This window comes from Lagopus leucura, unplaced genomic scaffold (assembly GCF_019238085.1).
Source record: "Lagopus leucura isolate 7727_CA_CO unplaced genomic scaffold, USGS_WTPT01 Super-Scaffold_73, whole genome shotgun sequence".
Taxonomy (NCBI): Eukaryota; Metazoa; Chordata; class Aves; order Galliformes; family Phasianidae; genus Lagopus; species Lagopus leucura.
The window spans coordinates 16,148,718-16,209,665 of NW_024962252.1; the positions used below are offsets into that span (position 1 = coordinate 16,148,718).

General features: G+C 43.4%; 2 protein-coding genes across 4 annotated transcripts in view; both read right to left on the reverse strand.

Moving 5' to 3' along the window:
* GCM1 (glial cells missing transcription factor 1) overlaps positions 1 to 6,307 on the reverse strand; it is a 12,747-nt gene extending 6,440 nt beyond the window's left edge. The window contains exons 1-2 of one of the 2 annotated variants that reach the window (XM_042886305.1): positions 6,221 to 6,307; positions 46 to 298 (exon numbers count right to left, since the gene is read on the reverse strand). In XM_042886305.1, the coding sequence (XP_042742239.1) occupies positions 46 to 193 (148 nt within the window). In that variant the 5' untranslated portion in view covers positions 194 to 298; positions 6,221 to 6,307. Of the gene's footprint in view, positions 1 to 45; positions 299 to 1,624; positions 1,780 to 6,220 lie in introns of those variants that run through there. The other variant, XM_042886302.1, reaches the window with a different exon arrangement.
* A 14,369-nt stretch (positions 6,308 to 20,676) lies between these two features.
* ELOVL5 (ELOVL fatty acid elongase 5) lies at positions 20,677 to 58,575 on the reverse strand. 2 transcript variants are annotated; one of them, XM_042886428.1, is made up of 8 exons: positions 58,539 to 58,575; positions 37,133 to 37,198; positions 34,945 to 35,132; positions 28,133 to 28,210; positions 27,536 to 27,707; positions 25,936 to 26,060; positions 24,029 to 24,163; positions 20,677 to 22,580 (listed from the first exon to the last, which is right to left on the reverse strand). In XM_042886428.1, the coding sequence occupies exons 2-8, from the start codon at positions 37,188 to 37,190 to the stop codon at positions 22,449 to 22,451; spliced, it is 888 nt and encodes a 295-aa protein (XP_042742362.1). In that variant the 5' UTR covers positions 37,191 to 37,198; positions 58,539 to 58,575; the 3' UTR covers positions 20,677 to 22,448. The 2 variants fall into 2 exon arrangements, with proteins under 2 accessions (XP_042742362.1, XP_042742368.1); XM_042886434.1 differs by lacking the exon at positions 58,539 to 58,575 and adding an exon at positions 57,707 to 57,849.
* Between the last annotated feature and the right edge of the window lie 2,373 nt (positions 58,576 to 60,948).

Here is a 60,948-nt window from a genome sequence, read left to right on the forward strand (position 1 = left end):
TCACTTATTAGCTGCCACGTAACGAGCAGCCATGCCCATACTCACGCTGTTGTTTTTGCCTAGCTTTGTCACATATGGCTGGCCTCAGGTAGATCTTCCTGCCATCCAAAGTAGAGCAGTCATTGCCACAGACCACCACCCCAAGGCAGGATTTCTTTAAGATACGAGAGTTGTGGTTGTTGGTGTTTCTCATTGCCCAGCTACTGTGGTGCCTCTGAGCATTTTTATCCTCTGAGCTGTAAATATGTTTTACGTAGGAATCTGGCCATTCCTGAAACCAGTCTGTCTGTCTCACGTCCTGAAAAGAGACAAAAAAGAGACAAAACATTAGGCTAAAGGAGGGCTCATCTAACAGCCGAGCATGGCCTTCTGCTGGGTTTCTCCAAGTCTGGGTCACTCCAGCACAGCAGCAGCAATGTTGGTTGGCAGCTCTCTCTGCCAGAGAGCATGGCACAGGGAAGGCAGAAAAAATGAGGCTCCTCACAAGCCCCAGAGAGCCAGGAAGGGCAGGCCAGAAGGCTGTGGGTTCTGCCTAGTGCAGAATCGCTCCAGGGGACTAAGATGGGGTACCTGTCATAAAACAACACATGCTGTTCTGCTTTGCCCTTCAGGTCATGAAAGTAGCATTATTCTGAGTCATCTGGCTTGATTTAGCTCAGCTCACTGGAAAAAGAGCAAATACTGAATCAAAGTGAGGCTATTTGCACATCTGCAGGTCTTTCATTCTAGATTTTTGGCCTAAAAGTGCCATGGAAGTCTTCCACAGTGATTTTTTGAAGTCTAAAACCAAAGGTCAGGTTTTATTTTCAACACTGGCGAATGAGCAGAAAAAGCAAACAAAAAAAACTCCAGAGGCAATACTGTAAGGAACAATAAAAGAACAAAACATCTCAGTGGAAAATAGAATAAGACAAATAACTAATTACACAACTCTTTTATTGCTACAATTAACACAGTAAAATGTAATAAGCTTTAAAACATGAAGCATACCCTCTGATGGTGAGGGAAAAGGTTGATCATAATAAAGGTATTAGAGCTTTACTTAAAATTGCTGTTCCCAGCCACTGAGAGCCATTATAGCAGTAAGAATATGAACTTTGAAGATAGAAACTGCTGAGCACCCTCATTTCAGAGCATAGAGAAAGGTATGGAGGAAGCCTCCAGGCTGAATGCAGGTGAAGGTGACCTTGGGGAAGGAGGTGGCCCGGGACATGGAGGCTTTGGGCGAGCAGCAGTGAGACAGCATGGAAGAGACTGAGATCAGGTAAGAGGGCTGGGTTGGAAGGTGAAGGACAGAGCTGGATGGCAAAACAGCCTGGCAGGAGGAATCTGGCACATACATACTAAGATGTCTTTGAAGATGGCATTGAGGCGTCATGAGGTTTGAGGTGTGGGGTGTCACGGGTTTTCCATGGAGTACATGGGTATGATTTTTAGGTAACGGGACCAGAAAAGGATAGAAAGACCATATTACTGGATATTCTCTAGCCCTTCAAGCAAAACGTAGTCCTATAGCTCAGGGTGACAAAGAGCATAAATGCAATGAGGCATAGATGAAAGAGAGAGTTCTGAAGTGGAGAAGACCGATCAGAATTGGGTAAATTTCTAAGATACAGACACATACCTGGGGAAGTTTGATGTCATTGATATCCCAACTTGTCATTTCTCCATTTTGGGACGCAGAGTCCTCCTGCTTCATAGCAACATTGTCTGCAGCCTTCAGCATTTTTGAGATCCTTCCTGAACTTTGCAAGAAAATCTCTACCAGCTGCTTTTGAAGTTGTCAGCACTCTCAAGCAGTTTACAACCAGGAAGCTGTTTCCCAAAGCAAAATGATAGAGAGGCTGCTCATTAAAGATAAGAATCAGTGTTCTTCTGCCAGAAAAACTTGTTCCATTAAAAGTTTTGCAAGCCAGCAGTGTAGTAGAAAGTACAGCTTAGAGATAGACCACGATGTTACAGAGGCATGGTGAATAGCAAGCAAACCATGCTTTTGTCTGTGTTATTTTACTAGATTTTCTCTCTCACTCAATCATGTAACTCTGTTGACAGTCTTCTCGTACACGAGATCCCACTCTGTCTCTCAGTATTTTCACAGAGCTCTTTGAGTCACTGCTCATTTATTAGATGTTTCACATACAAGATGTGACAAGGGTGAGAAGGAAGAGTGTACTACTGCATCACTCCAAATGAGATGGCTCTCAACCACTTCAGAAACTGTTGGCATCTGAGAACTTATCAACTGCACGAGGGAAGTGTGGAAAAGGAGGCTGGGCTACCTGCACGTTTGGCACCATCGCATGCAGGGCTTTGTGATGAAGCCAATTCTGAGAGGGCACCACAGGTTCAAATGAGATGTTAGACAGTAGGAGAGAGGGGTATTGCAGCCTCGGAATACAAATGGAGGTGGGAAACATCAGGTCCTCAGCTATTTCTATATTGGATTACAACAGAAATGGAGTTGGTAGTCAGGACAAACAAAACATGAGCTGCATTGGAAAACCAGGATGAGCGTACTAAGTAAATAACTCTCAACTACTGTGTGCTCTAAAACATGAAATGAATTGTTACCTAATCCAAAATGGCAGTCCCCCTGCTTTTAAAAGAACTTTTCAAAATGAGACATCTTAGAAATTGACTTCTAATTTCCGCCTTATTAGAGAGAATAATTTTTTTTATGTTATATTGATAAAGATAAAAACTTAATTAAATATTACCTTAAAGTGTAATGGAAGACAATGATAGCTGCATGATATTAAGCAAAAAATCCCAAATTTACAATGAGTCACATATATCGAGCTACTGCTGGCAAAGGCTGAAAGAGTAGCAAAAAAACGTGAGTAATAATTACAGGAAGATGCAACATATGACTTTTTTCATTACTGTTTATGTAGCTTAAATTATTACTGAGATTCTCAGCTTGATAAAATATGAGTTCTGAATTGGTCTTCTTCAGTTTTTCTCCTTCCCTACCCCCCTTGTATTTAGAAGGGTAATATATATACAGTACTTATTTCACAGAGGCCTAAATTAACTCATGGAAGTGACTGAGAGATCCATACAGGCAGTTCTATAAGCGCAGTGCATCAAACAGAAAGCAGCCCAGACTGTTACACTGCAGAAAGCTTTAATGGAAGGACTACACTCAGCACTGTGATACTGCCAGTTGTAGAACAGCATCATATTTTTTTGCTTACAATACTGTGCAGAAAGATCAGTCCTTTCCAGAAAGAGAAAGGGCTCAGGGCACACAAAATTCACAAAAGCTGAACTTGTTCACTATAAAGAAGACAAGCAACAGCCCGATAGACCCTATAAATTCTGAAATCGAGAAGGGTGCAGAGGAAGCAGGGGGTGCTTCTTGTTGCAACTACCCAAAATCCTGGATGGCACAGAATAAAAATTGACAGCTTCAAAAGAGAAGCAAGGAAACGTTTGTCATTCACTGTATAATTAATATCAGTTGATCTGGTGATGGCTATTTCTTCATTTCCCACGTTGCTTTGGATCCTTATGTTATAAGTACTGCTGGTATTGCTGCAGTACATCATGAAGATCAAACAGATAAGACTGAAAAAAAGATAGGAAAGAAATAATACACAAAGAAAGATTTGCTCTTTATCCCTTCTATCTGTGTACCATCTGAAATTCGTTAGCATACATTTAGAAAGATAGATCCCATTTTTTACAGCTTACAACCGTTCTTCACTAGCAAGGATTATGCTTTTTTGTATTCTCCTTAGAAGCGCTTGGTGTTGGCTGCTGTTAGGAGCAGATTTATGTATTTATAAAAGAGATTATGTGTACTACCAAGCGTCACAGTATCCAATAGCTTGAATTGATTTTAATTCAATGTAATCCGCAAGTTCTTGTTTGAAAGAGTAGCCTTTCAAACCAAGACCACAGATGAATCATGCGAGTTCTTCAGCCATCATCTGTGACAACAGATCTTGGTCTGGAGCTGTGAGCAGCTTTTTGCAGCCTCACAGAGGAGTGCCCAGCAAGCAGCCACCTCCACATGAGCTGCTGCTGCCTCTTGTTTGGTGCCAAGCACTGATGCAAGGTGAGAGCTGGAGTGCTTGGATGGAGGCTGCTGCAGGGTAGTCACCAGGTCTGGCTTCTTGCTTGTGTTATTCTGCTGCCACACAGAGAAGTGTTTCTGTCACTGCCACCATCAGAGATCCGGTCTCTGGTGCCATCTGTCAATGATGACAACCCTTCCTTGATCTTAGGTGCAGACTGAGGCCCATTCCATGTCTGAGTTACCTTATCCTGCCAGTGGTGCCTGTTTCACTCTCTTCAAAGCCTGCGTTTGTGTCCCACTTTCAACCTTGACAATGAAAGATTCTCCTTGCTGCACTCGTAGGAGCTGTTCTAGCCATAGCCAGATGATTTCTACCAACCTAAGCCATCCCACGTACCTTGCAGCCAATGCAGATGTTGGCCCTCGCTGCTCTCTCGTCCTCCCTTGGTCCTCCTTTCATTACTGCTGAGTGCAGTGCAAAGAGCTGACAGCACAGTACTAAGATGCTACAGATACTCCTCGTGAAATAGTTCTTTAAATTGACCGGAAAATTTGTTTTCTTTGACTTCATTTATTTATTTTTTTTTTCCAGTGACATTCAGCAGACTTTAAAATACCAAATTTGTCCACAGATTCATCATTCTCATTTGATCAACTGTGGCAGCAGGATGGAGCAACTTGATTAAATTCCCAGACACGAAGCATAAACTTTCTAAAGGTAGACATGTCAATGGTAGTGAGGAAACAGTTAAGGTCCATGCAAAATGTGCTGGAGATGCTTCTTATTTTGTGGAGACAGGTATTTTGTCCTAGGTGGCTCCAACATGTTCCCAAGTAGCTGCCTTTGTACTTGACATCGTCTGAGGTCTTATACTGCGTTCACTGCTCAAGATTGCCAAGAGACAAGTGAAGGCTTCTCCACTTAACAGCTTACAAAATTGTTTTCCAGTTTTTCCTTCATGTCAAGAGAAGGATGTTTCAGCCTGTTGCAGTGTTCTCATTTTTCATTTTCCAAAGCACTTTCCTGGCTCCTTCCAGTAGGTGGGTGCTGGTGTAGGCATTATCTACCAGAGGTCCTGCCGCGTGAGCTTCATGCCCACACAGTTGTGTCATATAGCATAAATACCTTTGCCAGGCATCTTGGTTTGCCCTCTTGAGGATATCAGTGTTAATCCACTTGTGGAATAGCTCCCAAATGGCATTCTCAGCTGCTGACCCGGGATGGATATGAATTACTACTTAAAGAATATTATGAATAATACAAGAAGAATATTTGGAGACGGAGCTCTTTTTTGGGATCTCTTTGGGGTGCTTGAGTCTAGAGTTTCACTGTTTGTCCTGATAGTTTTTTATTAAAACTTTGAGCTCTAATGCTTTGACAGTGAAGGCCAGCTTTCTTATTAGCTTTATTAATCACCTTAATTTGTTTCTCTTACCACATTAGACAGTCTGAAAAGCAGGTGATGTGACTGGACATCTGATCTACTCCACAAGGGAAAGCTAATTCACAGATGCACAAATAACACGGTAATATAATTGCATTAATATTAGGATATTTTGGTGGTAGAAGTCTGAATCTTTTATTGTTTTGCTTGTGTATCTTGATAGCTTTATAAACTAGTTCTCCTGTTTTCCTTTAGGTTCACAAATTCCCCTACTCTTACTGAAATAAGTGGCTTCTGTGAACTACCCAAAGTTTTAGTTGAAATGCTTTCTGGAGGCCTTACACTCATATGTTGTAATAGCGAGTGACAACAACATTTTAATCTAGTGAAAAAATGGATTTGTTGCATGGACATTGTGATTATTTTGCTAATCTTCTCAGTCTAGTACCTTCATACATACATCTTGATTTTACATTCAGTTTCTCATCTGGTGTTTGTATCTGGTGCAAATGCATTTAATTTCTTAGTTCTTCACAGCACGAACATTACTTACAGGCAAATCACCTTATGGATTGATGCTTACACCTTGAACATGGTCCTATTTTCTTCCACACAGTTTTGTATTTTTCCCTTTTCTTAATCTTAATAGCATCTGTTTACTAAATGAGTTGCCTTTCACGTTGCAATGCTATAGTGTGATGGAAAGTACAGCGATAAGAGTAGGATGGCAAAGTCCTAGGCTACAGCAAAAGAAGACAAACCCAAATACAACAGTCATAGACACAGAAACAAAGGAAGAAAAACTTCTTACCTCTGGAATGCCTCAGATAGGCAGGGATCTTCAGCAAGATACACTTCTTTCACTGCCAACCCTAAAATGAGGTCTGGGAAGAGATGGATCCTACCTCCACCCCTTCTGGTCACTCAGCAGCACTGCATGCACCTGAGCTCCCCTTGGTTGGCCCTGCCTTCCCGCCAGGTGCTCAATCACTGCTTCAGGCTGTGACTCAGCATTTCTGCTACAAGTGTCCAGGTACTTCAGAAGAGAAATTTGGTATGTCATGATGATTATCATCTCTGTTCTCTGTAGGAGCTGGCTCATTTCTAATATCATCTCTGACAGCTTTTTGTTTTCTTTTCCAAGGTCAGATGGAGTATCATCCCTGATAAATCCAGCCTCAGCTATAGATAAGACCAAAATAAATTCCTATCAGTTATTCACACCTAAGCTTCAGATCAGCCATTGTTGCTGACATAATCATCTGCTTAGTGATCCAATGGACACACACCATTCCAGTTTCTACAGACTACATCTTGTTATGGATTCATGTTTTTGTGCAGAAATTCTAAAGCTTTGACAGATTTGTTTTGTTGTATATTCTAAAATGAGTGGAACCTTTCCACAGCCTGAGCAATTGGAGGAACACGCTGTAGGAGAAATAGTTTCCTTCTAGTTGTTTGCTTCGCCACAGGGCTTAGTTTGTGTTGCCCCTGGGAAAGCAGAGCTTCTCTTCCAGTTGAGCTCCTTTTGATATGTAAGAGATTGGTGGGAATTAGAACACTGATAAGAGATCAGGTCTTTTTCAGCTTTGGAAATGCCAGATTATGTTTGCCTATCTATTTGACCCCAGATCCTGTGCCTGTAGCTCTTAGGAGAGAGGCTGCCAGCTGTGAGTGCAAGTTCAGCAGTACAATATAGCCTTTGGAGAAGCTTTCTCTTTCATCCCTTGAAATCCCTCAGTTCCCTCCATGTGCCTCATTGGCTTCATCTCATCCAACTAAAGCTGTTCCAGTATATATGTTTTCCCCTTGGCCTTTGCAGCAACCCCAGCAAAGCTCACTGAAGGCAGGAAGACTAGTAGTCCTGGATACTTGCTATACTCTTTAGTTCTGACCTTCCCTTTTTAGACTCAACTAACTCAGTTCCATTTGCAGAATAAATATTATGTTGTGAAGCCCTCAAGCAACCTGAATAAATTTCACTGAAATCTGAGTATATCTCTAGAAAACAACATAGATGGTTGGGTATTGGAAGCTGTACAGGGTACTCTGCCAGCGTTGGTTGGCTGTGCTGGATGTAGTGGTATCTTTCACTCTTGCATCACATCATGAAAAGGAGAGCGTCCCTCTGCCTTTCCACCCAATTTGATGGATGTCTGACCAACCTTGCTACAGAAGTCCATCCACGCAAGCAGCACAGTATTGCAGGCTGTTCTGAATCTGCTTGTAACAGATCATTACCCTGTGTTTGAGACTAAATACAGCACAGTTTCCAGCATATCTAATAGCAGAGTGCAGCAATTTACTGGCAATCTGATGACATGTTCCAGTTATGGCTTACCTATTTGCTGTCATGCTGATGCACAAACTGCAGTGGGAGTTTGATAAGAATCACTGGCTTTTCTTACACTTTGTTCTTAGCACAGAAGAGAAAGACTGTCTCTCATTTTCTCCGTTTTTCACTTATCCATTTGTTCTTCACAAAGAGGAGTTGCAAGTGTTTTTTTTTCTGCACAAGCTATTGATGAATTGAAACCCCTGGATTAAAGCCACTGCAGCCTTAATAGTTCTTAATAGCTTCATAGCTGCAGTATGTGAGGGCAGTGCTGTGCAGCCCTTGTCCCACAGATATGGGGAACCTGCTGGTGATATTGGAATGGAAAAACAGAGATCAAGAAAAAAGGTATGCACAACCCATGCTTTCTTTTGCCAAATCTTGCTTTGCCTTGAGTAAAGAATTCAGTGCCTGCAATTCCTGATGGATTCCTATTGTAGACGGCCTCCTATTGCCCTAGATGCTGTGCACATTTTGGCCTTCTCCTTTTGTGCCTCCCACAGCACAGTTGATATGTCAGGAGAGTCAAGAAACATATTTCATGGACAAGCATTCTTCAGTGAAAATGTGACCTGTTGTTTCTAGTAAAGTGGTGTCCATTATTGCTAATACAGGAAATTCAGGTCTTGCTATGAAAGGCAGTGCAAAGCTGAGAAGGATGGCAATATAGCAAGGAAGAAAGGACTTGATGCAAAAACTATACGTACATGTATAGATGGATGGATGGACTGGGGTGCCCATAGGTAAGGTCTAATTCTGATGAAATGATGTGTGTGATGCTCAGTGATGATGGGTATTTTGTTCTCTTTGCTTTCTTTAGAATCTCAAGCTGTTAAAAAAATGTAGAGTTGAGGACAATTTATATAAAACGGACACCTACACATGTCTGGTGACTGGATAGGATGCACCCAAGGACTGAGGGAGCTGGCTGATGTTGTTGCAAGGCCGTCTCTGAAAGGCTTGGTGGCTGCAAGAGAGTCCTGATGACTGGGAAGAGGCAGATATCAATCCTGCAGCTGGGCTGGGACAACCCTAGACATCTGTGTGAGATAAACCTCATCTTTCCCCCCCAAATGCTTCTCATTTTCCTATTAACTAATGAGATGGGACCAGTTTTCTTGCTACTGTCAGTGTAACTGTCTGATGAATCTGAAGCCTTTCTTCACCAGGTTTGTTATTCCTCTGAAGACCTGTGCTTCAGCTCAGCTAGCCTTCTAACTAACTGAAATGGAACACTCATGCAGGGAGCCCCACGGCCATGTTTGGCCAGGCTCTGTGGTTGTATTTCCAACTCCCAAGCTGAAGGAAGCAAAGTACCAGTGCTGCCATTCAGCCCACGCCAGAGACCAGAGGCCAAAATTACTTTTCTGCTGCTTTCTTCTAGCTTTCTTTATAACACTTTTTTCCTCCCTAGCTAGTTTCTTCTTTGGGGATGACTTTAATTTTGTGGCAAAAATGCCTTTTTGTCTTCTACTGATAGAATGAAAAATTGCTTTTAACACTCCCTTCCCCAAGGAACTTACAGTCTGCTGAACAGAGGACGTTGCAAAGTGAGAAAGTCAGGATGTTCCCATCTAATTGTGCAGTATGTGCGTGACTCCAGTTCACCTTGACAAAGGAGGCAAATTGATCTCTGTATGAGAAATTACATCTCCAGAAGTGATGTCCTAGTGCATCTAATTGTCAGCAGGTTTCATACCTTTAGAGACTAACACACGATCCTGCTATTCCCCCAAGCATCTGAGCCCTGTGTCCTTCTGTAAGGACTGGTTGTGCGCTGGCCATCTGACTGTACAAGTGATGGCTTCCACTCTTAGCTGCTCTTTGCCCACTTCATTTTGCTGATCTCAGGTTAAATGCAGAACACGTTAAATGTCTTAATTTTAAGTAGGTATGAGCAAGAAATAATCTTGTAAATTCCAGAGATTACGTACTCTAATTCTGCTACTACTGCGCCCATTTGGGGCACAGAATGTTCTAGTATGCGTTGTGCCTTTAGGCAGAAAAATCACAGAGAAGAGTCTCTAAAAGTTTCTGTACAGAAAAATAGAGAACCGCAACATCAAGAAATGGAGCAACAGGTTGCAGTTGCCCATCAGACACTGAACAAGCAGTCATCACAGAGGGGCAGACTGCTGATGTCAAGAGACAGCTGAGCTCACTGCAGCTTTATTTTCTGAGCCATGAAACTCAGTTATTTGTGTGTAAAAGATCTGTGCAAATGGACTATTTGACCGTAGACATAGCAACCACTACAACATTTTTTAGTCATTTAACAGTAAAAAAAGCAGAAAACAGAACTATTTGGAATCCGAAGTTTAGGTGGTTACTCATTCACTGGAAGCGTTTCCTTTCATTTGCACTCATTGAAATATTCAGAGGGAAAAAAAGGTGAATCAGTCATCTCATTCAAAACAAACACTTTCTTAAGTGAAGCAGTGAAGTGAACTGATGGTTTGGGGATAAACATATACAGCTAAGATCATACCTACCATGCCATGCTGGGCAACACAGGGGAAAAGACAAGACAAGAAGAGAAACACATCATTCCAGGATGCACAATGGTCACTTACATATTGGGCTGCTTCATTTCCTGCTGCTGTTTTTGGCAATGCATGCAATGAAGTCATAATCTAAATTGACTTCCAACCTCCTTTGGAGCCTTTCCTTGCTAAGCACGCCAAGTGAGCACCACTGGGTAAAGTGGCAGGGCAGGCAGCTTCTGGGTTTAGTTTTCTTGCTTCCCTTTCTTCCTTGATACTGGTTCCTCATTCCTACGCATACTGGAGGTCTGCATAGACCGCAGGCGGGAGAAGACATGAGCGGATTTTCAGGATCTTGAGAAATCACCAAAGATGGCATGGAAGGAACCCAGAGACCCTGTGTGTCCCATTTGCACTTGCAGGTTTGAGTCACGTTTGAGAGGGAACTTTACAAAGTGGTCCTGTTTTCCCAAGGAGCATCCTTGCTCCAAGTATTTCTGCCTTCCCTTTGTGTGACGTGTCTCCATATTTAGGACTACACGACATTTAAAAAATGATCCAGAATCCTAAAGGCTAGGAGTAACAGGCTTTGAAAATCATTTAAACTTGCTGCTTAGTGGAATTGCTTCCTTCTGCCCCAGTCTGAATGTAGTTTTTGCCCCAAGGGCCAATAATTTTGCCTTAGGGAGAATGCTTTTTCCTAGGGGAAAGTGCTCTGTGCTGACTCTAACCAAATAAGAGATGGACCCCTATGTTATGAAAGTTTTCCAAAATTACAGCAAAAAGTAAGCATTATGCAGCTAAGGTGTGCTTTGTATTCTTCAGTGACAACAGAGTACCGACCCTAAAATTATTTGAAAATCTCAAGGAGTTGTCCAATATTTCAGAGAGCTGAGCAGAGTTGTGCAGCTGAGATCAGTAACAAGGCCCAGAGGAGATGTGCTCAGTGCATTTTCCCATCTATTACATTGCTCTGTCCCAGAAGCAGACTCCAGAGAGAGCCTCTGGCTGCCTCTTACGGTCACTGAGTCATTTCACTGCAATAGATGATCTCGCTAGCTGGAAATGCTGGAAAGGCTCTCCCTGCACTGATACAGCTGTGAGTCACGTTAATCCCTGTTTTCACGGGTGAGGATGCACCACACCCAGCCTGCCCACCACACTCTGTTGGCTTGGTCTTCCTCTGTGTCCCGTTACTTTCCGTAGAGCATTGAGGCGATACAGATCTGTGTATTTTTCAGTCTGTGGATGGAAAAAGAAGAGACCAAAAGAAAATAAAGCAAAACCCTTCCAGCCGTAGTTCAGATTCCCTGCTCGCGGCAATCATTGGCTTCACCACTTGTAGGCAATTACCAGAACCAGCTAGCAATGCTCTGGCAGGTCCCTGGCAGCGTAGGAGGACAAGGTGTCCTGGAGCAGGAACAAAGCTGTCTTCTGCACGACGTAAAGCTTGGAGGCAGCAACACTGGCAGCCAGGACACAGAAAGGCTTTCTGGTTTGAGCTGACACACATGGTTTGGCACACTGTGTAATCAGTAACAGAAGAAAAGTCCCAGAAGCCAAGACTCCATCACAAGGCAGAGCTGCGATCCAACCAACCGCATGGAGGAAGCAGCAGCCCAACGCATCTTTGATAACTGCCCTCATTTCCCTTAGATGGAGACAGCAGGCAATTTCCCTTGTGAAACAAATCCTTAAAGCCTTGTCTGCAAGCTTCCAGTGTCACTTCTCTCCTTGCCCTCCAGTCCACAAGACATTCCTCCTCCAACCCTGATTGTTAGTTCATTTCTGTTGCTTGTGTTTCTTTAAAGATCAGCTCCCTGCAGGACAGAGATGCAAGTAAACAACAATTCATTATTAACAGGGTAATTTGTTTGCTGTAATTACAAACTGGGCTATTAACACTTCTGGGCATTATGGCACAGGTGAGCTTGGATCAGTTTCTTGGGAGGCTAAGTGGCTTCTGATGGGGAAGTTTGCCTTTATTTGTAGGAAGCAAAATAGAGAAGGAAAGAGCTCATAAAGGAATAAACAGAGCAAGTACAGCCTGACTTTCTGCTAAAATGTTAAGATAGCTGAACAGGGATAGGACAAATAGCAAAGGACAGTAAGTGTAAATATCTCTGACAAGAAGTATTAACAACCATGGAACATTCAACCTAAATCTTCCTCAAAATCTCAAAATGAAGGTGGAACTGTTTGTCCAACAAGCTGAGCTTCATGTATTCAGTTGGGTACTTTATAAAAAGACAGAACAATACTGTGTTAATTTAGCAATGACTGTACAATAAATGTGGCAGTTTGAGTGGTGGAGCCAGACATGAAGAAAGGACATGAAGAAATTTCAGAAAAATTTGCAAACAGATGAGTGCAAAGCAGGGGAGATGACCATCACACGTTCCTGCTTACATCTTTCCTAGCTCCAGAGCAAAGGTGAAAGCTTTGCTGCACCCGGTAGAAAAATTCCAGTGTGGAAACCCCTGAAACTGAGGAAAACTTGCTTTGTCTGATAAAAGTCCAGCTAAGTTCCAGATAGTTTGAAAATTGTAATGTAGCCCTCATGGACTGTACTCAGATGAAGCATTCAGGAAAAGAATGTCTAGCTCAAGAGGAGGAATGCCTATCAGGACAGCTAGGAGGTATTAAGAACAGAGGAAACAGAAGCAGAAACAGTTTGGTGCCAGCATCTGTATCTCATTGCAAACACAAAGCCAGTTGGAAGGACAAGGTTGTGCTATTTATCCTATTATTGCACAGCTGTTTTTAAAAAGTTCGGGTTTCAAACTATTTGCTTTCAGGTGACATTTACTTCCATCACTTAGATTTCACATATGCGAAGCTCATATGCTACCGACTTGCCTCTGGCTTTCAACTGCAGCAACTCCTGTGCAGACGCACTCGGCTTGGGCAAAGCCCTGAGCACTTCCCTCCACTTGCCTGGAGGAGAGAAACTACTTTGGTTGTTTCTCCCTCAACACAGTCTCTTCTCATTCTCTACACTGTCACAATGAGAATAACTTAGGTTGGAGGAGCCCTCTGGAAACCACCCCACTCAAAGAAGGCTAACTAACTCTGACATTGCAGCAGGCTGTCCAGGGCCTGGCTGGCTGAGCTTTGAAATTTCCAAGGATGGAGATGAAATTTCCAAGGATGGCCACTCTGGGTATTCTGTGACACTCCTCAACCACTCACTGTGATGAATTTATCTCAATTTCCCTTGCTGAACCTGCACCTTTGTCCTTTCCTTTTCCCCCCTGTGTTCTTACTGTGTCACTCCATGCTCTTCCTCTTGAGGACAGCAGCTAGGCATCCCCCGATGCACCTCCCTGGCAACCTTGGTGCTCCTTGTGGTGGGCCAAGGACCTGGAAGCACAGACACTTTGCCAATAGGCACTCTCACAATGTCAGGACATTGAAAGACTACAACAACGTTAAGCACAGACAAACCATGACAGAATATCCTGAGTTGCCCAAAGGTTGAGGTGAGTCAGTGGGAATGGCTGCCCCCAGCTCTTGTTAGGGATCTTGTTACTCAGCTTCTCTCCATCAGAATCTAAACATGGGATGCTGCCTTCAGTTCTTCCATTCTTACACTGCTAAAGTAGGATTTGATCTGGGATCTTCAGTTTCAAAGGACAGAAGAGTCAAGACCTCCAAGTTAGCATCTTGCAGATCTCTTCATTTCCTCCCTGGATTACATTATTTTTAGAATGTGTTCGGTCTCCTTATGACCTGGTCTCTCTGTGTTGTACCATGAATGATTAACGTGTAACCTTTCCCTCGGGAGAAGCTGGCATCTCAACAGCCAGCAAAGTTATTACAGTTCTGCAGCTCAAGCACACTTCTCATCGCACTTGTAAGATGTATTTTCCATCGGTATTTTAATGGGATGCTGCTGCACTGAAGTGATGTGATCTTTCATCAGCCAGCAGGACAAGGCTTGTTTTACGGGTGTTTGCTGCAATAGAGCAGACACCAGGCAGGCTCCTCGACACCTAAGACCATGACTTCTTCTGATTTATCTTTTAGTACTGGGAGTAGGAGAGTATTTTTGTTTCGTGTTTCTCCATAAATCATGTTGACAGAAATGGAAATGTGTGAAAAAAGGTTATTATTTTTTTTTTTTCCCCAGCAAAATAACTTGTGAATTGCTGCTGAAATAAATGGCAAAAAAATGTTGTCTTAGGATCTCAGCGGTAATAGACACAGTATTCTCCCATTGAATGTTCCTGAGTGAGTTAGTGCAACTGAAGGGACAACATTTTGATGAAAAAGAGTCAGAGAGGCGGGGGAAGGAAAACCCAGGAAGCTTGAGCTAGGCCAAGAGGATGTAGCAGAATCTCAGAATTGGGATGTTAGATTTTAGACAAAAAGTAAGCAAGCCAAAACCCCCTGATTTTTCCTTTCTATTTTCAAGGATTGCTTATTTGAGACCCACTATCTTCACTTCTGAATGGCAGATTGTATAGAAGGAAGCCAAAGGTAGCTGGATCTGGGCAAAAGGATAAGTTGAGACTGAATCCAGTCAAAAAGGGCAAGTCTGAGCCCCAGTTGTGGAAAGCAGCAGTTCCTGCTGTTCTTCACTTGAAAGCAAGAATCCACTGGTAGGCATGGAAAAAGCTCCACAAACTTGGAGGTGAAACTTACAAAGAGCATTAGAAAAGAGAAGCAGTGTGGCATAGGGCCAGACCTGGTGCCAGGAGAAAGCAGCTCCTGCAGGCTCCAGTGATCCCAATTGCTCAATCTGAAAAGCTTCCCAGGTCCATGTGGCTGTCAAGAGACATGACACTCATTTCAGGGGGAGCACTGGGTTGTGATTCATGCCCCTCTGTCTTTTCATAGAATTGCAGAATCATTACAGTTGGAAAAGACCTCTATGATCATCCAGTACAGGCATCAACCCATCCCCACTATGCCCACTAATCACGTCCCATGTAGAGAGACCGGGGTCAGGAGTTCCTAGGAAATGTTGGCATGGAATGGGGAAATAAGCACTGCACTCTGCTGCTTCTGGGCTGCTCACTCATCATTGTCTGGTATAGAGCACAATCAATACCAAATGCTATTAAGTAATTACATCCATTTGTATGTGCTCAGCAGCTGACGTTGTATTACAGTAATAATCATTGCAGAATAACCTTTAGACGTGTCTGATTTGAGATTTAAGCTGAATTTAATGATCTTTCTCTCTGCCTTCCCTTCCCTTCCCTTCCCTTCCCTTCCCTTCCCTTCCCTTCCCTTCCCTTCCCTTCCCTTCCCTCTCCCCCACCTAAACGTACTCATTTACTTCCACCTGTAAAATGCTCTGAGTAGTCCTGAATACCAGAACACACAGATCTGTGCTCCAATCATTTTTATCCAACCAGCTCCTACTTTCCTCCTGAATCACTGCTCCCAGGCTGATTTGTGTAACTGGGGCCAGATGCAGCACCAAATCCATAATACAGGATACACTTCCTTTTAATCTCATCTTCCTTTATGTCCCCTCTTCTCACACTAACTCCTGATTGTAAAGGCTTTGCAGCAGTGAGACAAAGGACATTATTTCACTCTCATCTCCACTTTGCAAAACTGTAACTGCAACACTTTCCATATCTGTGACTATGCTGTTATTCTGCTAGGAGCTGCTGTGGGTGTTTCAAATAGAGAGCAGAGATCTTTCCACCTAAAAATTTTCCTCCTGCTCAGATCTCTTTTTTTGTAGAGGACCCATAGGAGGCTCAGCCTGTCCCCCCACCCTTCCGTCGCCTCTCTTGTGCCGCCAGGAGAGGGCATCCTGCAATAGCAAGATGTGCACCCCTGCTGTGACGCACACCTTTCGTTGGGGCTCACAAGAATGTGCTGAAGCAGGCAGTAGGAAAAATACTTCCTTACAGAAGTGTGGTAAAGGGTTGGGAATTTGGGAAGGCTGTGATAGGTTTTGGGGTTCTGCTTGTTTGGTTGGTTTGGGGCTCATAGGATGGCACAAATTGGAAGAGACCCAGGAGGTGCTCTAGGCCAGGTTGGGTGGGCCCTGGGCATCCTGATCTGGTAGGGGGCAGCTCTGCCCATGGCAGAGGGTTGAAATTGGTAGTCTTTAAGGTCTTCTCCAACCCAAGCAACTCTGTGATTCTGTAACAATGGGCATAGCCAGCACATTTCCCCAACATTTCCAACTGAGGATGAGATGTTAGGAGGACTCCTTAGCTCTTTATTTAAGCTAGGGGGATGTTTTTCACAACAACTTTCAAAAATCTTAAAAAAAATAAAAAGGAAACAAAGCTGATAACAGCCAATAATAGTTAGGCCATCTGTATGCACAGGAGGTATTTCCTAGTCTTTTCTGCAAACTCATTGCTATTCCAGTGAGCAGAAGTTCATTTGCATCAGAGAGGCTGCAGCAGCTCAGCACACCCCGAGAAGCTCCCAGCACTTCCCCAAGTGCTGTGGGAAGCAAAACAAACTGGGAAATGAACAGAAGAACTTTCAAAGAGGGAATCCTTTCCAAAGGCACAGAAGCATATTAGGAACTTAGCCCTAGAAAGGCCCTGAGGCACCGAGGTCCTATTGACTTTAATGGAAGTAATATATTTAAATAACTACGCAGGCTATGGATTCCCTTTGTTTTTCCCCCAGAAGTCCTATTTTTGTGGTGTGATTTGAGATGCTGCTTTCCTAAGCAGCGGGTAAAATGGTATTCGTAGCATTTAGCAAACATTGGCTTCTAGTGACAGGTAGAGCAGCTCATGAAGACAGGTTTCCTGCTTGCTCAATGGGACGTGACACCATGTGGCCAGGCAGCCACACAAATGCTGCAGTACTTCAGTATGCATGGAACATATGTCTCTTGCTTTCTCTTTAAATACTTCAACCAGGTAATTTATCATCACATAGTGTTGATCATCACTCTGTGCTGGCTAATCCTACAGGGGATGCTGTGAATATAGCAGAAACAATGAAATCGTGCCACAGTATTTATGCATTCCCCTCCACACCAACTCAGGAAAAGCAAACGCAAAGACAGAGCCAACTCATAGGGGACTGCATTTTTATGTGAACAGATTCATTTCCCACCAAGATCTACCTGTTCCCAAACAAAATGCAGTGCGAATGATCCTCCTCTCCTGCTCTTGCACTGCTGCCCAATCCCTTTCTAAAACAACAGGGCTCCTTCTGCCTCTTAGTGTGAGGTAATTCTTCCCACCAGGAAAGTTCTGACCTTTCTGCTGAGGGTTGGCTTCTACCATACGTGGTGCCACTGTGGCACCTTTCCTCAGCAGGCAGGAGGTTCATCTATCACCTTCAAAATCTTTCCAGAAACTACAGGGGAGGTTCCTGGAAAAGGTGATGCCTTGCCATGGGCTGTACTTGGAAGAAACAAGGTGAAAGAATGTGGCTGCTTCACTCCAGGGAGTGTTTCCCCAGGCAGTGAGAGCTCTGGCTGCATCACGGCTATTGGTCCCCTTTAGAATTCCACTCTCTCACTCCTCCTCCTCCTCTACAGGGCATGGAGAGAAGATAAGGTGATAAGTTTGAAGGTTGAGATAAGGATAGAATGGTGAGAAACAAAGACAATACCCACACCACCTTCTTGCCATCCTTCTTCTGTCCAGAAACAGCTTCGCTGTTACGCTCCAGCCCAAGCAGTGCAGCACTGATGGTGAACGAGGCTGTGGTCAGCCCTGACAGCTCCTCTCTGCTGCTCATTCCTCCTTTCTGCCCTGCTCCAGTGTGGATCCCTCCCTCCCCTTGCCAGGCTTCTCCATTCCTCTGACCACCCCATCCGTACAGCTTCTTTTCAGCTCAGTTTTCTTGAAGATGAGTGACAGTAGTTGGGAGGAGAAATGTGTCCCTTGGAAGGAAACCTCACCAAAGCATCAGTTTCCTGTCACAGCACGTTCCTGTTTCTACTAAATACAGACTGATTAGCAAATGAGGGTGTTTTTTTTTTCCTTTCTGAGTTATGAGCAGATGATTACAAAATATCTTTCTCTCCTCTTCAGTTATTTCCAACTAAAACTGGAATTCTGGTGCTGGTCCCTGAGGGAATGACTTCATACACTAATCCTGCCTCTCACTGCAGCCACCCAGGACTGGGACATCTGGTTGTTGCTGTAGGAAATACAATCTCCCCCTAGCTTGGTAATGATGCAGTTTCCTAGCATTGTCATCTGCCAATATTGCTACTTTTTATAGTCATTACTGAAAGCACTATTAATGGGCTGCCTTCAGGCTGAAAGCATCAGGACACAGCACCTCCTCACCAGTTTGACCCTTGCCTGACTGTAGATCCTAATGCTGGGTCACCACAGTCTTCAGTTTAGATAACTAGTTACGAGATTAAATTCTTTACCTACTGCAGATGGATAAAATATGAATTTCCTTTTTGACAGTATTTTTATTGTGCAATAACAGCAAGACGTGTGAGTTGCTTTCAGAAAACCTATTCAATTTCTCCCCTTTTGTGTTTAATTCCTTTCTCTCAACCACTCCTACATATTCCGAAGCCTTGCACTGCACGGAGGTCAGACTCTCAGGCCAACCAGTGACCTGGTGCCACTATTTACATTCTTCCTATAGAAAATACAGCATCTACATTGTATATCCTTGAAACACAAACCATGATTTATTCACATTTTCCTTCAGCATCCAGCTTACTTCTACACTTGTTTTTTTAAATAATAAATAATAAATAAATAAATAAAAAATACCCTTTTAACAATTTATTCCAGACACACACAACACACATTTTTATCCACTTGTCCCTCAACACAGCAATCAAACATCAAAGGTAGAGGCTACCCCAAGAAAACTCCACCAGGTGTTTTAGGGGGTCTCACTGCTCTAATTCTGGTTGTAAAAGGCCTATCAGAAGCTCCAGCATTTGTTTAATACCTGATCTGTGTCAGGTGAAATAAACAACGCAGAAGACTTCCTAAACTGTCAGTGTTGTTCTCTGCTTTTGCATTACCCTCTGCAAACCTCCCAGACCGGTAGCTATGTGCCACCAGTTCAAAGTGCCTCCTGCCACAGCAACAGAGCTCTGTGGGTACTCACATCAGGACTGCTCTAAGAACAGCTGTGCTGTGCTGCCATGGCTTCGTGGCCCCTTTGTGTCGAACAGAAGCATTTGCCCTCCTCCCCCTCCACCACTAAATCCTGCAGGGTTCCAACAAAAGAGGTGATGTGGTCGGCTCACTAACTGTAACTACATGAGATCTTAATGGTACAGTTCGCAGCTTGGTCATTCGCTCTTTGCAAACAGTCACTGAAGTGATGTTTTTTTTCTCCTTGGCCTGTTTCATACGAAACCCCTCCAGGCCCGTGGCAGCAGCCAGTCTTTTTTCACCACTCCAGCCTTTACAACACCAAAGGTCTGTTCAGAGGACCCTGAGGATCCCAAGCCCCAGGCAGTTATATCTATGAACAGAACAGCAGGCAACACAAAGGCTGCTATTTGCCCCAGGCTGGGCAGTGCATTGGAAGCAGAACAAGGTGCAGAGGTCCAGACTCAGCCCATCAGGTTGGCTGCTGGTTATGGTGAAGTGAGATCTGAACCCCTACAGCTCTCATCCACATGGCAGCTGCTGCTGAGACTGTAGAAAAGCGCCTAGGAGCCAGCCTTCTGACCTGCAGGTATGAAGGTTACTGGTGCTGTACATCCTTTTGGCCAGGGTAGGCTTGGAGCACAGCTCTCTGGGCAAGGCTGGGTTGATGCTACAGCCTTCAAGGAACACAACCTGCAGATTAGGCTCCGCATCCAAGGTACTGTGTTGTCCCTGGTAAGCCTTCTGAGCCCTGTTCAGAACACTTGTTTTCCAGCTGACTCTGCACATGCAGGAGAAAGAAACTGCCTTAGCAGTTACCTGGAGCTCCCTGCCAGAAGTAACCAGAATGACACAAAACCTCTGAGCCTTTCACATAAAATGCAAAATCCATTTCCTTGCTCTAGGTTTCTTGTATTGAGAGCCTGCAAACCTGAAGACAGCTATATTTTTAAGTATTTCTGTTTTCAATAAGTCCACCATCAAGCTGTCTGAGCTTGCTGCTCAAACCACCCAGGGCTCAGAAATGACCACTCAAAGGGCAATAGGAGCTATAGAGAAGTTGCAAAAGTGCCCACATTCTGGAGAAAGGTATCATTCCCATTCTATAGACTGTGTACATGAGGCAGAAAGCCCATGCTAAGTTTCGCTCCCAAGACTCAGCCTCGGAGCCACCTGGGGTGTTCTGCTTTCACTAATTCCACTGGGAGGTTTAGTCCACTGCACAGATAATTTCTGCAGCCAGGCAATGGATCCGTATTCAGCCAAAGCTTTTTGCATGGAATGTGATACCAAATCTCTGGCATGCTAAATTTCTCCAAATATCTGCAGCTGCCCTTTGGTCAAGACAACTTCTTCTTGGCATTACACAGGAATCAGCAATACAGTACATCTGTACAAACCCACTATAAAATTCAGGCAGAGATCATCAAAAGTGTTTTAATGATTAAACCATGTCAAACATTAACAACGTAGGTATACTCAGATGAGCCAAGAGTTTATTTCTAGCACGTTTAGACAGCCTATTTTGAACAGTATAGCTGCTGTACTGAGCTATGTAAAGACTCTGCAAACCAGTACCTAGAAATGAAGACACACACACGAGCTTCGATAATGTAAACATGACAGACACTGTCTCCTTCAAAACAAGGAATGAAAACCCACAAGGGTAGCAGGAAAACTTATTAATTCCCTAAGAGATGTGCAAAAAATTTTAAAAAGGTTTAATTTAAAAAAAGAAAAATTAAACAAGTTAAAACTGGCATTTATATAAATATCAAAAATAGCTAAACTTGAGCAATAACCAACTGAACATCTTGCACAATTCCATTTCTCAGAGCTTAATGAATGAGATATTCATAAGCCAGGCTCCACCATGGCAGATACCAGAGTAACATCCCAGCAACAGACCTCAGCTTTGCAGCTGGCTCCTCATATGTGCAAGGCAACATTTTACAGGAGCAACCTTAGAAGCTCTCTAAACAAATCCTCAGATAACAAGCCAAGACATTACTGGTGACAAACACAACTCACACTACAGGAACAGACACCTCCAGCACATTTCAGTAACACTTAAAAAACATTACGTTTGACTTAGACCACTGAATTTTGCTTGTGTGGGAAAAGATGTTTGTTAGGCACATTTTAAAAATGAACATATGCTACATGAAGACCAACACAGTTACCAACTTAAACACAGAGGGTTCCATCAGAAAAGCATCCTTCCGTCTTCGCTTTTAAATACACCTCTGGATACGTTACAGATTTAAACAGTAGCTCTTAAAGTGTGGATATGGCTATGGTAACAACACTTGAAATTCTGCCAGTTTCCATATTAAAAACCACTCTTCATTTAGCATTGAAGAATTCCCAGAAATAAGAAAGAGAAAATAAAAGATGGGTCCACCCTGTATATACCCTAAACCTCAGAGACAAATATGTAAGTCTTACCGGACTGAGTAAGCGCCAATTAATTTTACAGTAGTGACATACTTCAAATAAAAAAATAAGATCTATTAAAAAGGTAAAATAACTTTTCCATCTGGTTTGTGACTGCTTAGTCAGTTAAAGCCAAATATACAAAACTAAATGCACCATTTCTAATTTCACTGTATCACGTAAGAGATACCTAACACTGTGTATCACATACAGACCAGTAAAATGATCATGGATTCTTCTACACGACTTTTTAATAAAAAGTCAGTCAACTGAAAAGTTGAAACATACCCTAATTTTTAAACCAGTCGTAAGCTTTGGGCCCTGCTTTTTAATTTAAGGCATGTGTGTTTAACTACTGAAACCAGCATCATACAAATTACCTCTACAATCACATGCATGATCTACAGTAAAAAAAATGGAGTTTAGATTACAGTGTTTTCAAATTGTGAATCATAATTCAGCACCTATCGTATTGACTAGTAAGGCAACAGCAGTGTCATATACTACAATAACACTCCCTTCCACAGTCTATAGCGGGGTCAGTGACAGCCCAGAATTATTTTTAAACTTCAACCTACTCTTATGTTCTGTATACAGTTTCTAGGGTGTTTGCACTGGTTAAGTCCTACATAAGTCACACTATTCTAGGCAGGAATAGTTACAGTAGCCATTAGAGTATTAGTGCACAACTCTTATTGTGCTTTTACAATCAGATGATTTTGTTGTTGGGGTTATCAAAATGGTTTTTCAGTTTGGTCTTCAATCCTTCCTTTGTTTTCTTTGTTTCACATTGTTCTCAAGGGAAGAAAAGCTGTTTGTGTACCCGTTCACAGTGGCTGTAGAGCCATTCTGATACTCTTTCCTCCTCGAGGATGCCTTCTTGTTGTAAGTCTAGAATATACAGAAAGACACATGGTTTTACTTAAACAGATTTCAGACAATCTTCTCACAGCAATTGAAGAAGCTAGAAGTAAATCTGCATCCGTCAAGGCCTTGTGCTGGCAGCAGTCTAACAAGCTAACATTTTTTGTGTATGAGGCTACGTTGTGTGTTTCATTCATCACAAGAAGAGAATTAGCTCACTGGCAAGGAACAGGGATTGCTGCACGATGGTAGCACTGGCAGTAATATGTTAACAGTAAATTAGAAGCAGGGAAGCAATTTTATGAGCAGACTATGGCACAAGAATATACTCAAAATGACAAGGGAGGAGGGAGGTTTGATGCACTGCAGGTGACTATGTCCAGCAGTGACAGAACAAGAAGTGGGTAAACAGGAACAGCGAGGGCAGTTTCACAGACAGAAATATGAAACAAATTTGCTGCAGCAGACTTGCAAAGCAAGAAAGGAGTGAAAACCAACAGCTTTCAGGAGACTCAGCACAAAAATTAGTGACAGTGAAAAAATACGCATGACTTAATCTTTGTCAAAGGGGTTCAATTGCCTGATGAGAACACATTTCCAAACTGTGCACGTGAAGGAAAGTTAAAATATGAGTAACCCTAATGAGGGAAGTAGAATAATATTTGGGGTATACGATCATCTTTAATTTGCCTGTTCATATGCAGGAAGGGATCAGGAGCACAGGACTGATTTTAAGAAACACCAAAAGATCAGAAAGGTGACGGCTGCTATGTTCTCTCCTGCCTCAGTCACTCTCACCAGACCTGAAAGGTTCAGGTGAAAAGAGTGTAAAAAGAGACATTTAAACTAGGTAACACTGTTTGAGGTCAGTGCATGGGACTGCATGGGGTTGATTTCCTGAAGACAGGTACATCTTCGCCCAGAGCCTGAGTGTGACCTACTCTGAACAACATAGATTGAGTCTAGATCTGTTCAGACATGAAATAAATGCCACAGAAACTCAATTCAAAACGCTAATTTTCCACGTGGAAATGCTTATGAGGTGAACGCAAACCAGATTTTTGTGTGCTGATAGTTTCAGATGTTTCTCAGGCAAATAAACTAAGCATTTACCCTTGTAAGAACAGTAGGAAACAATTTGCTTGTGCACTTCAGAGGTTGCTGTTCTATTTCAAAATGAAAAACTGTTTCCTAAATTAAGCTCCTCCTCTCCCTTATCTGTAGTTAAAACTGCATTAGTAAAATGTGTTTCTGTGATACTCTGCTTATAGAGATTTCTAACAGTTTTGAATTTTGTAGACAGCACACCTGAAGCTCTCGAAGTTGTGGGTAGACCAACAAGTATAATACATTAAAAATGCATGCATGCTGCTGGAAGAAAAAGGCTATTTCAAGCAGATCTTTCTGTAAAACAGCTTTCCAATGAAACAAAACAGCAGAATGTATAAAGAATCTATGAATATTATGACTTTTACCTGAATGTAGAAATTTGTGAAGAGGATAATCAAAGAAATCATGTAAAAAATCTGGAAATACAGCCACCCCTGAGGAAATGCACATGGCCAAACAACACCACAGCTGGTCTGGAAGATTGTCAGGACAAACTGAATCTGGGGAAAGAAAAAACAAAACAGAACAAAACAAAACAAAAACCAGAGCACGTCAGTGCAAGAAGGGAAAAAGCCATTATTGACCAAAACCTAATTAGGTGTCTCCAAAACGTCCTAAGGTTGATGCATTCTTCTTCTCTATTTTACTAAAACAAAGTAAACATGATTTAGCAAGACTTTCAGGTTGTGATATTCTGTTGCTTAAGTGATTTTATTTAATATTGTTCCATTTTAGAGCATTACTGTAATGTACATAGAATCAGTTTATAAGTGTCCTAGGGAACAAAGACCACCACCTCCCGAGGGAGAGCTCACCAGGGTTTGGCTCTGCCAGCCTAACACAGTAGCTCTGCTAAAAATCCAGCGTCACCTCTTCCACAGGCTGAGACTACCCTATATATGGCTCCAGTGAGAGAATTTTAAGTCAAAAACTGCACATATGAAGCAGAGAAGCTGGGGGAACGGATGCATGCAAGAGATTAGAGGTTCATTACACCTGTTTACAACTACCTTTGGTTTTCTCTTTTGGAAAAAAATCAACAGTTTGGGCTTATGTGCTGCAAAGGCCTTCAGGCAAAAAATCCATCCTTACATGAAGGCTACCAGATTAGGGAATGTTTATTTGAAAAGAGATGCAATTGCCATGCAGAGCAGGCAGGGAAATGGAAGTGCTGTGACAATAGCCAGGGGAGCAGCTACACCACAGAGGCAGTTGCAATCTGCAGTGCTCAGGCAGCACAGATGAAGAACAGGGCCCAAATCTGGAAGGGAAACAAAACAGAACAAAACAACCTGCTAAACCACACAGAACTTTGCTGTGCTTCACCTTCCTTCTGGAAGAAACAGTGCTAAGAAAAAGGATTTTGAGAATTGAACTCTGAATTGCTGACAATCACCAGCAAATACTACCAAACCTAATCAGAGTTCTGAGTGGGGAGAGAAGTGGGGAGAAAAAGAATCATAGAAGTAAACATTAATTTAAAAAACCTCTAGGCTTTGTCTTTCCCATCTATAAAACGAGGAGAACAAAATGCCTATGCACACTTTCTTGTGCAGCTCTGACACATTATACACATCAGAGTCACTGCAGCATGTGCCTCACTGCTTAATTTCAGTGCTCTTTTCACCCCCAGTCCACAGCATTCAGGCATCATCTCTGTACACCCAGGAAACAAAACAAATGGATGCAACAAACACAACGCAGAATTACAAGTGAAAAAAAATCTGCCCATTTAAAGTGCGGAAGGAGAACAGAAATATTGAACAGTTTTTAATAAACCATTTGCAACTGCATGCAAAAAGTGGGACAGAAAATCCATTGTCCTGCAGGACTAGAATGAAGGGCCTTGTTAGTTGCAGACTGTGTAGCACTCTGCTTCTGCTCTGCCCTCTCAGTATCAGCCTGAGCAACAAGCACCCAGACAGGCACACTGCCTACACAGCTCCAAAGACCCCAAAAAAGACCCCAAAAACCCAGCACTGAGATTCCCCAATACCTCTTGCCACACAGCTTGGAGAGATACAAAAAGATCCTACTGAACTGCTCAGCACTGATCTATGCACGCCATCAATTCCTACCTCCCTTTTGCCCTGAAAGCAGTACAGAGAGACTGAAGCTGGATTTCTGAAGTGATCTGTGTGCATGAAGATGTAAAAGCTTTTAGATTTCACTTCCCCTTCTATCCATACCAAAATTTTCTGTTGGTAAAGGCCAAAAGATCCCACTGAGAACACAAGAACCTGCTGAAGCGCTACAAGAGCTCATCACTCACCAGCTGCCCCTGAGTGATGTACTTCTTCCACCACAGATAAGGACGCATCGCTGGAACAGCCGACAATCCGTAGTAGGAGTACATGAGGACATGGATAAAGCTGTTCAGTGTGGCACCGAAATAAGCTGAAACAGCAAAGGAGAAAGAAAGTACCCTGAATTACCAGGAAAATGCTGTTACATGGAACCAAAAGCTCAAAATGGCTACTATTTAAAATATGATTTCTCTTAGAACAAATGCAAAAAACTCCCCTCTCCTGAAACTCAACTGAGAATGTTGACTCAACTGAGTGTTTGAGATGCTTTGCCACTGTGTGCTGTATATCAGCCTTCTGATTTTGTCTGCTCTATTTATTATTTTTCTACACTCCATCTTGTCAATAGGAAGCTGATAAAAATGAGTCATGTAAACATGCCCAACAATCCACAGCTTCTCCAATCTAATTTCAGGCCAATTTCACTTTCTGGGAGGGAGCCTATTTGGTCATTTATAAGCAAAAGCAACGAGGAGCTTCTGAATGTGAAAGCTAACCATTCCATTTGTCCTTGTTTGCAGCATCTTTAGTCATCAAATACATTTCAGTTTTAGCTTAGCACCAAACTGTGTGGTACTGGATGACCACGCACGACACAGAGATTGGTAAGGAAGAAGAAAAACACATCACCAGAAATAGCACAGAAGTATTTTCAAGACCACAAAAACTCAAGATAGACTCTAAGTACTTGCACTTTGGACTGTTCTATAAACAGAGATTGACTTCTTTATAGGAAAATGTGGTTCTGGATGCACGCTTCCCATAAGTTCAACATTACTCACTGTCGTGCTGACAACACAAAACAAATATGAGTTTCTATGTTGTTTGGCTAGGAAAGCAGACTCCTGAGCAATCCAGCTACTTGGTCTGCCTTGCTGCTAGTTCACACCACCTGGATTTCAAAAGGTTTCTCTTGGATTAACGTGCATATCTGAACCACAACTGAACCACGCTAATACAGTTAGTAAAGTAGATGACAAGAAAAACAAAGGACATTAAAGAATCTGCCAAGGTTGCCAGAGGTTGGAAGGATTTAGACAAGAGAGACACGGAAACCTTTCACTTAAGACACATTCAGTCAAGTTCATTAGTGCTCAGGGGACAACAACATTTTAATTGAAATCATTTGTTGTGGTTACGAATATAAAATGAGATTAATTTGTGAAAGTTACATCTCAGGTGAACTTTACAGATTTAAGGACAAGTGTCACTATTAGACATCTTGCAGTCAAAACACATTTCTGGTTCTTCCTTGGAAAAAAAACTGTTTCATTTGAGGGTCTCCAAAAAAAGAGAAAGCAAGGCTGATAGGTGCCAGACCTGGACTGCTGCAGAAAACAAATGTCAAACTGTCAAGTAAAATCTTCAAGCTATATAGTCATGTATTTTCCAGACACCCCGCAGGCATCTTAATATCTCCAGCAACGGCTGCAATTCAGCAAAATAGCTTAGCATCAGAAACAACACATCCTGCACTTGAAGATACCAGAAATGTTTGATTTGACCAAATGAAAATCAAAACAAGGCCTCTGATGCCAGCATATCCCATCATAACCCAGTACTTACAGTGACCACAAGGCACCCAGTTCATAACAAACCACCAAATATTCAGCATCGTTGCATGGTGATAGACATGCAGGACAGTGATCTGGTGATTATTTTTCCGCAGAATGAAAAAGAAGGTATCCATGAACTCAATGAGTTTGGAGAAATAATACCACCAGAGGACACGTATGATCTAGAAAGGAGGAAACAAGTTTTAAAAGTCCTGCACATTGTGACCACACAGTATTTAGTAAACTATGGCAAAAAATGCTGTAGTGCTGCCTGTAAAGGCAAGATCTGAGAAGAAATCATCACCACACCTTCCCACAGACAGAGAACGGACACACAGTGGCCAGATACAGACTGAAGACCAATTCTGTTTTTTGAGCTGGGAACACATGGAAGTGTACATACAATTATTCACAGAAATTGTAAATATCAATGAATATACTGTTGATTAATTCTTATGTCTGACCATGCATCACCCATCCATACTGTGGAAGGAGAAAAAAACACACAGTTTGAACAAAAACTGCATGATCAATACCATTCTGCTTTCTACTTACATTCAAGGAGACAATTGAAAATGTAATTAGCCTGAAGTCTTGATTACATTACCTTCATATCAGCTTCACCTCCACTGCGTGTGTCCTGACAGTAGAAATTGTATCCTCCCTCCCATACTCCTGTCACCAACTGGGGAGAGCAAAGAACAAAGTGTCAGTCGGTGCCAACACCGTGCCTCACAGTGAACCCAAACCCTGACAGAAGCTTTGGGAGACACGTGGTGACAAGGCATCTGTGGACACCTCAGTGTGAGACTAGGCTGGGTTTCAGCTCCAGGCACTAGTTGAATCATAAAGAAGGGTGAGTTAATAGAAATTCTTCAATTGCAGCGTAACAGAATAAAAGTAGGAGATAGTGCTCCAGCTTATCCCACACAGCATGTGTTTGTTTCTACAGAGATTCTCCCTTCAGCTGATGATCTCATTGCTGGAGAAAGGGAACAACCAAAGATTACAAGTTATAATTGGTAATACCAAAGATTACAAAATGCAATTGCAAACGTGAGGATCTGACTACAATTTTTTCAGCCGTATAACAGAACAAACCTTTCAGCTTTGCTATCCTTAACAGTTAACAACTAATGCTTTACCATATGTTGATTCTTTAAATCTTTTTGAATAAATCCCTAATTCCAAGCACATTACATTCTTCACCATCCAAGTGACTTCCTCTTCAGTCTCTGTCACTGCCTGCCTGACTTCCTGATATATCAAATAATACCTCAATTATGACAAAATTACTTTGCAGAGTAATTAAGGAGTAATGACCAGCTAGCTACCAGTCATGAGAGGGTGATGAGGAGTCCTTTGCCTGGGGCTGGCTGAAACCAAGGTGGAATCCGGATCCATTGCCAGTGCCCGTGTCCCATGCTTTTCCCACAGCTGCGGATCACACCGCTGTCCCTGAGCTCTGTGTATGAAGGGTGATGGGGAGCAGGCAGACTGCAAAGGGAGAGGCTGAAGCAGGCTCTGAAGGGCGAGAGAGAGGAGCACCTGGAAGGGAGATTTTGAAGGTGGGACCTGAGAGGGCAGTAGGTGTGAGGACAGGATGAGAACAAGTGTCTTGGCTTATAACGTGGCCAGGAGGCAGCTTGCTATTTAAGCTATTTATTTTTAAAACCAAGGGAGAACCCTGGTGGTTCTGGCTTCTGACTTTTAAGAGGTTGCCATCAGTGCTTCTATTAAAGTAATAATCATGACAGAAGAGCCTGCTTGATGTTTAGAAAGACATTTTTTCCTCTTGGAAATAGTATTAGAAGAGGAATAGGGAATTTAAACTACCTCCAATTGTAAAAAGAATGGGAAGGCAACCTAAAAATTCTTTCCAAAAGCATGGACAGACATCCTGCACAAGTGACTTGTCCATTCTGGGCCTCATCTACACTCATGGAGAATTAAAAAAAAACAAACAGGCTTTGTAAGGCCATGGTTAAAAACTCAATGTACTGTAAGTCATTTAAAATAATTAGTTGCTACAATAACTGGTGCTATTAAACGCTGTCCAGAACTGTGAATGGGAAATTAATTCTGAAAGGTACAATAAAGATTATGATTTAAATGACCTTTTCCTAATGTTATTTCTTTCATGGCTCATTTTCTCCCTAAATTACCTTTAAAAATACCCAGTCAGTCTAGGTCATTACTTTAGACCTCCTGAAATAGAACTATGGCCACTATTTAGTGGAGGAAGGGGGGGGGGGGAAAGACATCCAGTAATACCTTAACATAAAGACCTGAAATTACCTCATGTAATGGAGAACAATCAATATTACCATGACAGTGACAGCAAGGCAGCCTTGTGCATCAGCAGCAGACCCAAGCAATTTCTCTATCCAAGCAGCAAGGAGAACTCATCCAGGTACCAGCTACCCTCTCTGGACAAACCTTACACCAAGCTACTCTGACAGCATTGAGGGAAAGCCTATAAGGTTTCTTGGGTGCTCACTAGTCCATCAGGCAGACCACACTGTGCTGTAACAGTGTTGCTAAGAGCTTACAGATGTCTTCATGCAGATTTCACAGTTCAAAGAAGGGTGAGAAACAGAGGAATAATCACTTTTGCATGGTGATAATTGCAAACAGCAAGGGTCAGCCTCCATCTTCAGCTCTTCCAGGAATTCCTTCAGAGCAAAGGCTAGCACAGTGACACCCAGGGGGCTTTCCCTGCAAGGATACAGGTTCACTACATAAAGCTTGACAGAAGGTGTCCAGATTGATTCTGCTATTTAAAGAATAAAGGCATCAGTGTGAATGTAGGTAGCTTCAGTAAAACTTCAGTCAAGTATTTCCTTGTTTCCAGAAGAGCATATTGTAATATGCTAGGAATGGTAGTGTTATTTCACAGTCATAATGCTGTAAATGATACAAGCAAGGCAATGTTTGTAGGAAACAGCAGTATCTTTTCACATAGAAATAGTATAGTTACTAAAGAAAAATCAAACCTTCCTTTCCAAAAGAAACTGCCATGAGCTCATACTAGTGTCCGTGAGCCTTGCTTTGAGTAACACACGGCACCCATAGGTGGTGGTTTTTCACAGGGATCAGCTGCTCTCCCACTATTTATTACAGCCACATCACTTTCAGCACATGCTGGAAGGCCTCAGAAAACAGAAACAATAGGTTGCTCTGAGATCTGACCAACAGCAGTTCCCAGACGGCTGCGCTGTGTACAGAGCTGGGCACATCAATGCAGAAAACGATAAATAGAGCTAATGGAGCTGTTCGCTTAAAATGTTGGTGTCACAAATTGTCAGCAGGTGCATTTAAGTAATTTATTGTGCTTCCTGTGGCCTGCTTCCACCTCCTGAGCCCTCCTACAGCTGCTGTGGGCCCAAGATGGCCTTTGCTGGCCAGCTGACCTCAGGACGTCCTCCAGCTCAAGGCTGGCAGGAGCCCAGGCTTGCTAATGGCACTGCTGATGCACGGCCACAGGCTATCTTCTCTTGAGAAATTAACCTGTGCAGAACAGGCTGACTGTAATCATTTCCAGAGTCTGCCATTTTGAAATGACACACCAAGAGGACAGCTCCTTCATAATCCAGTTAAAATAGCACTCCAAGGCAGTGTTAAGTTCCTCAGCCCCAGGGAAAACACGGCAGTTCAAAGTCGCTTTTGTGCTTAAGTAGGATTCTCTTCCTTCTCTCTTTCATTTTTATAGTATGTTTGTGCTGCAATCGAGTTCCTCAAAATGCTGCAGCATGTGGTTTTTATCACATTTGCTGTCAAAATAAAGCAGCATACCTGCACCACTCTGAACTGGCTGTGGAGATGGCTGGTGGAGAAGGATTTTGTGTTCTGATACCAGCCAAGGCCCAAGCCTGGCTACAGGCAGGTGCTTCATATGAAGAGTGAAGACACAGAGATTGCTTTCAGAAAGTGAGCCTTCATCACAGGCCAGTTTCCTCAAATAGGAACTGACAGGGCAGTTGAGAGGAACCTCTTCCACTCCCCAGGGCCTGCCTTCCTCTAAAATTATCTGAGACAAGCAGCCCACTGCTCTCTTTTGATAGTATCAGAACACACCCCAGCTTTTTCCAGTCATTAAATGCCAGAATAGATAATTTATACTTATTATGTACATAAAATACTACCTACAAACCTAGGGGAAATGGTTTTAAGTTGAAGGAGGGAAGATTTAGGTTGGATGTTAGGGGGAAGTTCTTTACTAGGAGAGTGGTTAGGCCCTGGAACGGGCTGCCCAGGGAGGCTGTGGATGCCCCGTCCTTGGACGTGTTTAAGGCCAGGTTGGACGGGGTCCTGGGCAACCTGATCTGAATGTGTATGTTTGGTGGCCCTGCTAGGCAGGGGGGTTGGAACTACATGATCCTTGGGGTCCCTTCCAACCCGGGTGATTCTGTGATTCTGTGATTCTGTGTGAATAAGAAGTCTAAGATGTGATTTTAAAGGCCAAAAAGACCATCAGACCACCAAATGAAGCAAGAACACAGTAGCTGGAATTATACAAATCCCACACTTTTTTCCCACCCCTATGTTAGTGCATACAAACATTCAGGTTAAAAGGTCAGAAAACCAACGAGATCATCATTCTCATCTTGGCTGGGAGGACGCCTCACTTCAATATCATGTTTTGGTCACACAACACTAAAACTGAGCTGTGATGCTATGATTCACAGGCTGAACCATGACAGCTATAACTCAGGAGAAACTCCCAGGCAGAAGTTTAATAGCAAGCTAATAAAACGGTTTATTTTCAGATAGGATATTGAACAAGTTTGTATGTGGTGCTGTTTTATGTCTGTCCTTAAACTAGGTCTGATAAAAGTTTAATTCAGCTGAAATACAATGAAATACAGAGATGAGAAAGGTATTATACCTCCCTGTTCCTTTTTTGATTGTTTACTGTCATCATTTTAGCTTGAAAAAGAACACGTGTCATGAAGTATGACTGATGATCACTCATCCTTCACAGCTAAATTTCAGTGACAGACGTGGTCTGAGTGAGGCTGTTGCTGGCTTTATACTGACACGGCTATTACAGAGGCACGCACTGCAGCCAGCAGATGTACATTAAGTTTAGGAATCTGACTTTTTCACTATCACCTGGCTCTTTGGCTTTCATCCTGCAAACAGCGAGCAGCACAGTGTTATGTCAGCAAGGCTGTCGACTTGCAATATTTTAAGGCATCAGTCCTTGCTGCAGACCACTGCTTGCTACCAAGTCACAGAATCACAGGGGTTGGAAGGGACACTGGAGATGTTCTAGTTCAACCCGCTGCTAAAACAGGTTCCCTACAGTAGGTTGCACAGCAAAGCGTTTGAGCAGGTTTTTAATATTTCCAGAGAAAAAGACTCTCTGGGCAGTCTGCTCCAGTGCTTTGTCACCCTCATTGTAAAGAAAATTTTTGTCATGTTTGTATGGAACTTCCTATGCTTCAGTTTGTGCCTGTTGCCCCTCGCCCTGTTGCTGGGCACCACTGAAAAGAGGCTGGCCCCATGCCATCCTTTGATAAGCATTGACAAGACCCTCTCTCATTCCTCTCTTTTCCAGCCTGAACAGCCCCGTGTCTCTCAGTCTCTCCTTGTGAGGGAGATGCTCCAGGCCCCCCATCGCCTTTGTAGCCCTGAAGTCCACCACGTGCAATGTTGCTGCATTGGCAGGGAAGAAGCATGGAATGCTCACAGTAAAGGACATCCAGTGGTCTTCTAAGACAACATAGGCTACAAAAGAGCAAACTCACTTACGAGATGATCTCAAAAGCATTTTGTTGTAATTGTCATGAGTTATCATGAGTTTATCATGAGTCGTCATAACACTGCAGCTTTATATGACAGGACAAAGGGAATGACCTCAAGTTGCTCCGGGGGACATTTAGTTTGGATATCAGGAAAAACTTCTTTACAGAAAGGGTGGTTCAAACCCATGTGAAGAGTTTTACTTTATAGAAAGCATAAACCTTCATATTCACCGTGTTGTAACTGTGAAGGATGAGATAATATAAAAGCTATTCAAGTGGTTGCAAGTACAAGGAACTTCAACATAAACTTTTCTTAGTAACCTACTCACTATTAGCAAGGAAAGTCTTATAAAGGCCTACAATCAGCAGTTCAAATCTTTTCTATTGTTTAAATTCATACAGTAGTTTTCATTTGGAAACTATGAGAATTATTTCAAGTATTCAAGAAAAGAAGATTGGCTATGCTAAGAATTTTATCCATACTTAGTACAACTGAAGAAAAGTTGGCACTTGTAATATAAAGGTTCAAATAATATGAATTACTGTATAAGTAATCTCTGGATAAACTAACAATGCAGGTACTGTCAATGAAGTCCACAGCAACACTATGTGTTAACACATCAATGTGCAAATTCTGTATGCACTCCTCACACTCATACACTCACTCAGGATTTAGAATATCCTGAAAGGAAGATTAGAAGTGAGAACAAATAGAGAATACAAGCTGTTCTAAGTACCTATTGAATCCCACACTGCTCATCCTAAAGAATTAAGTATCAAAATTCTCAATAATCCAAATCAATACAGCAATTTTGACTAAACTCTTCACTATACAAGAGAAATTGCCTTTAAGTTTAAATCATTTCCTATCTAAATTCATCTCTTAAGACACTACAAACCTCTAAGAATTATAACTTGCATGTATTTCTAAGCAAATGTCCCCCTCTTCCACTCAAGGAAAGCAGGAGCTTTAGCTTTTGTTTGTAATTCCATGTTGAAAATGAAATAACTCCTTACCAAAAAGAGAAATGCTTCTGGTTAAAGGCAAGCCACAATATTCTGTACATTAAAGCCACATGCTGCACTGTTTATTGACCACATTCTTATTTAAATTGCCATAGTTTTCCATTTTCACGTTAATCAAAGGCATGCAATCTCAATTACGAGCAGCTAAATAGCTCTACGGAAGCATAAAACTCGATAGTGCACAAATCTTTGTTTTGTTAAGAAAGAAAATAAGTCCACTTCACTTTGAAATCTATTTGTATGTTCAGATTCTAACATTCACAAACAGATGAATCACAACTGTCTAGATGCAAAATTTGTTTCAGCAAAATTAAGAGGACATGTGTAAGCTTCCAAGCTTACACAAACAGATGCAAAGAGTTTGTGATTAAACACATTTAAATAAAACACATTTTGCACTCAAAACAAGATATAGTTTTGCTGCCAAGTATGTTGTACAATCTATCAAAGCAATCCAGTTAAGCCTGTCTTCTAGGCAATGGGAGTATTCTCCTCTCAGAAGTGACATTAAAGAATCATGTAACATTTTTGCTGATGTTTCCCCATGTTTAGCAGGACTATCTTCATAGATCATTTTCAACACAAGCCAGTATAATTAAAACAGACACTGCAAAATAACCCCAACCCAAATGCTTTTTCCTACCTCATAAAACATATACAGAGAAAGCAGTGTGAGTCCAAGGTTGTAGACCACTAGAATCCCCCTGCATGAGAACGGTTGTTTGTTCCGCATGTACTTTGGTCCTAGCCATACGATTAGTAAGTACAAGACTGAGAAGATAAAGGTAGGTGTATAATTTTCCAGAAGAAGCCATCCTTTTACTCTGGGATCTGAAACAAACAAACAAAATTACAAACACTTAGACTTTTGAATGGAGAAGAACTCAATGCATCCAGAAAAATCTTTACTCAAGAATGATTCTAGCATCAGAATGACAGAGAAAGATGAAGGGAGAACAGCAAATCTTTTTATCAAGGGCTATGTTACTAATTACAAACAACTTCAGAAGCAAGATTTTATTTACATGGTTGTTAAAGGAAATAGAAATCTTTATAAGGCAAAGATATTTCTAAACTACTATCTAATTATTATGAGTGAAATACGAACTACTGCTCAGAAGCTCCATCCATCCTGAATACCAAACATGAGTTCAAATTATAAAGCAAAGCTTCAGCAATCGGTGCTCAGGGACATGATTTAGCAGAGGGCTGTTAGGGTAGTATGGTTAGGCTGTGGTTCGACCTGATGACCTTTAAGGTTTTTTCCAGCCTGAGCTATTCCATGATCCTATGATTCTATCATCTTCTCTCGTTCTCTCAAATCAGCCTTTCCCAACAGCACAGTTTTTATTCCCTCATAGAGCCAGCAAAGCCAGTAGTGAAGTGGACGCTCTGAGGGTCTCAGCAGATGGTCCTGATAGCTTTCTGTAGTCTGCATTGTTATCTGCATTGTATCAATACTAGCCTAACTAGATTAACAAGTGTGCTACTTACCATACTTAAATTTTGTAGTCCTTGTGTTCGCAATGAAACACAAAACAGTCAGTCCTGTTTGACTACCCAGATCAGCTGGCAAAATACTGAAAAAGCACATCAGCTCCTCAGAAAAAGCACATCAGCTGCTCAGAATGAGCACTTCAGAGAAATGCCTGAGACAAGTGCGTCACACTTTTTTCCACAGTCACTGCCGTGGTCTCTACCCAGCAACAGCATGGCATTTAACTACCTTCACCTGAGCCCTGTCTAAAGGATAGAAGCCATGCTTGCCAAACCATGAACCAGCAATGTCTTCTTTGCAAAGGAGTCAAATGTGTAAGCTGATCATAAGAGATAAGGCTTTAAAACATAGGTTGGGAAATGGCTAAGAAAACCTAGGATCTGTTTGGATTTTACTGCCTTAATTTTCAAAACATGGCAAATATAGGCTATGTGAAAGTATGAACAGTGTGTCATATCACAACATCCTGACTAATCTAAACAGGTTTAGCATGAAGGTGAGCACAACCAGGGCACCAAACAACTCAAGAGCAAGCAGAAAGCACTCTCTGAAGGACCAGAGGAGCTCCCTGATGGACCTCATCCTGTGAGGCAACAGCAGGAGCTTCATTTGGACAGAGAAAGAGGGTAGGCAGCAGGAGGAAGTACGCCACTGGAAGAGGAAAAACAAGTACTGAGCAACACCACCTGGGTTAACTGTGCACCCTTTACGGGATCACACGAAGCCTGGGTGAAAGCCCTCATGCAAGGACACTGTCTTCTCTGGTGTTAATGCCTCTCCCTTCATACTGAGCAGGATTTCTGCTCTCCACTTGTGAACTTTTTCCCAGTGAACAGCTCACCAAAACCACTGTTTCTTTAAAAAGAATGGCTCCGAAGAAGAAATGCATTCTAAAAAACACTTCTTAAAATTTATTTCAGTGAAAGCGAAGTAAGCAGCTCCAATTATGAAGATAACAGTATTTTTGTTCAATCAAATGCAAATTCTAACAAGATTTATTTTCCAATAAAACCTATCATTAACTTCTAAGACAAAACCTGCGAAGACCTGAGTGAGATCAGTAGGTCACTGAGGCTAACACTGGCATGTAACTGCTAGTAAAGAGAACAGCATCTCAGACTGCTGTAGCTAAAAAATAAGCAGCTCTCCAGGTTAGAAGAGAACATGCACTGAGACATTTCTACTTTCTTATAGAATCACACATTATGTTGCTCTGTAGATATTAAGAAAACTGATCACTTTTCAAAGTCAGGTTGCTAGGAATGTTCTTCTTATGCTCCAGTGTCTGTTCTTTTGAATCAGTTATACTATTTTATTTTCTGAAAAAGCCTACCTCTGGGTCCAAGCCAAACATCCAGGTAGCTATTGATTGTTTTATCCAGACGTTCCATTCTACAATCTGGTGAAATGGAAAAATGAAAAGTAAGTTAGTTATTTTTCATTGCACAGAAACAGTTCAATTATCTGAATACCAACTGCTCGGGTTAACAAAGAAAAATCTAATATACAAAAATTGCAGACAGATACTGGACATTATTAGCAAAGACAGTACAAGTACAGAAAACATATTCTAGTGTCACAGAGAAACAGCTGTAAAGATGTGCATTTAATCACGGATACAGAAACACGGAGGTTTAAAACAGTTAGTGCAGTTTAATCAAAAGTTCTTTCTAGTTCAGTATTTTAAGAGTATAAATACAGGATGGTAATTGGCATGACTGCTCTACAAGGAGGAGAGCTGGACCTTGAACAGAACAGCAACACTGAAATTCCTACATAAATACTATGAAGCTATTTTAACAAAGAACTTCAAATAGTTGGCAACATTAGCTGGGGAGGAGGAAGGGAAGGAAAAACGTGAAAACTGGCTCTCTATCACTTTGTGAATAGGTGACTGATTACAGCTGTGATTAACAGCCCATAAAACCAACCGATGAACAACTACAGGATAACAGTGTTGCACAGGCAAGGAAGGGAAATACTGCAATTCACAGCATGAAGATCTTCATTTTCACAGCTTCCTTACTGGCAAACTCTCATAAAGTAACACCCCTCAGGTACAGGACGGACTCATAAGGATCTGGAGTCCAGCTCTTGGCTCCACACAGGAGCACCCAAAATACTCAAACTCTGTCTGTGAGCGCTGCCCAAAACCTTGAGCTCCATCAGCTCAGGGCCGTGCCCGCAGCCCTGTGCAGCCGGTTCCATGCCCACCACCTCTGGTGCAGCCCTGTCCCTCACCCCCAGCTGCCCTCCCCTGACGCAGCTCCATGCCGTTCCCTCAGGCCCTGTCGCTGTCACACAGAGCGGAGCTCAGTGCTGCCCCTCGGCTCCCTGTGAGGAGCTGCAGCCGCCATCAGGCCTCCCTCAGCTCCTTGCTCTGCGCTGAGCACACCGAGGGACCTCAGCTGCTCCTCACACCTCCCGACCTCCAGACCCTCCTCCATCTTTGTAGCCCTCACTGAGACACTCATTAAATTCTTATGAGAAGAGGAAGAAACTTTCTTTTTGCTTTCAATATATATATACACACACACAATTTCCTCTTCTCTATGCAGAATTCCTTCCAATTTCTTCAAATTATAACAGAGCTTTCATTAAAGTAATTTTGCCCTTTTCCAGCAGTATAATTTTCACCTTTTGATGTTTCTCTTCCCTTCAGTACTCACATTAACAGCAATTTTTAGTTACATGGAAATAATGCAAGCAACTCATAAGAGGTCGACATACAGTGAAAAGTGAAACCATTACGCAAGTTTTCAAGTTTGTATATAGCTGACAACAAAGAAGTTCATCTTTTTCTTTTTCTTTTTTTCTTTTTCCCTAGCTAAGGAAACACCTTACTTTTACCTGTTAGAACGCTGCCTTTAGGATATTTCCCATTTACACAAGTAAAATAAATATTAGGTCAGCTGGCACTGACACCTCAATTTCTCCTGAGGACAGCAGAACAGCGAACAGGATGCCAAGGATGCGCAGGGTCCCATGCACATCCCCAAGCAGAGCTGGGGCCCACTCCATCTCCATGGCTGCTTGCAGGACAGGCAGGGCCTCAATTTCATTTCAGTTTCTACTTCCCATGACACCGGGAGAATTAAATAGACAAGAATGTATTTACATCATTTGTTGTTCTGTATAATCCCACATCCTTTCCACCACATCGTAACCTTGAGGCTCCAGCGCTCCTACAGGATTTCTGGCTGCACCCCAAGCCCATCTTTACCCACTGCATTTTCAAGGACACAGAGAACTTCCTTAATCTGTGCACTCAAAGCCATTTCTAGTGTTTTGAACTACACAAAGACACAGAAACTACCCTGAAATTTGGTCACACGCAAAACCCAAAACACCAAGAACTCAAAATAACAGGGAAAGTAAAAAGTCTTTTGTAGTCCAGATTCATGCCAGTTTATTTCCCCATTCAGAATTTTGAAGAAGTCTGGTCCAAATAAGTATCCACTTCACAAGAACATCCATTCTTTAAATTGCTTTTCAGTACCAATTACGACACAATTTATGAGTGCTGGTGGCACGCTGGTATCCTAGGAGCACTGACATCGAACTGAGATATGGCTGTGCTATCAGAACGTCAGGAAGACTTTTAGAAATAAGTACCCAATTTCCAAGGGAAAGAAAGAAAATTATCCAGAACAAGCTTCTTTCTTTAATCTGATAGCTATTAAATATCCCCAGAGGAAAAGTGCTCACTATGCAGCTGATTATTTATTGTGTTGTCTGAAACCTCAATTAGTTTATCAGTTGCTCCTTTGATCCAATAACAATTTAGTTACACATTCATCTGATAAACCACAACCTGCTCCTAATTTCAGCTTCCTGCTTTGAAGGGGAATACCTGAGATGGTAGAGTTTGATTCAAAACCAAGGACTTGTTACCCAAACTAAGCTCAATTCATAACTGATTGGCTATTTATTATTTTTTTGCTAGACGTTGGAAGAAATTAAGGTATGAAAACAACTCGAAAAGTAGAAACAAATCACACCAAGCTATACATAGCAAAGAAGGAAAGAAAGAAAACTCCATGTTCAACCCTTTCATAAAACTGTAAGAAGAGCGCACTCCCGAAAGAAGACTTTCTGCAGAGGGAGAAGACTTTCTACTAGGAGGGCTGCTGCCCCAGGTAGCTTTTGTTCCACAGTTATCACACAGCACATCGTAAAAGGCACAGTGGAGGAAGAACTACTCCTGGTGTTATATCCAGAATTTGCAGGAAAAAAAAAAGAAATTGTTTCAAAGGGAACTCATTTGTATAATACAAAAACAGAGTGAAACAATCTGCTTTTGTTCCAGAGGGGGGTCATGTGAAAACGCATCAAGTCTGCTGCCAATAACTGCACAACATTAAACACTGCTTCAACTGCAGCAACTACAAGGGTTCTTTTTTAATTAGAATAGTTTCCCAATTCAGAGGAATATCAACTTCCAGAAAAATTAAACCAGTTGCTATTTGAAACACTGTAAGCAGCAGGTTTCCTAATACTGCAAATAAACAAATCCTGCAGCTCACCATATATGTGAACAAACAATTACAGTGCTCCTTTACCTAGGAGTCATAGACCACAGCAAGGCACCACTGCTACCTGAAGTGAGAAAGACAATTACCCAGTTATGTCACCCTCTGCTTTCTAAAACAGGTACTTTTATATACATCATTTTCTCTAACTTGTTTTTCTACAGTGGACAGGAAATGAACCATCCTCTCTGCTACCATATTTTATCAATGCAGTAGAACCCCAGAACACCAGGGCAGGCTGGATCAGAATATAGGAGCACTCAGGCTGACCTACAACAGGCTTTACTCCTCAAGGAAAACAAGGATCTGGTGTTTTAAGCACAATAAAATAAAAAGAACTATTTTTCCAGATGCTGGGGAGTCTTCCATATAGGCACATGGAGAACTCCTCAGAATTTATGGGTATTCCCATTAAAGGACAGAAAACAGACCTCCAGTACACCCTGAAAAATGCACTGTATTTTAATTGCTCTCCTAGTACACAGAAAAGTCATGATAGTGCTCCCAAATAAGCCTCATCAAGGTCAAGAATGGTCTTCATAAATGAAGAAAAGATCCATGCTAATTACTTGACTTTATCAATTATGCTCAGCAGAATGAAAACAGCTCTTACTTTCTCTTTCCCTATCATTTTTAGGATGGTAAATGAGCAGAGTTTGGAAATCCATCAAAAAAGCCATTAAGGCTTCTAGAAAAAAATAGTCTGTGATGTGCCCAGATCCATTTCTGCTACTGTTACTGTGAAATTCTTTACAAGTATTAAGATATGCTAATGCCAGATATCTGATCAGAACTCAGAAGATCTCAGGCACTTACCCACACACAGGTGACCAATATATTAAAAGTCTTAGTTCAGGGCACTGTGAAGCTACTACCAGCACCGGATAGAAGCTGCTGGCACACACGAGGGCCATGAGACATCACTGTGTTATGCCACAAAAGTCCATCAGAAACCAAAACTGCTAGCAAGCTGGGAGAGATGGAAGGAATAAGGTCTTGTCAGATGATGGAAGAAACTCAGTCCCATGAAAACATGAACATCTTTCCACTCCCAGAAGAAAGAAAGAAAAGAAACATGTTCACTGCTAATTTGTTTGTACTAGGAAGAGATGTGTTGTCATTCCTGGTTGTCACTTCAAGTACTCAGTGTCTGTTCCCTTGGCTTATATTCAACCTCTTCTACGGCTTACACGCTATAAGCAGAGACAGGGTATTGCTAGGCTGTAAAGTACCCATTACAGATTGTGTGTTTGAAGAACACTTTGTAAAGCAATAAAAAACTCATTTTTATGAGTTTTACAACCATTGATTTCTGAAAATGAGATGAAGTTTAATGTTGGCAGGCAAGGGGCTGTGGCTGCTGCAGCTACTTGCACATCATCACCTGTCCTGGCTGAGGCAAGCTGCATTAGGCTCTAACAGGCCCAGGATGAGCGCACTGAAGTAGATTCCACAGGGAGGAAGGTTTGGACAGACATAACAAAAATTTGTTTTTTTTTTCAGAGGTTGGTTGTTTTGACCTTTATCTCTTGAGGTCTGATGTTGCATCATACAGAAGAGAGAAAATTCACACTGACTAGGTGGCACAGAGCATGAACATATCCAGGTTACTCAGATCACACAGCTCAAGAGAAAACAAAACTCTACATTTTTCAGTTGTAACTAGAGTACAGAAGAGCACAAAGCTTCTATCCTAGGAGGACAGAAGATAGTAACAGGAAGCACAGAGTAGAGATGACTTTAACTAAGCCTTTGCCTTTTGTAGTAGCATGTACTGTACCAAAGAAGTAACAAATTGAGAGATCACATATTTGACTCTTCATATTTTTAAAGCTATTAGGCAACTCTAGGCAGCTCTGATTTTCATAAAACCGTTCCCAGGCCCTTTTAATTACTGGCCTTCCAAATCCGCAACACAAACATAACAAAGGCTGTAGTTTCATGTTGCTCCAACCAGATCAAAGCCTATCATAAAAATAGAAGTTTTTTTCAAAAGTCCTCTGCACCTATCTAAATAGGAGTTTGGGGCATCTACAGAATGTTTCATGTGCTTTCCCTATTTCTAGCACTTCACACATATACTCAATACAGTGCAGGTGGAAAACCTGAATGCTATTGAGATGCTCAGCTTGGGCGCAAGTGATCCTTGGCAGCTGAAAGCACAGGCCGAAGGCTACACTCAGATGTGTTTTTTCTCAGGACATTTTATTGATGTATCAGTGTTTTTCACGCAGCAGTGGGAACCTGCCCTTCTAATGAACATCAAAACTGAAGAGCTGCTAAATACTGAAGCACTTTACTAGCTTATTTCATTCAAGGGAAATTCTTTACTTTCAACAGAAAACACATTTGGGAGATTTGGTGCCAAAAGTTGATTTGAGAATTCTTGATCACATTTTCTTGTTGATTTTTTTGTCGTTATTGTCCAGGTCCAAATTTCAGTTTCCAGTTCCAGTGACCAGTCACTAAAACTTGAAGGCTTGTGCCCTTTTGTCAACAAACGAAACAACAGCAACAAGACATTTGGGGCTGAATGCTCAACACATTAGGAGCCCGCTCCCTTTAAGCAGAGGGCTTCAGCTTTTATCCTGCTTCTCCAGAACTCCCTGAAATAACAGATTCCATTTATCAAATCTAAGTGCCTCAAGTTGAGCTACAAAAAATCCTAAAATAGACATCTAAATAATTGTTCTGACTTGTGAGCACAACGCAGAGTCAGGCCTGGCTGCTCTGCATTCTTGGAAATCAGCCACTTTCTCAGTTCTTAAATTAGGACTTCAAAGCCTAATTTTAGGCACTTGATTTTGAAAATCTTGAATAATGTTTTCTAGTTGATGTTTCCCAGTCCTCAGCACTGCAGAGGTAGCTCCTCTTTCCTCTCCTCCAAAAATAGCAATGGTCCCTTTTCCAAATACAATCATCACACTGCTGTTTGCAAGTGCTCATCTGCTTGATAATGGGAAGACAGCATCAATAACCAAAACTGGCAACTTTTTGCTGCCCATTTGCCAAAGCTGTCCAGTTTCTTCTTCACATTTCCAAATCCTTCATTCACATACATTTTCTTTGTCTTCCAACTTGCCACCAGCCCCAGATTTCCTTTTTCTCCCTTTTTGAACACCTTTGTAAGCCTTAAGCATGCTTCCTGTTAGCACTGACATGAAGTTTAGGATAACTCATAGTCCACTTAATCTGAAGGCATAGGTACACTTGTTTTATGAGAAGCCACATGAAGTGTGAATGCTGCAGACTTTTTTTTATTTTTTATTTTTATGCAATAAATTACTTTTAAACTTCAGTTTGCAACTGTATCTCTGGCAAAGCATTGCAGATTTTCGGCCCAGCTTGCATTGGTGGTAAATCATCATCTGCTGCTGACTCGCCAGGACTCACCGTGCTGAGCTTTCATGTTCTCCATCAGCACAAACGTAAGGAAGCTTAGAAATAAATGATTTGCACAAAACTCAGGGAAGTGTAAAAAAACCACAGGACAAAGGAAGAAGCTAGTCTCAAGCAGTTTAACCTCAATGGTACTTCAAAAAATGTGAAAATGAAGGGGTAAGGGAAAGCCTTGCCCAGATAATTAGGGGGATGATTTCATGCCATTACTTTTTCCTGCCATTCCTCCCACGCCTCGCCAAATCCTTCGGCAGCGACTGCCTTTACAATGAAGTACAACTGAGGTAACTGAAGTGTTTAACAGGGTAGAAACAAATATAAGAAAGAGTACAGCAAAATGGAATAGTTAATTGTCCTTCATACCCCACACCTCATTAAATCTAATCACCATCAAATAGAAGAGGTAAGACAAATCATAGATCCCTGATGTAAACCACATTCTCAGCAGATCTGATTTAGCCTGAATTAGGATCTGAATGTCCCAGGATTAGGACATTCACATGCATTTCATCCCCTTGCAGACAACGGTTGGTGCTATGCCACAGGATAACTTTAGCTTTAGGGAGGGCATTGAGGATGACAGCCAAGAGGGAAGAACAAGCTGGAAGCAACCAAACAAACATTCCCATTGGAATTGGTAAGAACAGGTAAAAAATAGGGGTGCACCGTCCCCTCTTAAGCCCAGAAGGATGCATCCAGCTAGAAAGAATAGTTTCTCCACGCTGCAAAGAGCCAATTAGCAGCAGGTAATCCAGTATCCTTTGGTGCTACGGTGAAATGCTTTTTGCAACAGTATGCATTTTCCAGGAATCATGTGTTAAATGCAGTATCCTTTGCCCAGCCACTGCTCATGTTATCCAATGACCACAGAACCACTCATTGCAGCTGCCAGCTTGTAACATGGTGCTGGAGTCACAACGTGCACGTAGCAGAAGTATTCACAGAAACAAAACGAGGAGGAAGAAAAGGCAAAGCATGCAGGGTTATTCCATTGCTTTGCTTGGAACAGCGCACAGCTCAAAACGTGCACAGACACCCAACAACCAACCATCTCTTGGCTATTAAGGAACTGGTTTTTTTAAAAATGGGAAATAAAGTAGAAGAATGGATAAATCTGTATCAAACTAGGCTGGATGGAAATGGAGAATACATGCATCTATATAAGGCACAGTAGATACAGGCTGACTATTTTGGAAGTAATGCTGAAGCGCAGCATTTCCTATACAGCTCTGCTCCAAACCCCTCCTCCCCACACAGCATACAAGTATTTGGTAAACAGCTGCTTTTCTAATATGAAGCTCTCTTTTTATTTTTCCCCAAAAGCTTTGCTGGTATTACAATTAAAAAAATACTGCTAACAGAATTTTGTTTGTTGCAAGCCAGCAACAAGCTGCCTGGGAAGCTACGGAGATGTGGCAGAAAGGAGGAGCCAGGAACCAAGTGCAAGGGCCACAGCTTTTACTTCCCATCATTCAAGTGCCACCTTTAACAAGGGCTGCAAAACTCTTCTCCATTAATAAAGCAGCTCCTCTCATCTCGGACTGCACTCATCCTTGAGTCAACTTCTTACATCCACAGGAGAAAATAAAGGTCTGGTCAGTGAAACCTACTTTCATGGGCCATCTTGGTCATGAGGCTGGCACCCCGACACTGAGCTGTATCAGCAATACACAGTGAAGTTATTTTCTAGTAACAGAGTTGCTGAGACCACAGTCAACAAAGTCCAAAGGACAGAGAAGACTGGTCTCGAGTGACCACCACCAGCACCTAGCACTGACAGCAGAGCTCAGTGCAGCTTCAACACTGAGCCCCAGCTTATTCTTTCCTTTCTTTATAAACAAACAAACAAAGTCACATTTCATAGCTGTATATTAAAAAACAAAGAAACAAACACTAAAGACACAGTGAGTAGCAATACAAAGAGTTTTAAGTGAAGCTGCTCCACCATGTGAGCCATCATCTCCTTCAGCACCCCACAGCAGCCACACCGACTTGGTCAGCCCAGTGGACATCTCAAGAGTGAAACAAAGCACAGGACTTCTGTAATTCTTAATTCTTTTCTTTGCACTTATTAGCTTGATGTGCAAAAGCTTTGCAGTCTGCCCTGTGTGAGATTTTACTGCAGACATGAAACACCGTGCTGAGCAAAGAGCCCTGAGCACAGCTAACAGGATTAGAGATAAGGAGATTACCTAGGGTCCAGGGGGTAACTAGATGCAGTGATCACCAAAAAGCCAAGAAAATAGAGGAAGATCATGAACAAGAGGGTGATGGTCACAAAGATAAAGCTACACCATACAAACCTGATGAGTACAGGGATAACAGAGAACACAAAACCAAAACCTAAAAGCCTTGCTAAGCCATGTAGCTACAGTCTGTGTTCAGATGGGTAAATGATATCTTTTGGAGGACCACTTATGCTTGGGAAGACAGACAAAAATTCATCTCCACAAGACTTTAGGCAAGTTACTGCATGTTATTTATTTGTGTGCTTGCTCTCATTTCCAGTAAACATGGTGGAGAAGTGAAATTCCCCAGCAGGATGCAATATACAGAAAAATATATGCAGTCACTGCATTCATTGCAGGCCTCAAAAAAAAAGTCATTTTCTACACTTGTAAGAAAACGGAAGCCCAGCTCACAGCTTGCTGTGCTGCCATCTCTTTGCAGAGACAGACACATTACCAGAAGTCCATCTTGAAACTTATGCACTTTCCTGGAAGGTATGAGCTAATGCTGCATGGCTGCAGCTGCACTGATACTCCGTATCTTCAGTGTAAGATGCTGAGCATCGTGCTAGGCAGCATCATTCACTGTATGCAGTTCTGCTATCAGGTGTGAACAGCTTTGAATAGAAGGTACTAAAGCAGTTCTCAGAATGGTAGGCAAAGTAACATGCAGAGGAGAGGAAAAAGCTTTGTTGAGATACAACTGCTAGGCCATGACATCATGCTGCTCAGAACAAAACACTGCAACTACCAAACTCTGGGTTATCAGTAAATGCCTTCCTGGTGTGGTCAACACATTCAAGAATCTTTTTGTTTCCTTGATATAATGATTGACTCTCACAAAACACAGACTTGTTTCTATCTCTCTTGCCTTAAAAATGGCAGAAATGCAGAGCTCATACATCAGAAAAGCAGCTACCCTTGAAGCATTTAGAACTCACTTTCTTTTCCACAGGATAAAGGAGATAAAACAATTCTGTGGAAAAACAAGATGGATTTTTTCCTGCCCAGGACTGACAAGCAGTGTCAAAAGCGAAGACTACATGGTCTAACAGCAGAGGAAGGGGACGTAGGAGATTTCTCACAGATGCCTTGTCTCCCAATCTTTTCCCTTCCTGTATAACGTGGGTACCTGGCAGCATTTCATTCAGAGTTGCCAAAAAAGCCAACAGGCAGCCAGCTGGTGGCATTTCTGCTGCAGAAGCTGAGAGCTGAAAAGCCTGGGGGATCCCAAAGGACTTTGGGGCTGTACCTGTGTGAGACTCTGCACCAGCTGTGCCCCCAAAGGGCTGTGCTAAGTCAGATAGATGCATGTGATGCAGGGCACCAGGTCAAAAGCCCAACAAGGGCTGCTGGATTGCAGGCCTGACTCTGGGATAAACTGGAAAAGAAAGCATTTCTATGTATAGGTATCCTGGTTTTCGAAATGCTAATGCATCCAGATGCAAGTACTACAGTTCCCTATTACTTGCTTTTGGGCGAGGAAGACCAGCCAGCTGAGAAGATAACAGCAGTAAGGCTCGGTGTGATCACATCACTGGCTCTTTCTACAAATTTCAAGATTACTCAAGAAATAAAAAGCATTGTCCACACATCTGGCAGCTGCAAGGCCACTTCCCACAAGTTCACAATATAAAAAAATCCAGGCACCTGCATAAATCCTGCAGGGAATACCAGCACAATGGTTTTGTTTCCTCCAAACTGTAGTTGCTCTTTTCTTTCAGCGAGACACTGCAAATTCCTGGTGCAAGGGAAACGCTCTTGCCATTAAAATCTCTCCTAATGAAGAAACCACCTGCACTAAAAACCCAGCTATGGGGTTGACCCCGTTCTCTATCCCGTATCCAACCTGGTGACCTTGCCAACAAAAACCTTACTAAGTTGCATAAGCTTTTTTAGTTCACTACGTTATAGCAATGAAACATGTTGCTGCTGCTCTCATACGAGTAAGGTGTATGATCTCCACAGCAAGATGGCACAGTCAGCAAGGTGGCAAGTGCTATCTCTGTTTATAAGGAGGCATGGAGGGAACTCGAGCCTCAGCTCCTCAACAGAGTTGAGGGCTCATGACAACTGGCGTAACTGGAAAGTCAATGAAGAGCATTTAAAGGCAGCCAGGGGCTGCACTACAGATGGAAAAGGAAAGGAGTTGTCTGCAAGATGCTAGGCTCCTGGTTAGAAGCTGCATAAGGAGAACAGTAGTAAAAAGGAACAGGACCTAGAGAAGAAATAGAGGACAGGAAGGCTATGGAGTTTTTAAAAGCCAAACAACTTCAGAAACAGTTAACAGAGGAAAAGAAGGAAAAATTTGGAAGAAAGGGCTGAGATGATGCTTATGCAGGCTTCCTCCAACTCAATACTGCACATTTTATAGGACACTAAGAGTATCCCCTGAAAATTGGGATGGGGATATCTGGGGTGATCCTGATTACAGCGAGCCAGAGGAAAATGATCCTTTGTTTCCCTTAAATCCTCCGAATATGAAGCCAGACCTGCTGTTCAAACAAAAAGAACAGAGAAACCTTGGGGTATCTGCAGCATAATACAAATACCATGCCTCAGGACTCATTGCAATTAATATATTTGCAAGAGACATAATAGCAGTAAACCAGGTGAAACTGACACCAATCACTGTGGCAAGTATGCTTAAGTGGTAGGGACTGAATAATTTTGAGTGGGAACAAAGCAAACAGCTGTTGGGGTCAGGGAGCTTTCTTAAATTTGGGACCCGGTCTGATAAATTCCATCACAGGTCCATCAGCTCATTGGGCCACAGGCTCAGATCCCATGGAGCAAGGTGACCCCCCGTAGTCCCCATCAAATCCCCGAGGAGCTCTGCTTGTGTGGCAGCAAGCTGTCCCCAGCACAGGGACACCTCACGAGGTCATCCTCAAGGTGGAGATTCCTTACCTGTGATAGATACCAGTAAGCGACCAATACCGAGCTCCTCAAAAAAGACTTCCTATATGCTAATAGCTGGCTAACTTGCTATGGTATTGAGTGATATAAAAGGGTAACGGTGCATATAATCCCTTACATACAAATTGTTGGCCAGGGGGTCCCTTCCAATCCCATGACACAGTGGGAAAGCCTTCCCAGTAGCCTTGTCTGACCCCATTCTTCAGTTAGCACACAACCAGGTGACCTCGCCATCATGAACCTTGTTAGGTCGTGTAAGTTTTGTTAAAGCACTACCTTATAGCAATAAAACACACTGCTGCTTCTCTTTTACAAATGAAGTATATAATCCCATCTGCAACACAAGCCAAGGTGCAGGTTTTTCATGTCTTCAAAAGCTTTAGAGCAAAAGAACGGAGGGTGTGTTCACACAAAGGTGGTGACACACTGGAACAGGTTGCCCAAGGAGGCTGTGGATGCCCCATCCCTGGAGGCATTCAAGGCCAGGCTGGATGTGGCTCTGGGCAGCCTGGTCTGGTAGTTGGTGACCCTGCACATAGCAGGGGGGTTGAAACTCGATGATCATTGTGACCCAGACCTTTTTCAACCCAGGCCATTCTATGATTCTATGAAAGGCAGGGTCAGTACTGTAATTCACATGGTGCACCTATTCCAAACACAGAGACAAAACACCCAAACTCACCAAGGTAATGAGTTTCCTCCCTCTGCCCTACAACCATCCCTGTCCTTATCATGCAGTACCAGATAGGCACCTTCTGCCTCACAGCTTGCCTGCTCGAGGAAAATAACACAGAAACGCAAGGGGCACCCCTGCCTCTGCCCTGCTCAGAGCAAAAAAGCAGAGGTAGTTAGGATAGCCCTCTGAAACAACCCAGTGAGGAGTTTTTAGCCATGTCCATTCCATCACCTGTTTCTCACTACTTGGCAAGAAACCAAGGCTGCAGCAAAAATGTAGGTAAAGGAAGAACACAGACAAGGAGAAAGATGCCTCTGTTATGAAGGCAGAATTACAAAACAGTATTCAAAATAAAATGTGTTGTACACACTGCATCTTACATATTGGCAGTGTTGTGGTGGAAAGCACAAGGAAAAATGCAGTATGTGGAGTCACAGAAGGTCATACGGAACGTGCTAATGTCATACAGAGCTACCTCATAGAGATCGTAAATGTAAACACTCAGCTCCAAGTGACAGATTATTGCACTGTAAAAGCAGCAATAAAAGAGGGCCAAGGTGTTCACAATACAAAAGATAGATTTTAAGATGCATTAGTATCTGTCCTGCAAAATGCAGAACCAAGGATGGATGCAATCCAAACCAGCTGTGAGAGAGCAGGACATAAGGTGGGGGAGGAGAGAGCTGAGCACCAAGAGATTGCAGACAGGGACCAAGGACAGCCTCCTGCACAAACGGGCAACCTTTGTTCAGTCTGCAAGAATATTCCAAGAGAAACAGTGGAGAGAAATAGAAAATGATAAAAATAAAAAGCTAAACACTAGGTGTCAGGTGACTCTGACCAAAAACACAGCCAGTCTGAAGCTGAGGATTGTGGAAGACAGAGATGTTCATCAGTATATCCTAACACTCAGTATTAAAGCATATTATACTGTAAGAAACAATAACTGAGCCCTCAGTAGCGATCTGAGACAAGACTCAAGTGCAGGAGCCTGAGAAGAAACGTCAGTGACTTTGATTTTCTGATAATTCCAAGCAGTTCAACTCAATACCCAGCTTTGATAATTAAATTTATTATATAGGAAAAACACATTGCTAGATAATTAAAAAGTGATTTTTATATATAAAAAAATTGAAGCTTTCTCCTTTCTGCTTACAGCAAAGTGAAAACACAACTTACAGTGTATTTTATAAGCACTAATCTTTTGCCAGGAGTGAAAGATAGGAAGGAATTAAGTTTTGTTTCATTAGCCACTCTAGTAGAACTCTTCTAACTCTATGGAACAGACAAGCACTTTAGCCTGCATAGTAGTACTCTGCACATGAAATTGCCAGAAAGCAAAACCAAACCTTTACCTTATGAGGGGCACCTGTGGATGCCCCCTCTCTGGAAGCATTCAAGGCCAGGCTAGATGGAGCTGTGAGCAATCTGGTCTAGTGGGAGGTGTTCCCTGCCTATAGCAGGGGATTGGAACTAGATGATCTTAAAGGTTCCTTCCAACCCAAACCATTCAGTGATTCTGTTATTCTATTTCATGTATGTTTTGTACAGACTGGGTAGAACACAGAACGTTTCAGATAATAAAACCGCTTACTAATGTTGGCAGCTCTTGAAAGTTGTCCCTCAGCCTCTCATGGCAACCATGGGTTTATTTTTAATTCCCATTAAAAACAGTTCTTTTGTCCAACATACCTCTTCCATGGACCTATTTCTTAAATATCTAAATGCAATCTCAGTGATTGGAGGTTGTCGTTCCACAGTGTTTCATCACTGTGGCATATGAGTCCCCCGCACAGACGTGCCACCTGAAAACAAACAGCAGAAAGGGACTGTCCGTGAGGCACACCTGTCACTGCGGACAGGGGAAGTGTGGTGCTCAAGCCCACAGCCTCACTGATGTCTTTCACATGCTGACCCCAGCCAGGACTCCTCTTCTGGCTCGGCACAGAGCCCAGCTCCGCTCACCCGTCCTGCAGAACAACCCCCCAGAACAGCTGCTGAGCCAGCTTCCAAAGGGCAATGCTGAGAAAGGGGAAGAGAGGAGCAGAGAAGGGAGAAAAGGAAAAAGGAAAGGGGAAGAAGAGTAGAAAAGCCCTTGATGTTATTGATAATCTACCACACGCACACATTTGGCAACTTGCTTACAGCCGTAATGCTGTAAGTAGGTTACAGCCACCTCCTCCAAAGGCAGCAAGGAGCACTAAAGCACACGCGTTGCTCCAAGGTGATCATTTTCCACACACTCTAAAAGTTGGCTAAAACCTGGTGAGAGCCCTGTGTTCTCACCTACTGCGTTCTTGAGGACTCAAAGCTCCACTTTAAGTTTCTTAAGTACCAGTTTTAGCACACGGAGCCAGTCCACACAAGCACCCAGAGAGCAGACCTGTGCTGCGTGCATCTGATACCCAGCCCTGCACATCATTTGAGCCTGATGTGCCTGATATAAAACCAAGGAGCATTTAGCCCTCACAACTAAAGTTCATGATAGCTCTGCTGGAGCTTATATTTGAATACATTACCTTAATGAGCTCTGTACTGTACCCAGAAGCAGAGTCAATTAGATGGGGGATTTGAAAAAATGATACAAAACCTCTGGAAAGAACATTACTGATCCCTTCCTGTATCATAGTGCAATCACTTAGCAGTGGTGATAGAGCAAGAAATCAATACAGAAGATAAAAAAGTATCAAAGTATGTTATTCTTGTTCTGCAAGGCATCCTCAGGTTTGCAGTTTGCCTTTGCTTGCTTCAAAGGCAGATGACGATTTCTGAAAGGGCAGAAGAACGGGTAACAAAGTCAGGGGTTTCAGAAGCCTATCAAAGAGAAGCAAGGGCTGAGTGGTGCCTCAAGAACCCCGGATATTTCAGGATTACGTGGAACCTGGTAATGGCTGCAAAACCAGGAGACAGAGCTAGTCATGTAAACTCTTGTAGTAAGAGGCACAACACAACAACTGACTCTTGCAACCCTGCAATCCACACAGCATCATAGCATATGCTTACAAATGCAAGTGTAACCGTCACACACAAATGCAACTTCAAGATTCTATATATCTGCCTGATTCATTGCTTTTTACTCAGAGGACAGTGAGGCACTGGCACAGCTGCCCAGAGAATCTGTGGATGTCCCATCCGTGGAAGTGTTCAAGGCCAGGCTGGATGGGGCCCTGGGCAGCCTGATCTGGTGGGGGTCTGGCCTGTCTACATCAAGGGAGGTGGAACTGAATGGGTTTTAAGGTCCCTCCTAAGCCTGTGATCCTACGATTCTAGAATATGATACATAACTTGAGGCTGCGTCCTTCAAAGCCAAATCCAGCTTCATGTCCTTCTGCCCACAGTTGTCCTGTAACTCCTACAGGAGGCCTAGCTCAGAAACATGTAAGCACTGTATGAACGAGCTGAACATGTGTGCATTCAGGCAAGGATAAGAGCCACACACCATAACCATCATACAAGCTAAACTTCAGCACACATGAAGGTTTCTCCAATCTCTTTTTCTAAAGGGCAGGGTTAAACACTGTAGAATGTCACTCTACTAATGATTAATGGTTTAATTATTGTTGTTTAAGTCAAAGGTTCTCCTTGGTGTTTGTCTGCAAGATGATCAGCACTTCTAAAAGCCAGGTGGGAACAAGATGTAATACTTCAGGAGAAGGTTAAGAGAAGCTTTTTGATTGAATAACATGCATAGAAACAGCACTCCTGAGGGGAAGTCTTCAAGATCACAGTATGAAGGTTTCCAGTTTTCCAGATGTTGATTGCTTCGAATGAATCCAAAGCAGAGGACACAGGACCGACACAAGACCATAGCCCTATGCTGGGATAAGTCTATCAACAGCTGATAAAGCAATGGCAAACATACAAGGAGATTTTTTTTGTGCATTTCTGAGAGCTTCAAGCCCTGGATTGCTCCATCCACTCCATCCACATACAAACACCACAGTTTTAGTTTATTTTGAAGCCTGGTGGCAGGAATTGCCTCAGACTGTGAGCCTCTGGGTGCTGAGGTTCCTGCAAACATACAGCAACTGAAGGAGGGAGGCATGTTTCATAGCTGGCCCCATCCAGGGGCTCCTCAGCCAGCACAGGCACAGCACACAGACTGCCTCAATCCTAAATGCTCTCCTGCATGTCTGTACCAGTATTAAAAATAAAAAAAAAATTTTAAAAAAGCATTGGGAAATAAGGCACCTGCAAATTTGAATGTTTATGAACTAAGTAGTTATACATGTGGCCTAAAGCCATAGGATACCATGATGTGTTTTTTAGTCTAATAAGCTTAAACACCATATTGTGCAACTCAAAACCTGTTAGTTTTGGTCTATTACTGGTAACATCCCTAATGTCATGACACCAACAGAAACATCTATCAGCTTCCCTGAACACTCGTGTGCTATTTGAACTCAAGCCTATGGCATTTCTTTCACAGCAGAGAGCCTCGATTTGCAAGGGGAAGGAAGCAGTTATCCTCCAGTCAATGCAAATACAGCTGGCAAGAAGAGTAACGGTTTTGCCAAGGTCACCAGGGGGAGAGGGGAGCACCTGGAAGAGGTAGCAGAACAAGGACAGTTGCTCTGTGTAAATGACAGTGTAAATTCACAGACACCATTAGGATGGAATCAGCAAAGCATAACCTATGTAGCCAATAATGCTTTAACACAGGCATGCAAAATATCCCGATGCACTGGGATGTTGAGACCCGACCCTAGTTTACAACAGTGAGTTCAGCATTAGTAGCATGATTCATTTGTTCTTGGAGAAGTGACAGCTCCACGGAGCAGCACACATCTGCAGAGCTGTGCACCTGGTAAGGGAATCTGCTGAACTGCCATCGTGCTTCCTCAGCGCTTGGTGCTTTGTGTGAGTCAACCATCTCAGCGAGGAAATGAAATAATTCTTCAGCATGCTGACCGCACTGGGGGAGCATTCACAGGTCACATACTTTGGGCAAGTTTGTTCCTGTGCTCTTATTTACCCTGTACAATAACGCGTCCCAAACACCAAAATACAAACAGAAAAACCATGGCAGTACATTTGAGGAAATAAGATCAATTTCAACAGAGCCACTGCATACGGTCCACTGCAACTATGAGGTACGTTGGCAGCAAGATTCAAGGCAGCATTTGTGTGATTTGATAATTTGTTTGAACAAAGAAAAGCAACTGATCTGGAAGCAAGATTTCAAACAGCCTAAATTCTACAGAGTTCCTTACTTACTCTCTCGATTTGTCTGGGTGTGGACAAATGTATGCAATCTCTAAGGGAAAAACTGTTTCTGATGCTACCATGCATAAATCCTTTGAAGTGCAGGAATCTGTGGGCTGTTAATGCACTTAGGAATCACAAAACCAATTAGAGACTACACTGTACATGACAAAACAGCTACAGATTACAAGGATTGTTGTCAGTTTTGTGAAATGTTTTGGAGTCTGAGTGGCACACAGTAAGCATCAATTTCTGAAGTCTATTATACAGCTTTCAGAAGCATATGTTATGTCCTGGAAGGATATAATTTGGTACATTGTAAAAGCAGGAGAATGTTTCTGCTGGAGCTGAGGCCAACAGCCTCAAAAGCACTCACATGTATCAGGCCAATTCTAGATACAGCAATGAAGGAGGACAGATTGAGAAGACAAAATGAGCAAATTGACTGGTTGCTCAGGGAAGCTTACTGCAAAAAGCATCAGAATAAATAGGTGTCTTCGTGACCTATACAAAGAACTGGCAAATCTCTAATGGAATTCAGGAGCTTTGAAAAGGAAACAGTCTGTGAAACATCTCAGGATAGCACACCATTTGCAGAAGTATTCCCTGGAGGTGTTCAATGCAGGCTGGATAGAGCCTGGGCAGCCTGATTAGTGGGTGGCAACCCTGCCCACAGCAAGTGTGTTGGAAAGGGACTGTCTTTAAGGTCTCTTCTGACCCACACCATCTACGATTCCATGTGCTTCTACTCGTCAGCAGTGAAACAACAGGCAGGTTTGAGGGAGCCTCTCCAGCGCTGCCCACTTGAGCAGACAACTCTGCATAAGACAAGAGCAGCTTGGCTTCTTCCCTCAGAGGCAGGTACCTCTGACCAGGCAGCAAGCTGACAGCAATAATGACAGCTGGAATGCCTCCCAGCTGCTCTCCTGCACAGTCACTGCTCTAGAGACTCACTCCTTCAAGTAGTGCTGAGACCAGTAGAAGACAGGTAGGAGACAGCAAGGGCAGGAATTGTTTTGGCCTTGCAAATCACTCTTGTATTTGAGCAATGCCATGTTGCTGTACCCTGGTGGATATTTTGAGCTCTACAGCCACAGAAGTGTTTCGTGTTGCAACGTCTGTGGCCCAAAAATGAGGAAGGTAAAGGAATGAGATCTGTTTGCTGTGTGAAAGCAATTAACCAGTTACCAGCAGAACAGCACTTACAAAGAACGTGCTCACCGACAGCTCAGTGCTGGGCTTCCCACGTGTGACAACTCAAACAGGAACACCACAGCAGTTTGGAAACCTACAATGGTCAGATCTGTGTCCAAAAATCAGAACCTTCAAAAGTCTTTCCAAAAAGCTGCACAAGAATGAGCAATTGAAGTTCCTGTACAGGAGCCTGCCAAACTCACAGTATTCTTTCCAACAGACAGATAGATTTTTCTGTTGTTGCTCTGTTAACTGTATTTTCTCCAATTTAATGCCTCTTGCAATCAACATAAAATGAAGGTCAATGTGGAAAGAACAGATAAGATGAGAGAATTCAAAATATTTAATTTCAGCTCTGACTGTTCTATGGGCAAGGAATGCAGTGAGGAATTCTTCCTGAGAAACGTGAAGACAACAGCTTACTGAAATACTGCACTAAGTATACCTAAAGGTCAGTCAGACAGCACATCAGCTGAATACCCCTAACGATGCTCTATTTATGTTACAGATACACGTGAGTTTCATTCTAAGAAATCAACTGCTGATACAGAAAGTAAACCAAACTACACAAAGTGTGACTGCTTTTTAAATGAGTATGACCACAGTGGAACAAACAGAGCAACTCATCCTGAACTTCCAAGACAAAGCTCTGTGACCCATTAACTTCATGACTGCTCTCTGATTGCTTCTGAATGCTAAAATACTGAGTATAATATACATATACATAGAATTATTAAGGCTGGAAAAGACTTCTAGGACCATGTAGTCCAACCATCAATTCATCACCACTGTACCCACTAAACCACGTCTCCAATACCATGCCCCCTAGCTTAGTCCACTTACCATTTCCTTTGCTTATTATGGACAAAAAAACACACAAAGAAACCCCGAAGTGCTTCCAGCACGCATTACTTGTGCAAGAAATCCAGCACAAGATCCCAAATTCTGGCATGTTTTACAGCGTCCTGGACCCATGAGCTTTGTTGGTTGGCATCTTTGATGTGGCAAACCCATTACTAACCTTGGTGCAGAGCTTTCTTTGACACGTGCAGAAAGCTGGCAGGCATTTCCAGCACGCCAAGCCCAGCCATCCACAGGCATGCAAGTTTCAAGGGAAACCCTTCATCCGTGCCTGCCAACAGACACCCCAGCCAGCAAAATGGTCCCATTCTGGAACATGCTTTGGTTATCTGCTGCTCCAGCAATAGATTATGACTACTGCAGCCCAGATACACACACGCTTTAGAAGAAGCTCTGGCCTTCCTTCCTGAATAGCAGTACATAACGCTGTGCGCTGCAGGCTTACAGCCCTGGTGCTGTTTGTGCTGCTGCTCCTGGCAGCGAGGGCACACCAGCACCCAGCACGAGCCGTGAACCCTTCCAACAAACCCTCAGGCAAAGGAACGAGGCAGGCTTAGGCTGGAATGCCTACGTTAGATCACCAAACCCTCCGGTGCTATTCATGACTTGGCATTAAAAACAAACAAACCCCCTTTCTCTCTGCCTGCAACACGAATCCGCGCTGCTTCCCGGCGGCAAAGCCTCCGTCGCAGGGCCGGCGGCAGGTCGGGCGCTGCCTTACCCTGGGAGCGGACTCGGGCGAATGGCCGTGCCCAGCCGAGCAGCCCGAGCTCCCCCTCGCCTGGCTCCAGCTGCAGGGCGTGTGTCGTTTGCACGGAGCGGTTTCGAGACTTCCTGTTCGGAAGCATCCTAAATACAACAGCACCCGCGCCTTTTTCTCGTGTTGTTTTTACCTCCTCACCATCCCCGGCGGCCGGGCCGAGCTCTCCGCCTGCGTTTTCCACAGAGGTGCCCGATACGCCGCCGGGGCACCGCCGGCACCTCCAGCCTCCCGCAGCCGGAGCGGTACATCAGTCCGTCTTCTGCATCCGGCCGGAGCCCGTCGTGCCGAGCAAGCAGCGGTGCCCGGCGGGAGAGCTCGGCCCCGCAGAGCCGCCTTTGTCTGCGGACGGGGAGATCCCCGGAGGCACCCCCCGCCCCCCACGGCCCCACGCGGCACGCTGTCGAGACGGAGCGCGGCGGCACGGCGGCGACGCGGGGAAGTTTTCGGCAGAGCCCACGGCACGTGGCCGCATCCCGTTCCCGTCCCGTCGCGCCGCCCCACCCGCCGCCCCCCCCCAGCGGCCCGGCAGCGCCCCCGAGCCGCGCGGGGCTCGGGATGCTCCGATCCACTTCCGCGGGGCACGAAGCGCGGACGCCGCCCCCGCGGCCCCGCCGTTCCCGTTATAGCTCCGCCGCCAACGCTTTTGATTCCACGTTTTGTTTTGTTCTTTAATTCTTTTTTTTTTTTTTCACCCTCCCCGCACAGCACGCAAGGACCCGCTTCCCCACCGCGGAGCGGGAAGGGGGGCTCGCGAAGCTGCAGTAGCCATGGCAATGCCGGATTGCATCATGCTCTTCGGAAAGCGATTTGGGGGGAAAAAACCCGGTTCAGCCCCCGCCGCCCGCAGCCCCCCGCACGGCTGCCGCCCCCAGCCCAGCCGCCGCCACACCGACCACCCCACGCCCTTCCGGCACCTCTTCCTCCCGGGCACGCACGACCGCACCACAGCCCGGCGGCCCTACCTGACGGCGCGGCAGGCTGCGGGCGGCGGCGGCACCGGCCGGCTCTGGCACGCTGCGGGACGACGGGGGCGGAGGCGGGGGCGGAGCGGTGGGGCTCCACCGCCCCGCGTCCTTCCCCGGTCCCTCCCCCCATGGGCTGATCGTGACGTAACGATGGTGCGAAGGGTGGCGGAGTGGGGGGCGGGAGGGGGCGCGGTGTGACATCATGGCCGGAGGAGGCCTTGGCTGTGGTGCAAGTTTTGGGAGCGGTCGTGCCGCCATTTTGAGGGTGCCTGGGTTGGCCTCGTGGGTGTGCAGTGGGTTGGTGATCACAAGGACCCCATGAATTCATACAGGATTGGGGCAGAATGGCCCCAGTGTGGCGTGGCAGGCTGCGCAGAGGCAAAGGATTTAGGGAACAGTGGGCTGAACGTAAGCCAGCAGTGTGCCCAGGTGGCCAAGAAGGCCAATGGCATCCTGGTGTGTGTCAGCAGTGGTGTTGCCAGCAGGGAGGTGACCATCCCTCTGTGTTCAGCACTCAGGAGGCTGCACCTCGAGTGCTGTGTTCAGCTGTGGGCCCCTCACCACAAGAAGGACATGGAGGCCCTGGAGCGTGTCCAAAGGACAACAAGGCTGTGCAGGGTCTGGAGCACAAGTCTTATGGGGAGCAGCTGAGGGAACTGGGTTGTTTAGTCCGGAGCAGAGGAGGCTCAGGGGAAACCTTATTGCTCTCTACAACTACCTGAAAGGAGGTTATGGTGAGGAGCGGGGCCAGCTTCTCATCCCTGGTAACAGCGATAGGATGAGATGGAATGGCCTTGAGTGGCACCAGAGGAGGTTCAGGTTGGATATTAGGAAAAATTTCTTCTCAGAAAGGGCAGTGAGGCACTGGAATGGGCTGCCTGGGGTGGTGCTGGAGTCACCGTCCCTGGAGGTGTTCAAGAAATGTGTTGATGTGGCACTGAGGGACATAGTGTGCATGGTGGGGATGGCTGTGCTGGATTGATGGCTGGACTAAATGATCTTAAAGGTCTTATCCATCCTTAATGATTCAATTATTCTATGGTTTTGTGGTGTCAGGTTGACTTCAAGGGCATAGAGTGGGATGGCAGCACTTGGCACTCAATGCAGAGAGCCCATAGGGAGCCCAGCAGGAAGTCCAGCTGCTTCCAGCTGTGCCCAACAAGTTGAGCCTCCACACTGACTCCTGAGGATTAAACAAAATATTGAGAGGCTGCTGATTAAGTGAGCATTTTCCATCCCAGTGAAAAACAATATGGGATAATGTAATTAAAGACTGCCATAATGAGGTGAGCCACAAGCCTAAATTAAAGGTTGCAGGTAGGTTCTGTTGATCTGTTCGCTATGTTTGGAATAAAAGGCTTTGCAACATAATAATGTATTTGAATGGAAGCGGTGTGTGTGGTAAATAAGGCGAGATCTTATCTTGATTCTATAATAAAACCCTGACTCTGCTGTGTAATGTAGATATATATTCTAAGCCTGTCCTGATTGTGTCAAATGTTTGAGGAAGGAATCCTAACACATTCTCGTTGGCTTCTCTCCAACATGCGGCACATTCAGTGAAGAACCTACCCCAGACTGTTCCTACTTCCACTGGCTGCTGACAACCCATACCAGGCAACCGCGGGGAGCCTGGGGTCACTGTGGCCAGAGTTTAGTCAGCAGCCCATTTCTTTTCCAGTCAGGCTGCTGTTCATACTCTCTCATGCTGGAAGAGAGATGGCTTTTTCCTTGTCTTTTTTTTCCTTTTTTTTTTTTTTTCTTTGACTTTGCTCCACCTCTTTGCTAGTTTAGTGAAAATGTTACATAAATAAAATGCAGCTTTGCTTCACTAAGGAGAGGAATAGAGCAGCATTTTCTTGAGCTGTACTCAAGATCGAAGATTAGTGCTCAAAGGCAGCACTGAATTGCACAGTCAGCAATTTTAGAGAGCTGGATGAGTAAGGATCTTTTTTTCCCTCTGACTGTAAGAAAAGGCTGTACAGATGAAGCTATCAATGCAAATGATAGCTAACCTTGCCAGCCAGTAGCTCTTCTTCTGTAGTAATTCACCGGTCCTATGTCTATGGCCATTTAGCCTGTGCAGCATGTTGCGTGTAGGGCTGGCCTGGTTTGACTCCAATGTGCAAGCAATTCCCTAGGGTGATACTATCAGGTAACGTTTTAATTGTTTGTTTGCCCAGTGTGAGCAGAAAAAAAAAAAAACCCTACCTAAGATTGGACATAAAAAAATTATTTCTCCAAACTGGACATTGTGGCCACACCGTAATGTTGTGTTACCTTATTTCTTGATCCTAGTTACTAAGAATGTACAGGTTTTGCTTTTGAAACCCAAGTTTCCCATTTCCCTTTCTCTCTGAAGAAACAGAGCCCCTGTATGATCTTTGCATGTGTGATGTGAGCCTTT

What these genes read in the sequence shown, in the direction of transcription:
- ELOVL5 (XM_042886428.1), bottom strand. Translation starts at nt 37,190, where the DNA reads ATGGAACGTCTGGATAAAACAATCAATAGCTACCTGGATGTTTGGCTT. An exon ending in TGTTTGGCTTGGACCCAGAG is followed by an intron (nt 35,133 to 37,132) that starts GTAGGCTTTTTC and finishes TGTTTGTTTCAG; the next exon opens with ATCCCAGAGTAAAAGGATGG. An exon ending in CTGGGTGCCTTGTGGTCACT is followed by an intron (nt 26,061 to 27,535) that starts GTAAGTACTGGG and finishes TTGCTGTTTCAG; the next exon opens with CTTATTTCGGTGCCACACTG.